At 41.1% G+C, this 69,315-nt stretch overlaps 9 protein-coding genes across 15 annotated transcripts in view; 5 read left to right on the forward strand and 4 right to left on the reverse strand.

The window, feature by feature from the left end:
* Positions 1-2,803, forward strand: part of cfap70 (cilia and flagella associated protein 70) — a 17,416-nt gene extending 14,613 nt beyond the window's left edge. Inside the window, exons 21-26 of one of the 2 annotated variants that reach the window (XM_079585426.1) lie at positions 1-147; positions 900-1,061; positions 1,278-1,367; positions 2,283-2,384; positions 2,472-2,536; positions 2,621-2,803. The exon at positions 1-147 is cut by the window's left edge and continues 6 nt beyond it. In XM_079585426.1, the coding sequence (XP_079441552.1) occupies positions 1-147; positions 900-1,061; positions 1,278-1,367; positions 2,283-2,384; positions 2,472-2,504 (534 nt within the window). In that variant the 3' untranslated portion in view covers positions 2,505-2,536; positions 2,621-2,803. The remainder of the gene's footprint in view (positions 148-899; positions 1,062-1,277; positions 1,368-2,282; positions 2,385-2,471; positions 2,537-2,620) is intronic. The other variant, XM_079585425.1, reaches the window with a different exon arrangement.
* A 4,550-nt stretch (positions 2,804-7,353) lies between these two features.
* Positions 7,354-11,801, forward strand: LOC307001453 (uncharacterized protein). Its single transcript, XM_079617954.1, has 3 exons — positions 7,354-7,506; positions 7,587-7,642; positions 7,740-11,801. The coding sequence occupies exons 1-3, from the start codon at positions 7,487-7,489 to the stop codon at positions 11,570-11,572; spliced, it is 3,909 nt and encodes a 1,302-aa protein (XP_079474080.1). The 5' UTR covers positions 7,354-7,486; the 3' UTR covers positions 11,573-11,801.
* A 3,535-nt stretch (positions 11,802-15,336) lies between these two features.
* On the forward strand, positions 15,337-20,241 carry LOC306993874 (uncharacterized protein). 5 transcript variants are annotated; one of them, XM_079604020.1, is made up of 7 exons: positions 15,337-15,583; positions 15,664-15,719; positions 15,817-17,302; positions 17,407-17,679; positions 17,884-18,019; positions 18,330-18,739; positions 18,844-20,233. In XM_079604020.1, exons 1-7 carry the CDS (start codon positions 15,564-15,566, stop codon positions 18,851-18,853), a joined length of 2,391 nt encoding a protein of 796 aa, XP_079460146.1. In that variant the 5' UTR covers positions 15,337-15,563; the 3' UTR covers positions 18,854-20,233. The 5 variants fall into 5 exon arrangements, 4 of the variants coding, with proteins under 4 accessions (XP_079460146.1, XP_079460143.1, XP_079460145.1 ...); XM_079604017.1 differs by lacking the exon at positions 18,330-18,739 and having other exon boundaries at positions 15,438-15,583; positions 18,840-20,241; XR_013796554.1 differs by having other exon boundaries at positions 15,438-15,583; positions 15,817-18,019.
* A 3,785-nt stretch (positions 20,242-24,026) lies between these two features.
* Positions 24,027-28,852, forward strand: LOC307003283 (uncharacterized protein). Its single transcript, XM_079621537.1, has 3 exons — positions 24,027-24,179; positions 24,260-24,315; positions 24,413-28,852. The coding sequence occupies exons 1-3, from the start codon at positions 24,160-24,162 to the stop codon at positions 28,024-28,026; spliced, it is 3,690 nt and encodes a 1,229-aa protein (XP_079477663.1). The 5' UTR covers positions 24,027-24,159; the 3' UTR covers positions 28,027-28,852.
* An 837-nt stretch (positions 28,853-29,689) lies between these two features.
* Positions 29,690-37,906, forward strand: hmox2b (heme oxygenase 2b). Its single transcript, XM_079589742.1, has 7 exons — positions 29,690-29,898; positions 30,258-30,341; positions 31,148-31,271; positions 31,549-31,666; positions 33,427-33,918; positions 35,397-35,517; positions 36,471-37,906. The coding sequence occupies exons 3-7, from the start codon at positions 31,177-31,179 to the stop codon at positions 36,596-36,598; spliced, it is 954 nt and encodes a 317-aa protein (XP_079445868.1). The 5' UTR covers positions 29,690-29,898; positions 30,258-30,341; positions 31,148-31,176; the 3' UTR covers positions 36,599-37,906.
* A 5,150-nt stretch (positions 37,907-43,056) lies between these two features.
* On the reverse strand, positions 43,057-47,944 carry LOC307002522 (uncharacterized protein; the record flags this gene model as incomplete). 2 transcript variants are annotated; one of them, XM_079620206.1, is made up of 5 exons in its annotated part: positions 47,828-47,944; positions 47,692-47,747; positions 46,115-47,594; positions 45,191-46,010; positions 43,057-44,885 (listed from the first exon to the last, which is right to left on the reverse strand). In XM_079620206.1, the coding sequence occupies exons 4-5, from the start codon at positions 45,969-45,971 to the stop codon at positions 43,057-43,059; spliced, it is 2,610 nt and encodes an 869-aa protein (XP_079476332.1). In that variant the 5' UTR covers positions 45,972-46,010; positions 46,115-47,594; positions 47,692-47,747; positions 47,828-47,944. The 2 variants fall into 2 exon arrangements, with proteins under 2 accessions (XP_079476332.1, XP_079476331.1); XM_079620205.1 differs by having other exon boundaries at positions 43,057-46,010.
* A 3,902-nt stretch (positions 47,945-51,846) lies between these two features.
* Positions 51,847-56,667, reverse strand: LOC307008419 (uncharacterized protein; the record flags this gene model as incomplete). Its single annotated transcript, XM_079631190.1, has 3 exons — positions 56,516-56,667; positions 56,380-56,435; positions 51,847-56,282 (listed from the first exon to the last, which is right to left on the reverse strand). Exons 1-3 carry the CDS (start codon positions 56,533-56,535, stop codon positions 51,847-51,849), a joined length of 4,512 nt encoding a protein of 1,503 aa, XP_079487316.1. The 5' UTR covers positions 56,536-56,667.
* A 3,634-nt stretch (positions 56,668-60,301) lies between these two features.
* LOC307008429 (uncharacterized protein) lies at positions 60,302-65,049 on the reverse strand. Its single transcript, XM_079631213.1, has 3 exons — positions 64,898-65,049; positions 64,762-64,817; positions 60,302-64,664 (listed from the first exon to the last, which is right to left on the reverse strand). The coding sequence occupies exons 1-3, from the start codon at positions 64,915-64,917 to the stop codon at positions 60,535-60,537; spliced, it is 4,206 nt and encodes a 1,401-aa protein (XP_079487339.1). The 5' UTR covers positions 64,918-65,049; the 3' UTR covers positions 60,302-60,534.
* Positions 65,050-68,670: 3,621 nt separating this feature from the next.
* The window catches only part of LOC307004584 (uncharacterized protein), a 5,172-nt gene continuing 4,527 nt past the window's right edge, over positions 68,671-69,315 (reverse strand). The window contains exon 3 of the mRNA XM_079623898.1: positions 68,671-69,315. This exon is cut by the window's right edge and continues 4,142 nt beyond it. Within this exon, the coding sequence (XP_079480024.1) occupies positions 68,917-69,315 (399 nt within the window). The 3' untranslated portion in view covers positions 68,671-68,916.

The raw sequence follows: 69,315 nt of genomic DNA on the forward strand, positions 1-69,315 counted from the left end.
CAGCGGACTCTGGCTCTAGAGCTGCTGTCTCCAGACAGAGGAACCCTCAGCTCGTATCATCTCGCTCTGGCCCGGCTTCATCTGCTGAGAGGAGAACACGACAGCGCTGAGGCCAGCCTGAGGGAGGCGCTGATCGACAACTTCCAGGTCTGACAGTGATGGGAGAAATGTAGCCTCTAGAAACTTTTGAATCAATTGAACCAATTGTTCAAAAACGATTCACTGTTTGGAAACACCACGCGCTGGTGACCCCTGCTGGTCAAAATGGTGTAAATGCAACAGAAACACAGCCCAAACATGCATGAAAACTGTAATCTATTCAATGCAATTAACAAATCATCTAATACGCTAAATATGAAGTGTCTGTATAATATGTTATTCTATTATGTTTTCATAGAGAGCTTGTTTTTTGGTTATTCAGTCCAATAAGAGAATATTAACTCTTCTTTTTATTATACAAATGTGTCATTAAAAATGTTTTTGTTTGCGAAACTGTCGAGACGAAGCCTCGTTTTCTGAAATCATGTGACTTTGGCAGTTTAGGTGCGTTCATGTCATAATTAGCATAATTACAAGATTTCAACTTGTGAAAACTTGTAAAAAGCGTTCACATCCTCGTAGAGCTCGTAATTACAACTTGTAAGCTGAGAAAACCTCCTTCTTGTACCACCTGACGGCTGAAGATTCATTCAGGCGTTGATAGTGTGGCCATAAAAATGCATAACAGCTCAGAGTATAACGTCACATGTTGCGCATTACAGTAATTCTGACATAGCATTTCAACACCGCATTTGAATCACTGCTTCAAAACAAATGGTTCGTGTTTCGAAAGCCCCCATCACTAGGTTTTTAGATGCACCTGGGATTTATCACTTTCTCTTGGTATTTGATCCCGGCAGAACCCAGACACATGGGCCCTGTGGGGTCACTTGCATCACGCGAGGGCCGATTACGCTCAGGCTCAGGGCTGCTACGAGCGGACGCTGGATTCTGTGCTGGACGCTTCAGACACACACTCCGTATACCTCCGTCTGGGCTCCATCTACCTGCAGGAAGGAGAAGTGAGTTCCGATTAATCCTTTAATCTCCTTTATGAGTTGTTTTCACACACACTTCCGGCTCAATAAGAATAATATACAGTATGTACCACCAAGTTTGTTGACTGTAGGTAAAACTATAACCACCAGGTGAAAGGTGACGCTACTGAGACGCTCCTACACGCCCATTTTTTATTAAATGGGTGTGTTATTATCGTGTGTGTTTCATTCCCTCTTTAGTATGAAAAAGCCAAAGCTGTGTTCCTGCGCGTCTGCAAACGCTCTCCGTCATGCCTTACTTGGCTCAGGATGGGAATCGCCTGCTATAGAGTGAGTATAGACCCATGAGGCATTTAGAAAATCCCAGTGTAAGCAGAAGAGCTTCGCTGGAGGAAGGTTTGTGATTGGTTGAGGATTTTGACACTGTAAGCAGAATGTTCAATCAACTTGGAGTCAAAATTGGTCACTTTTCTTAGTAGATATTCCTAAGAAGCCTCTAGTATAAAGAAACATGGTGGTGGAAAAAAATATGAGACAATTAGACGAGATATATATATATATAAAATCGTCTATTTTTTTCCACCACCATGGATTATATTTATATATATAAATCTCGTCTAATTGTTCAATAAACAGTTATGCATATAAAATATCAGTTGTGAACTTTTGACTCTATATTTTTTAATTTTTTTACCTATTTAACCAGGTAAGTCAGTTGAGATCAAGTTCTCATTTACAACTGCGACCTGGCCAAGACAGAGCAGTGCGACAAAAACAACCGTATATCCATATATCCATAAACTATATATCTCCCGATAATATGTCTTAAGATGGTATTTAAACGCTTAGTTTTATGATCAAATATCTGCAGTTTTTAATCATATAATGCAATTCAATGCAAGGAGGATTGACAGATGAACAAATAAGCATTCCTCAAAAGCCTAATGAATCATATTTTATACTCGCAATTAAACATGATTTTTCTACAAATGATATATGGATCATCATGTAAAGCGTTGCTTCAGTCCAGTAAATGTTCATCTTGAAATATTACTAACAATATAACAGTTATTCTTAGGTTGACTTTATAAAACTCAGTCTCAGCAAAAAGACACGTAAACCTCAACCTGAAGGTGAATGTTTTTACAATTACACTAATAAAAGGCTTTTACTTTCTATAAAAGTATAAAGTATCAATCAGATGATAGAAGGCATGTAGTAGTTTGTGTTTTGCTGTATCTTCAGCTGGAGGAGCTGAGTGAGGCTGAGGAGGCGCTGACTGAAGCCAACGCACTGAATAACAGGAATCCAGAGGTGTGGGCTTACCTGTGTCTCGTCTGTTTACAGGTGAGGGACTACTGCTTTCTTTCCCTCGTGTGAAATTGTAAGAAGCAACAGAAGATGCATGTAATCTTGCATTTTTTTTTACTTTAGTTGCTTTGTCTTTCCAGACTGGCCGAAAACTAGAGGCAGAGCAGTCGTATAAATACGCCATGAAGGTTTGTATTGTCTAATGTTGATGTGTTTGTGAATATTAAAGTCTTTGGTATCGAAATATGTTTGATTTGTGTTTGGTTTCACAGATGAATTTACCAAAAGAGTCACTTCTACAGGAGATCCACGACCTGCAGTCACGCGTTGGGTTCGGAAACCCTTCCTTCTGATGTGCCTTAACCACAGAAATGAAATTTTAAACCTTAAAAAGGTTAATTACTTAATCCTAATATAAAAACGTGTAAATGATAATAAAACATGACTTTTAACATAATCTACTGTAGTCTTTCTTGTACATCGGGTGATCTTGGTGATATTTGCTACACAAGGCCCGTTCACACCAAGGACAGCAACTTTTAAGTTTTATCAATCATTTTAATTCTATGTGAAGAAGTCTACAGCACAACAATGACAACACTGATGAGCGATATCGTTGGAATCACTTTCAGAACGATTTTTTTCCCAGCTGAGGAAAAATAGCTTATCAGAATCCACCCGACTTTAAAGAGTTTGAGCTTTTAAAGCAGCAGACGACAGAACTGCAGCGCGTGATTAGCTATAATAAACACAACATCATCATCCTAATATAGTTATTGCTATAGTTATCTTTGTAGCTAGCATTCTTTGTGTGAACGGGCCTTTATTGTTTACATTAGGTAGTACACATGCACAAATCAGGATGACTGATAAAAATGAAAAATTGAGAAAGGTACTGTATATAGATATGTTTAGAATAGCATACTACCATAACATGCAAATTATCCCAGAATGCAACACACTGTAGCTTCCACGAGAAATGTATTTCTCATGATTTGATCCGACTCCAGAAGTAAATACATTTTTACACAAAAATGTTGGTGATAATTACGGAACGTAACTTGCTGAATTAGCATGTATATTTGTAATGTAATTTATGCTAAACATACAAAGTTTGGTTGTTCTGTTCGACAAATTATTTTAAAAAGTATGGCTCCGTCCGAAATCACATACTCTCTTGAGTAGGTAGTTTTGAATAAGTAATTACGTCACGACCGCTAAAAAAGTATGTTCTATATAGCAGAGGTGGACAGTAACAAAGTACTTTTAATTGAGTACTGTACACTTTTTACTTTAACTTTACTACATTTGAAAGACTGTTCTATTTATTTTGTCCACTCCTTAAAACCGTTATGAATAATAGCTTGTAAGTGACATTCAGCATGCTACCCCTGCGTGGCGCTGTGGTCATTTAAACCAAGAACTATATAATAAAGAACCCATATCTCATTGGGCTGTCTTCCCCTTTTGATACCATTTCTGAGACATTTAGTGGCAAAAGTGTGGATAAAAATGGCTTTGTACGTAAGAAATTCAGTGTTTGAGACACTGATGAAGTGGAATAGAAATGGACAACATAATCTCACAAGTATTCGTATGTATTTTACCACACGTAGGCCTACATTTACTTACGTTTTTTCCATAGACACTGAAACCTACAATATTAATGTAAAACTTTGCTTCAAACTTCATCCGAATAATGCCAAGACACGGCAGATGTAAGCCTGCGAAAGGATTCTTGATATCTTGAATACTGTTGTTATGGCAACGCATCAAACTTTTATATTTCTTTTGGGTGTTTTTGAGACTCTTAGCATGCTTCAAATTGCATGAAACTCGACACACACATCAGAGTTGTCTGCCAGTAGACACGGGCAAAGTCTTAAAGGGGTCATGACATGAGAAACCAAATTTGCCTTGATCTTTTAGTATATAAGAGGTTTTTGTACCATTAAAACGTCCTGCAAGTTTCATAGCTTAAGACGTCCTCCCCATTATAAACAAATCATTTATTTAATCAAGCTCTAAATACAGCTCGTTCTGGATCCATGGTAAGAAGTGACGTCACGGTACGAAGTGATGTACCAGCGTTTGCATATAGACCGCCTCCAGCACAAGACAACTACGCTTTAAGCGCAAGACAACTACGCTCATTTCGTATCGTTGTCGCGCCCGCGCCTCACAAGTGTTCAGTCGACGGAGAGCGAGTGGGTCTGTGTACAGGGAAATTACGATGCCACGCAGATGTGCTGTTCCTGGCTGTGGACAAACAACATCTTTGAATACGCTGCGAAAGATCCAGACGTCAGGGAAAAGTGGATGCACTTTATTTTTTGCGGACGTCCCAGTCACGACAGTGTTAGTTTAAGCGTTTGTTCTATACATTTGAAGGATGACTGTTTTGAGAACAAATCCCAAAATGATGCTGGCCTTGCCAGAAAACTGTTGCTCAAAGATAAGTCCTTGCCGACTATTCTGGGCTCAACAACGACGACGCAAACTGTAAGTAATGTGTTTAAAACTTTAAACTACTTTTTAAATACGCTGAATCCGCACAGGTTCTGGCTGGGGGCGTTAATAATTATTAATTATTAATTGATTTAATTGATTTTTATTAATTGATTGAGTTAATAATTGATGCATAGGCACTGACGTTAGCCAATCATAACAGTGGGCGTTAACACTGAACTCTTAAAGGGGAAACACCCCCAAAACAGACTGTTTGAATCAGAGGATGAGAAACAGGGTGGGAAAAGGTCATAAATCACTACATTTTAAAAGTTTTTTGTAAAAAAAACTATAGTAATACTATATTTGCACCTAAGGGAACATAATAAAAAAATAAAAAAAAACATGTCATGACCCCTTTAAAAATGGGCGTGTAGGAGCGTCTCAGTAGCGTCACCTTTTACCTGGTGGTTATAGTTTTACCTACAGTCAACAAACTTGGTGGTACAAACTTGAGCCGGAAGACTTTTTAATGTACAGTCATTAGCTCCGACCAACAGGAATTCAGATATTTTAGTTTGAATGTGGATTTTTGGAATCAAGCTCTGAATTGATGAAACTGAGTTGATGAAATAAAATAATGACAAAAAGAGAAACAGGAAGAGTCTCATATTTTCTAAATATTAAATTACACACCATTTATTTCTCTATAAAATAATACAAATAAGAAGTAAAAAAAACACATTTTATTCTTTTTCATATAATGCATTTGTGCTATATGGTTGAAAGAAATCAAATAAAATGTAATACATAGTATAACCACAAGTTTGCAGCATAGACCTATATTTAAACAGGGTTGAAAAAAGCCTTGTTGCTGATGCTGAGAAGTTTTCAGACATAATTATCAAAAATGTTGAATTTTCTTCTCCTTTGATCTCACTGAATGGCATGAATATGATTTCATGAATGGCAATGGGCTGTACAGTATATAATTTCAGAATGAGCTTAACATGTTTTGTACCACAGGTGCATATGAGAATCGAACTGGGTTTGAAACATTGGACATTGGCTGGCAGCTCTTGAGAATCTTCCCCAAAGAGATGCTGAACAGGATTCCTCAGAGTTTTATCCCAGAGACTCCAAACATTAGTCTTGCTTCCTTCATTGTTCATTCACTTTGTCTTTCAATCAGCTGTGAATCTGTCTGATTTGAATCAAATCATCAAACCTTGACCTGGTGTAAATACACTTTGGTACTTATAGATTGTTACTCGATCTCTCTGCTCAAATCTAGTACACCAAGTCTGCACTGATGGATTACAAAGTTGTTTTCATTGCTGTTCTTGGTATTTATTTATGTATTTAAGTGTTGCTAAAAAGTAAAGCAAACATTTTATAGTTGGTGCTCTGCAGTGTGGAGGCTCTTTTTTGTGTTGCTCAGGGTGTCAAACAGTGTTCTGACCAAGTGCAAGTGGTATATGATGTAAAGGCAAACTTTTATCTTAGCCTGCAAAATATTAGAACAACTGACAAAGCTACTAGTATGCGTCACTAAACAGCCTGCTTCTTTATTTTCAAAAGTGTCACGATCAATGATGCTTATTGTATTCTATGAATCTGTCATCATTATAAAGAATATAAGGAAGCCACAAGTTCATGGAATGCATTAAAAGGGAATAGATAAGCACAGTGGCCCTATCAAATCAAAGTAAGAAATCCAAAATCTGAGCATTCATGTTAGTTAATTTATGTTTGGTATAACAATGTGGCATTTATAGTTTTTTGTATTTATTATAATTTATTTTGGTGCCATATACTGGGGTAAAGTGCGTGATTTCAAGTGAATTCATAATGAAGTGATTGTCATCCTAATTCATGAACACTATTGGAAATATGTACAGTCCTATGTGACCACTTGCTTCATTAAATAAACCTTGACCTGGTGTAAATTAATGATCATGATGAAAGTGATCAAATGCAATAGTGCAGCAATGCACATCTTGATGGACTGATGTTAATTTTGGCATTGATGTAATATGCACAACAGGGTACTAGAGACTTTACAAAGCACGGTGGCTCTCAATTGTGCATACACATTACATAAGACATATTGTAAAATCTTGTAGTTTTGCTTAACCATATTCATGTAACTTGCTAAGTTGGAAAAAGGTCCAGGATTGTTTTCAGATGCAATTTAGCATTACATTCCACCCAATTTGGCATAAACTGAGCTTTGTTCTTACTTCTGCATGTGCTCCTAAAACTTATCTGCCCCATATATCAGTAATTGTCTCTCTGCAAAGTCTGTAATACATTATGCCAATTACACAAAACTATAAAAGTCATCCTGATGTGATCAGTCACATTTTGTGTAAGGTGTATGAGAATACCCTATGCAGACATTACACAGAGAAAGTATTGATTAATTATCTGCTTAAAAATGTTCAAACAGCACAGGGAGTCAGAGCCGTCATAAAACAATCATCAATTATCGTTTAACAGCCAGGTACTAGTTTCCCAGGTGAACGATGTTTCATGTAATTAGTTATTTGCCCTAATTGGACTGATGACGGCCTATAAAATACACTTATCTCCAGCTACATGTATGTTTGTATTTGGAGTGTCTGTGTGGTGGTTTGAGAAAGTGACTGTTGGGGCTTTGGAGTACTCAGGGTTTTTTCTTGTTTGCCATGGATAAAGGGTGGACACAGTGAGTTTATTCAATCAATTGGTGTTTGTGAATGATTCTGCAAATAATTAACTCTCTGTATTTAATATATTTACTTGTAGGTTACCCTTGTTTGTTATCTTCCTGCTCTACTTGAGTAATGCTCATGGATTTAAAGGTAAGATTTGTGTTTTTGGTGGGCTTTTTTTCTCTGGGCAAAGGATTTCAAATTGTGAGGTTTCTTATACAATTCTTCTATTTTGTCTAATTCACAGGTCGAGCTCATTCAAATGCACACCACTGGTGGGGCCAACCTTCTGACAAAACTTTCTCACCTCGTGCAATCCAGTCTTCTGTGTCAGAGCTCCCTGTGACTGGGATTTTGCCTGAAGAAGTGGGCTCCTCTAGTTTATTCACTAACAGACCCCTGAAAAGGTTGAACTTACTCCAATTTGTTAAAGGTGGTGTTTCCAGCATGCATGAATCAACGTCCCATGCCCAAACCGCTCCAAGCAGCTCTATTTTAGCTTCCTTGCCTCTACCCTTAAATGAACAATATGCAGGCAGTTTGACATCGCTCCAGGGTTCCTCTGGATCAGCTGCTACAGATACTGCTAGTGTTTCTACACAAGGAGAAAGTGCTAGCTTCCCTGCCATACTTGACACTTCTGGCCTGTCCACCAGTGAGCAAAGCTCCCCTAGTTTGTACATGTCCAGCTCCCTGGAAACCTCTGGTGCTAAATCAGCCGAAGCTACTTTGCCTGCGTTCTCTCCGGAGAGTATCTCTTATAGCAGTTCATCTGCTCCAGGTGCCACGTACACTTCTCAAGGCAGCCCACTTCTGCCTTCAGAAAGCTCTGGTCAATTCATCTCCCCTCAGGGTGAAAGCAGTTACAGTAGCTTGTCTCAGTCTCAAGGTGCCTCGAGTCAATATACCCCAGACTCCTATAACGTGCTCAGTTCTTCATCTGTTTCTAGTCAGTCTACCAGTGATCAGAGTACCCCCAGTTTGTATAGTTCTAGCTTTCAGGGAAGTTCAGGCAGTTTGTTGGAAGCTTCTGGCTCTTTTCAAGGGGAAGTGGCAGGGCTTGGCTCTCTTGTTGACCTGTCACTCCAATCACAAGAGCACTCCAGTCAGCTTCTACCCTCACCCTTGGCGGTTTCTAGCCAGTCTACTAATGGTCAGAGCACTCCCAGCTTGTTTATGGTTGGCTCCGAGAGCAGTTCAGATTCACAGTCAACAGGTCCTGCTTCACCTCTAGAAACTCAGGGTAGTCTCTCTCAAAGCATTTCTAGCCAGTCCACAAGCGTTCAAAATTCACCTAGTGTGTCTACAAGCACCCAGAGCAGATCTGGTACTCAATTAACTTCCAGTACTTTTTCCCCTGTGCCGGGAGGTAGTAGTTCTACTTCTAGCTTGTATCAGAAGCCTCAGGGCACTCCGGGTCTGTATGCCCCTGCGTCCCGTACCAAATATGTGAGTTTTCCCATGTCATCACACCCAGCTGTTTATAGCCAGTCAAAAAGTAGCTCTGGTGCTTGGTTTGGGGGCTCTACTGGCTTTGCCTCCCAGGGAATGAGTAGCACTTATGGTGGTTCTGTCCAGCCTCAAGCTACCACAAGTCAGTTTGCATCTGGGTCTCTGTCCTCCTATCCAAGTGTATCACTATTCTCACCCCAACATCCTGCCCCTGCCAGTCAGTCTGCTACAGTCGAGAGTTCACGGAAGCAGTTTACCTCTAGCTATGGCACCCAGCCAGGGTCCTCTATGCCATTTACCCTGCAGGGAAGTACCTCTTATGGTGGACCACTCCATCCTCAAGATACCACAAGTCAGTTTGCATCTAGCTATGGCACCCAGTCAGGGTCCTCCAAGCCACTCACCCTGCAGGGAAGTACCTCTTTTGGTGGATCACTCCAGCCTCAAGATACAACAAGTCGGTTTGCCTCTGGGTCTTCATCCTTCTACCCAAGTGTATCACTATCTTCACCCCAAGGTACCTCCAGTCAGTCTGCTACAGTCCAGAGTTCACGGAAGCAGTTTACTTTCACAGGCAACTCTGGGACTCAGGAAGGGTCCTCTACTCCCTTCAAATTGCAGGGAAGCACCACTTATGGCGGATCACTTCAGCTTCAAGGTACCACAAGTCAGTTTGCCTCTGGGTCTCCATCCTCCTATCCAAGTGTGTCGCTATCCTCACCCCAAGGTGCCCCCAGTCAGTCTGCTACAGTCGAGACTTCACGGAAGCAGTTTACCTCTAGCTATGGCACCCAGTCAGAGTCCTCGAAGCCATTCACCCTGCAGGGAAGTACCTCTTATGGTGAATCACTCCAGCCTCAAGGTACCACAAGTCAGTTTGCCTCTGGGTCTCTGTCCTCCTATCCAAGTGTATCACTATCCTCACCCCAACATCCTGCCAGTCAGTCTGCTACAGTCGACAGTTCACGGAAGCAGTTTACCTCTCGCTATGGCACCCAGTCAGGGTCCTCTAAGCCATTCACCCTGCAGGGAAGTGTCTTTTATGGTGGATCACTCCAGCCTCAAGGTACCACAAGTCAGTTTGCCTCTGGGTCTCCGTTCTCCTATCCAAGTGTATCACTATCCTCACCCCAACATCCTGCCAGTCAGTCTGCTACAGTCGACAGTTCACGGAAGCAGTTTACCTCTCGCTATGGCACCCAGTCAGGGTCCTCTAAGCCATTCACCCTGCAGGGAAGTACCACTTATGGTGGATCACTCCAGCCTCAAGATACCACAAGTCAGTTTGCCTCTAGTGATGGCACCCAGTCAGGGTCCTCTAAGCCATTCACCCTGCAAGGAAGTACCTCTTATGGTGGATCACTCCAGCCTCAAGATACCACAAGTCAGTTTGCCTCTGGGTCTTCATCCTTCTACCCAAGTGTATCACTATATTCACCCCAAGGTACCTCCAGTCAGTCTGCTACAGTCCAGAATTCACAGCAGTTTGCCTCTAGCTATGGCACCCAGTTAGGGTCCTCTAAGCCTTTCACCCTGCGGGGAAGTGCCTTTTATGGTGGATCACTCCAGCCTCAAGGTACCACAAGTCAGTTTGCCTCTGGGTCTCCGTCCTCCTATCCAAGTGTATCACTATCCTCACCCCAACATCCTGCCAGTCAGTCTGCTACAGTCGAGAGTTCACGGAAGCAGTTTACCTTCACAGGCAACCCTGGGACTCAGGAAGGGTCCTCTACTCCCTTCAAATTGCAGGGAAGCACCACTTATGGTGGATCTCTCCAGCCTCAAGATACCACAAGTCAGTTTGCCTCTAGCGATGGCACCCAGTCAGGGTCGTCTAAGCCATTCACCCTGCAGGGAAGTACCTCTAATGGTGGATCACTCCAGCCTCAAGATACCACAAGTCGGTTTGCCTCTGGGTCTCCATCGTCCTATAATTGTCACTGTGTATCGTTGTCCTCGCCCCAAGGTGTTGCCGACCAGTCCAGCCAAGCATTTCAAAGCTATGCTGTGTCCCAAAGCCTGAAGTCTCAAAGATGGCAGCCTTCACAAGGTATTCAGACCTCAGCTGCATCACAGGGTAGCTCTCGGTCTCAAAGCTCTCCAATGCGGAGTTTGTTTCCTTCCCTGTCATCAGCAGGAGCCTCATCTTCAGGAGATCCTGGACCATTTGTTTCTGCCCAGGGTGGTAGCAGCAGATATGGTGGCTTTTCTCCTTCTCAAAGCTCCTCTAGCAAGTACACCTCTGGGTCTCATGCATATGCCAAGCTTGGTTCTTCTCCCCTAGCTGTTTCTAGCCAGTCTACCATTGATAAACGGACAAATGGCCTGTATAGCTCAGACTCTCTGCGAACCCAGGGTCTCATTGGTGTAGTTGAAAGACCCTCTAGACTCTCATCTCAAGCTCCTTCTGACTCTACAAGCAGTAACCAAATATCTGAGCATTTTGTGACCATGCAACGCCCCACAGGTTCAAACCTAACTCCATCTCTAGGCTTGAGTGCCCAAGCATCATCTGTTGGCATGTTCTCTGTTATCCCGCAGACTGCTCAGGCTCTACGTAAATCTGGGTCCGATGTCCGGCTATACAATAAACCATTCCTCCATCCACTATACTCCGTAAAGGGCTAAGGGACTCTATAAAACAGCCACATTATGCTAAGTGATGTCTTCCAGAATCTAAATTCTAATAAATGTTTGTAACCAAGCAGTTTTTTTTGTGCTGTTTTGTTCAAGCTACATTCAAAGGATAGAACTCAATGCTAGTTGAGTTTGCTAAACTTGGAAAAGGGGTGCCATCTAGGCTTTTGTGTACCAAATTGGTTGAGTCTATTCCTGTGTCTTAATCCCATTTTGTTGGCATTGACGGTTTAACTAAAATTAGTTTAAGATTTAAAAGCAGTTGAGGCTTTGACCAGTTTTCGATCTCATCTCCTTGGTGTTCAAATATTGGTGATCGGGTACCTGCGTCAAAATCCTGATTGGTGCAATGCTATTTTCTAGTCAAAGCTTTAACATTTGAAGTGAATATTCAAAAGTAAAACAAACATTACAAAAGTTAATGTTTTTGCACTGATGCCAAATCTATTAATATTCATTGTTTTGTCCATTGATTCAAATAAAGAATTGAATACATGGTTGATCAAAATTAATTTATTGGGCAAGTGAAAAACAATTGCAAAAAGGATCTACTGGCCAGAGATTCAAATCACGAACCTAGGCTCTTTTTGTTAATCTACCAGTTAAACATTCGTGTAAAAGCATTAGAATGGAAACTACACTTAAGTTTGACTCTTTTCGTTTTCGGTCAAAATGCCTTTTGAATGGGTCACTACAATGAGAGCATCAAAATAGCTATTTTTAGAATACTAAGGAGGCTCGAAACAACATGAAACTGTGCTTGAAGTATCACCAGGGGCTCTACACATGAACTCGAGCATTGACAACATTGTGTACACAAAGTTTGCTAAAAAGAAATGTTTTGTACGACTCACTTTCAGTTAGTGTTTCCGTCCACCCGCATTTTGTCAGTCAAAAGTAGTCGATCTCCAAATGCAACGCAATGAACTAACTCCATATGAGGAAATGCCATGAACTTGTAATTCAAATAAAAAGCATGATAACTTCACTCATGGCAATATGTCACGGAAACAAGGTTTAGGCGCTTTCAATCTTTATTCCCCTCATGTTACGTTGCATTACCCTTTAAAAACTGAAGATAAAAATGGCTTCTAGACTAAAAGATTTGTTATTCTGCCCTCTTTGTCTGGTCCATAATAAATTTGGGCTTATTTTAGGTTAATTTTCTCATTCCACTGTTCTATTTCTTTTGTCCACTGCTTAAAACCGTTATGAATAATAGCTTGTAAGTGACATTTAGCATGCTACCCCAGCGTAGCGCTGTGGCCATTTAAACCAAGAACTATATATATAAAGAACCCATATCTCATTGGCTGTCTTCCCCTTTTGAGACCATTTCTGAGACATTTTAGTTGGCAAAAGTGTGGATAAAAATGGCTTTGTACGTAAGAAATTCAGTTTGAGACACTGATGAAGTGGAATAGAAATGGACAACATAATCTCACAAGTATTCGTATGTATTTTACCACACGTAGGCCTACATTTACTTACGTTTTCCATAGACACTGAAACCTACAATATTGATGTATTGACAGCACTATAACATCAACTATTTACATATAAACAACGAGAATACTGTTGTTATGGCAACGCATCAAACTTTTATATTTATTTTGGGTGTTTTTGAGACTCTTAGCATGCTTCAAATTGCATGAAACTCGACACACACATCAGAGTTGTCTGCCAGTAGACACGGGCAAAGTCTTAAAAATGGGCGTGTAGGAGCGTCTCAGTAGCGTCACCTTTTACCTGGTGGTAGTTTTACCTACAGTCAACAAACTTGGTGGTACATACTGTATATTATTCTCATTGAGCCGGAAGACTTTTTAATGTACAGTCATTAGCTCCGACCAACAGGAATTCAGATATTTTAGTTTGAATGTGGATTTTTGGAATCAAGCTCTGAATTGATGAAACTGAGTTGATGAAATAAAATAATGACAAAAAGAGAAACAGGAAGAGTCTCATATTTTCTAAATATTAAATTACACACCATTTATTTCTCTATAAAATAATACAAATAAGAAGTAAAAAAACACATTTTATTCTTTTTCATATAATGCATTTGTGCTATACGATTGAAAGAAATCAAATAAAATGTAATACATAGTATAACCACAAGTTTGCAGCATAGACCTATATTTAAACAGGGTTGAAAAAAGCCTTGTTGCTGATGCTGAGAAGTTTTCAGACATAATTATCAAAAATGTTGAATTTTCTTCTCCTTTGATCTCACTGAATGGCATGAATATGATTTCATGAATGACAATGGGCTGTACAGTATATAATTTCAGAATGAGCTTAACATGTTTTGTACCACAGGTGCATATGAGAATCGAACTGGGTTTGAAACATTGGACATTGGCTGGCAGCTCTTGAAAATCTTCCCCAAAGAGATGCTGAACAGGATTCCTCAGAGTTTTATCCCAGAGACTCCAAACATTAGTCTTACTTCCTTCATTGTTCATTCACTTTGTCTTTCAATCAGCTGTGAATCTGTCTGATTTGAATCAAATCATCAAACCTTGACCTGGTGTAAATACACTTTGGTACTTATAGATTGTTACTCGATCTCTCTGCTCAAATCTAGTACACCAAGTCTGCACTGATGGATTACAAAGTTGTTTTCATTGCTGTTCTTGGTATTTATTTATGTATTTAAGTGTTGCTAAAAAGTAAAGCAAACATTTTATAGTTGGTGCTCTGCAGTGTGGAGGCTCTTTTTTGTGTTGCTCAGGGTGTCAAACAGTGTTCTGACCAAGTGCAAGTGGTATATGATGTAAAGGCAAACTTTTATCTTAGCCTGCAAAATATTAGAACAACTGACAAAGCTACTAGTATGCGTCACTAAACAGCCTGCTTCTTTATTTTCAAAAGTGTCACGATCAATGATGCTTATTGTATTCTATGAATCTGTCATCATTATAAAGAATATAAGGAAGCCACAAGTTCATGGAATGCATTAAAAGGGAATAAGCACAGTGGCCCTATCAAATCAAAGTAAGAAATCCAAAATCTGAGCATTCATGTTAGTTAATTTATGTTTGGTATAACAATGTGGCATTTATAGTTTTTTGTATTTATTATAATTTATTTTGGTGCCATATACTGGGGTAAAGTGCGTGATTTCAAGTGAATTCATAATGAAGTGATTGTCATCCTAATTCATGAACACTATTGGAAATATGTACAGTCCTATGTGACCACTTGCTTCATTAAATAAACCTTGACCTGGTGTAAATTAATGATCATGATGAAAGTGATCAAATGCAATAGTGCAGCAATGCACGTCTTGATGGACTGATGTTAATTTTGGCATTGATGTAATATGCACAACAGGGTACTAGAGACTTTACAAAGCACGGTGGCTCTCAATTGTGCATACACATTACATAAGACATATTGTAAAATCTTGTAGTTTTGCTTAACCATATTCATGTAACTTGCTAAGTTGGAAAAAGGTCCAGGATTGTTTTCAGATGCAATTTAGCATTACATTCCACCCAATTTGGCATAAACTGAGCTTTGTTCTTACTTCTGCATGTGCTCCTAAAACTTATCTGCCCCATATATCAGTAATTGTCTCTCTGCAAAGTCTGTAATACATTATGCCAATTACACAAAACTATAAAAGTCATCCTGATGTGATCAGTCACATTTTGTGTAAGGTGTATGAGAATACCCTATGCAGACATTACACAGAGAAAGTATTGATTAATTATCTGCTTTAAAATGTTCAAACAGCACAGGGAGTCAGAGCCGTCATAAAACAATCATCAATTATCTTTTAACAGCCAGGTACTAGTTTCCCAGGTTAACGATGTTTCATGTAATTAGTTATTTGCCCTAATTGGACTGATGAAGGCCTATAAAATACACTTATCTCCAGCTACATGTATGTTTGTATTTGGAGTGTCTGTGTGGTGGTTTGAGAAAGTGACTGTTGGGGCTTTGGAGTACTCAGGGTTTTTTCTTGTTTGCCATGGATAAAGGGTGGACACAGTGAGTTTATTCAATCAATTGGTGTTTGTGAATGATTCTGCAAATAATTAACTCTCTGTATTTAATATATTTACTTGTAGGTTACCCTTGTTTGTAATCTTCCTGCTCTACTTGAGTAATGCTCATGGATTTAAAGGTAAGATTTGTGTTTTTGGTGGGCTTTTTTTCTCTGGGCAAAGGATTTCAAATTGTGAGGTTTCTTATACAATTCTTCTATTTTGTCTAATTCACAGGTCGAGCTCATTCAAATGCACACCACTGGTGGGGCCAACCTTCTGACAAAACTTTCTCACCTCGTGCAATCCAGTCTTCTGTGTCAGAGCTCCCTGTGACTGGGATTTTGCCTGAAGAAGTGGGCTCCTCTAGTTTATTCACTAACAGACCCCTGAAAAGGTTGAACTTACTCCAATTTGTTAAAGGTGGTGTTTCCAGCATGCATGAATCAACGTCCCATGCCCAAACCGCTCCAAGCAGCTCTATTTTAGCTTCCTTGCCTCTACCCTTAAATGAACAATATGCAGGCAGTTTGACATCGCTCCAGGGTTCCTCTGGATCAGCTGCTACAGATACTGCTAGTGTTTCTACACAAGGAGAAAGTGCTAGCTTCCCTGCCATACTTGACACTTCTGGCCTGTCCACCAGTGAGCAAAGCTCCCCTAGTTTGTACATGTCCAGCTCCCTGGAAACCTCTGGTGCTAAATCAGCCGAAGCTACTTTGCCTGCGTTCTCTCCGGAGAGTATCTCTTATAGCAGTTCATCTGCTCCAGGTGCCACGTACACTTCTCAAGGCAGCCCACTTCTGCCTTCAGAAAGCTCTGGTCAATTCATCTCCCCTCAGGGTGAAAGCAGTTACAGTAGCTTGTCTCAGTCTCAAGGTGCCTCGAGTCAATATACCCCAGACTCCTATAACGTGCTCAGTTCTTCATCTGTTTCTAGTCAGTCTACCAGTGATCAGAGTACCCCCAGTTTGTATAGTTCTAGCTTTCAGGGAAGTTCAGGCAGTTTGTTGGAAGCTTCTGGCTCTTTTCAAGGGGAAGTGGCAGGGCTTGGCTCTCTTGTTGACCTGTCACTCCAATCACAAGAGCACTCCAGTCAGCTTCTACCCTCACCCTTGGCGGTCTCTAGCCAGTCTACTAATGGTCAGAGCACTCCCAGCTTGTTTATGGTTGGCTCCGAGAGCAGTTCAGATTCACAGTCAACAGGTCCTGCTTCACCTCTAGAAACTCAGGGTAGTCTCTCTCAAAGCATTTCTAGCCAGTCCACAAGCGTTCAAAATTCACCTAGTGTGTCTACAAGCACCCAGAGCAGATCTGGTACTCAATTAACTTCCAGTACTTTTTCCCCTGTGCCGGGAGGTAGTAGTTCTACTTCTAGCTTGTATCAGAAGCCTCAGGGCACTCCGGGTCTGTATGCCCCTGCGTCCCGTACCAAATATGTGAGTTTTCCCATGTCATCACACCCAGCTGTTTATAGCCAGTCAAAAAGTAGCTCTGGTGCTTGGTTTGGGGGCTCTACTGGCTTTGCCTCCCAGGGAATGAGTAGCACTTATGGTGGTTCTGTCCAGCCTCAAGCTACCACAAGTCAGTTTGCATCTGGGTCTCTGTCCTCCTATCCAAGTGTATCACTATTCTCACCCCAACATCCTGCCCCTGCCAGTCAGTCTGCTACAGTCGAGAGTTCACGGAAGCAGTTTACCTCTAGCTATGGCACCCAGCCAGGGTCCTCTATGCCATTTACCCTGCAGGGAAGTACCTCTTATGGTGGACCACTCCATCCTCAAGATACCACAAGTCAGTTTGCATCTAGCTATGGCACCCAGTCAGGGTCCTCCAAGCCACTCACCCTGCAGGGAAGTACCTCTTTTGGTGGATCACTCCAGCCTCAAGATACAACAAGTCGGTTTGCCTCTGGGTCTTCATCCTTCTACCCAAGTGTATCACTATCTTCACCCCAAGGTACCTCCAGTCAGTCTGCTACAGTCCAGAGTTCACGGAAGCAGTTTACTTTCACAGGCAACTCTGGGACTCAGGAAGGGTCCTCTACTCCCTTCAAATTGCAGGGAAGCACCACTTATGGCGGATCACTTCAGCTTCAAGGTACCACAAGTCAGTTTGCCTCTGGGTCTCCATCCTCCTATCCAAGTGTGTCGCTATCCTCACCCCAAGGTGCCCCCAGTCAGTCTGCTACAGTCGAGACTTCACGGAAGCAGTTTACCTCTAGCTATGGCACCCAGTCAGAGTCCTCGAAGCCATTCACCCTGCAGGGAAGTACCTCTTATGGTGAATCACTCCAGCCTCAAGGTACCACAAGTCAGTTTGCCTCTGGGTCTCTGTCCTCCTATCCAAGTGTATCACTATCCTCACCCCAACATCCTGCCAGTCAGTCTGCTACAGTCGACAGTTCACGGAAGCAGTTTACCTCTCGCTATGGCACCCAGTCAGGGTCCTCTAAGCCATTCACCCTGCAGGGAAGTGCCTTTTATGGTGGATCACTCCAGCCTCAAGGTACCACAAGTCAGTTTGCCTCTGGGTCTCCGTTCTCCTATCCAAGTGTATCACTATCCTCACCCCAACATCCTGCCAGTCAGTCTGCTACAGTCGACAGTTCACGGAAGCAGTTTACCTCTCGCTATGGCACCCAGTCAGGGTCCTCTAAGCCATTCACCCTGCAGGGAAGTACCACTTATGGTGGATCACTCCAGCCTCAAGATACCACAAGTCAGTTTGCCTCTAGTGATGGCACCCAGTCAGGGTCCTCTAAGCCATTCACCCTGCAAGGAAGTACCTCTTATGGTGGATCACTCCAGCCTCAAGATACCACAAGTCAGTTTGCCTCTGGGTCTTCATCCTTCTACCCAAGTGTATCACTATATTCACCCCAAGGTACCTCCAGTCAGTCTGCTACAGTCCAGAATTCACAGCAGTTTGCCTCTAGCTATGGCACCCAGTTAGGGTCCTCTAAGCCTTTCACCCTGCGGGGAAGTGCCTTTTATGGTGGATCACTCCAGCCTCAAGGTACCACAAGTCAGTTTGCCTCTGGGTCTCCGTTCTCCTATCCAAGTGTATCACTATCCTCACCCCAACATCCTGCCAGTCAGTCTGCTACAGTCGACAGTTCACGGAAGCAGTTTACCTCTCGCTATGGCACCCAGTCAGGGTCCTCTAAGCCATTCACCCTGCAGGGAAGTACCACTTATGGTGGATCACTCCAGCCTCAAGATACCACAAGTCAGTTTGCCTCTAGTGATGGCACCCAGTCAGGGTCCTCTAAGCCATTCACCCTGCAAGGAAGTACCTCTTATGGTGGATCACTCCAGCCTCAAGATACCACAAGTCAGTTTGCCTCTGGGTCTTCATCCTTCTACCCAAGTGTATCACTATATTCACCCCAAGGTACCTCCAGTCAGTCTGCTACAGTCCAGAATTCACAGCAGTTTGCCTCTAGCTATGGCACCCAGTTAGGGTCCTCTAAGCCTTTCACCCTGCGGGGAAGTGCCTTTTATGGTGGATCACTCCAGCCTCAAGGTACCACAAGTCAGTTTGCCTCTGGGTCTCCGTCCTCCTATCCAAGTGTATCACTATCCTCACCCCAACATCCTGCCAGTCAGTCTGCTACAGTCGAGAGTTCACGGAAGCAGTTTACCTTCACAGGCAACCCTGGGACTCAGGAAGGGTCCTCTACTCCCTTCAAATTGCAGGGAAGCACCACTTATGGTGGATCTCTCCAGCCTCAAGATACCACAAGTCAGTTTGCCTCTAGCGATGGCACCCAGTCAGGGTCGTCTAAGCCATTCACCCTGCAGGGAAGTACCTCTAATGGTGGATCACTCCAGCCTCAAGATACCACAAGTCGGTTTGCCTCTGGGTCTCCATCGTCCTATAATTGTCACTGTGTATCGTTGTCCTCGCCCCAAGGTGTTGCCGACCAGTCCAGCCAAGCATTTCAAAGCTATGCTGTGTCCCAAAGCCTGAAGTCTCAAAGATGGCAGCCTTCACAAGGTATTCAGACCTCAGCTGCATCACAGGGTAGCTCTCGGTCTCAAAGCTCTCCAATGCGGAGTTTGTTTCCTTCCCTGTCATCAGCAGGAGCCTCATCTTCAGGAGATCCTGGACCATTTGTTTCTGCCCAGGGTGGTAGCAGCAGATATGGTGGCTTTTCTCCTTCTCAAAGCCCCTCTAGCAAGTACACCTCTGGGTCTCATGCATATGCCAAGCTTGGTTCTTCTCCCCTAGCTGTTTCTAGCCAGTCTACCATTGATAAACGGACAAATGGCCTGTATAGCTCAGACTCTCTGCGAACCCAGGGTCTCATTGGTGTAGTTGAAAGACCCTCTAGACTCTCATCTCAAGCTCCTTCTGACTCTACAAGCAGTAACCAAATATCTGAGCATTTTGTGACCATGCAACGCCCCACAGGTTCAAACCTAACTCCATCTCTAGGCTTGAGTGCCCAAGCATCATCTGTTGGCATGTTCTCTGTTATCCCGCAGACTGCTCAGGCTCTACGTAAATCTGGGTCCGATGTCCGGCTATACAATCAACCATTCCTCCATCCACTATACTCCGTAAAGGGCTAAGGGACTCTATAAAACAGCCACATTATGCTAAGTGATGTCTTCCAGAATCTAAATTCTAATAAATGTTTGTAACCAAGCAGTTTTTTTTGTGCGGTTTTGTTCAAGCTACATTCAAAGGATAGAACTCAATGCTAGTTGAGTTTGCCAAACTTGGAAAAGGGGTGCCATCTAGGCTTTTGTGTACCAAATTGGTTGAGTCTATTCCTGTGTCTTAATCCCATTTTGTTGGCATTGACGGTTTAACTAAAATTAGTTTAAGATTTAAAAGCAGTTGAGGCTTTGACCAGTTTTCGATCTCATCTCCTTGGTGTTCAAATATTGGTGATCGGGTACCTGCGTCAAAATCCTGATTGGTGCAATGCTATTTTCTAGTCAAAGCTTTAACATTTGAAGTGAATATTTAAAAGTAAAACAAACATTACAAAAGTTAATGTTTTTGCACTGATGCCAAATCTATTAATATTCATTGTTTTGTCCATTGATTCAAATAAAGAATTGAATACATGGTTGATCAAAATTAATTTATTGGGCAAGTGAAAAACAATTGCAAAAAGGATCTACTGGCCAGAGATTCAAATCACGAACCTAGGCTCTTTTTGTTAATCTACCAGTTAAACATTCGTGTAAAAGCATTAGAATGGAAACTACACTTAAGTTTGACTCTTTTCGTTTTCGGTCAAAATGCCTTTTGAATGGGTCACTACAATGAGAGCATCAAAATAGCTATTTTTAGAATACTAAGGAGGCTCGAAACAACATGAAACTGTGCTTGAAGTATCACCAGGGGCTCTACACATGAACTCGAGCATTGACAACATTGTGTACACAAAGTTTGCTAAAAAGAAATGTTTTGTACGACTCACTTTCAGTTAGTGTTTCCGTCCACCCGCATTTTGTCAGTCAAAAGTAGTCGATCTCCAAATGCAACGCAATGAACTAACTCCATATGAGGAAATGCCATGAACTTGTAATTCAAATAAAAAGCATGATAACTTCACTCATGGCAATATGTCACGGAAACAAGGTTTAGGCGCTTTCAATCTTTACTCCCCTCATGTTACGTTGCATTACCCTTTAAAAACTGAAGATAAAAATGGCTTCTAGACTAAAAGATTTGTTATTCTGCCCTCTTTGTCTGGTCCATAATAAATTTGGGCTTATTTTAGGTTAATTTTCTCATTCCACTGTTCTATTTCTTTTGTCCACTGCTTAAAACCGTTATGAATAATAGCTTGTAAGTGACATTTAGCATGCTACCCCAGCGTAGCGCTGTGGCCATTTAAACCAAGAACTATATATATAAAGAACCCATATCTCATTGGGCTGTCTTCCCCTTTTGAGACCATTTCTGAGACATTTTAGTTGGCAAAAGTGTGGATAAAAATGGCTTTGTACGTAAGAAATTCAGTTTGAGACACTGATGAAGTGGAATAGAAATGGACAACATAATCTCACAAGTATTCGTATGTATTTTACCACACGTAGGCCTACATTTACTTACGTTTTCCATAGACACTGAAACCTACAATATTGATGTATTGACAGCACTATAACATCAACTATTTACGTATGAACAACGTGAATACTGTTGTTATGGCAACGCATCAAACTTTTATATTTATTTTGGGTGTTTTTGAGACTCTTAGCATGCTTCAAATTGCATGAAACTCGACACACACATCAGAGTTGTCTGCCAGTAGACACGGGCAAAGTCTTAAAAATGGGCGTGTAGGAGCGTCTCAGTAGCATCACCTTTTACCTGGTGGTTATAGTTTTACCTACAGTCAACAAACTTGGTGGTACATACTGTATATTATTCTCATTGAGCCGGAAGACTTTTTAATGTACAGTCATTAGCTCCGACCAACAGGAATTCAGATATTTTAGTTTGAATGTGGATTTTTGGAATCAAGCTCTGAATTGATGAAACTGAGTTGATGAAATAAAATAATGACAAAAAGAGAAACAGGAAGAGTCTCATATTTTCTAAATATTAAATTACACACCATTTATTTCTCTATAAAATAATACAAATAAGAAGTAAAAAAAACACATTTTATTCTTTTTCATATAATGCATTTGTGCTATATGGTTGAAATAAATCAAATAAAATGTAATACATAGTATAACCACAAGTTTGCAGCATAGACCTATATTTAAACAGGGTTGAAAAAAGCCTTGTTGCTGATGCTGAGAAGTTTTCAGACATAATTATCAAAAATGTTGAATTTTCTTCTCCTTTGATCTCACTGAATGGCATGAATATGATTTCATGAATGGCAATGGGCTGTACAGTATATAATTTCAGAATGAGCTTAACATGTTTTGTACCACAGGTGCATATGAGAATCGAACTGGGTTTGAAACATTGGACATTGGCTGGCAGCTCTTGAAAATCTTCCCCAAAGAGATGCTGAACAGGATTCCTCAGAGTTTTATCCCAGAGACTCCAAACATTAGTCTTACTTCCTTCATTGTTCATTCACTTTGTCTTTCAATCAGCTGTGAATCTGTCTGATTTGAATCAAATCATCAAACCTTGACCTGGTGTAAATACACTTTGGTACTTATAGATTGTTACTCGATCTCTCTGCTCAAATCTAGTACACCAAGTCTGCACTGATGGATTACAAAGTTGTTTTCATTGCTGTTCTTGGTATTTATTTATGTATTTAAGTGTTGCTAAAAAGTAAAGCAAACATTTTATAGTTGGTGCTCTGCAGTGTGGAGGCTCTTTTTTGTGTTGCTCAGGGTGTCAAACAGTGTTCTGACCAAGTGCAAGTGGTATATGATGTAAAGGCAAACTTTTATCTTAGCCTGCAAAATATTAGAACAACTGACAAAGCTACTAGTATGCGTCACTAAACAGCCTGCTTCTTTATTTTCAAAAGTGTCACGATCAATGATGCTTATTGTATTCTATGAATCTGTCATCATTATAAAGAATATAAGGAAGCCACAAGTTCATGGAATGCATTAAAAGGGAATAGATAAGCACAGTGGCCCTATCAAATCAAAGTAAGAAATCCAAAATCTGAGCATTCATGTTAGTTAATTTATGTTTGGTATAACAATGTGGCATTTATAGTTTTTTGTATTTATTATAATTTATTTTGGTGCCATATACTGGGGTAAAGTGCGTGATTTCAAGTGAATTCATAATGAAGTGATTGTCATCCTAATTCATGAACACTATTGGAAATATGTACAGTCCTATGTGACCACTTGCTTCATTAAATAAACCTTGACCTGGTGTAAATTAATGATCATGATGAAAGTGATCAAATGCAATAGTGCAGCAATGCACGTCTTGATGGACTGATGTTAATTTTGGCATTGATGTAATATGCACAACAGGGTACTAGAGACTTTACAAAGCACGGTGGCTCTCAATTGTGCATACACATTACATAAGACATATTGTAAAATCTTGTAGTTTTGCTTAACCATATTCATGTAACTTGCTAAGTTGGAAAAAGGTCCAGGATTGTTTTCAGATGCAATTTAGCATTACATTCCACCCAATTTGGCATAAACTGAGCTTTGTTCTTACTTCTGCATGTGCTCCTAAAACTTATCTGCCCCATATATCAGTAATTGTCTCTCTGCAAAGTCTGTAATACATTATGCCAATTACACAAAACTATAAAAGTCATCCTGATGTGATCAGTCACATTTTGTGTAAGGTGTATGAGAATACCCTATGCAGACATTACACAGAGAAAGTATTGATTAATTATCTGCTTTAAAATGTTCAAACAGCACAGGGAGTCAGAGCCGTCATAAAACAATCATCAATTATCTTTTAACAGCCAGGTACTAGTTTCCCAGGTGAACGATGTTTCATGTAATTAGTTATTTGCCCTAATTGGACTGATGACGGCCTATAAAATACACTTATCTCCAGCTACATGTATGTTTGTATTTGGAGTGTCTGTGTGGTGGTTTGAGAAAGTGACTGTTGGGGCTTTGGAGTACTCAGGGTTTTTTCTTGTTTGCCATGGATAAAGGGTGGACACAGTGAGTTTATTCAATCAATTGGTGTTTGTGAATGATTCTGCAAATAATTAACTCTCTGTATTTAATATATTTACTTGTAGGTTACCCTTGTTTGTAATCTTCCTGCTCTACTTGAGTAATGCTCATGGATTTAAAGGTAAGATTTGTGTTTTTGGTGGGCTTTTTTTCTCTGGGCAAAGGATTTCAAATTGTGAGGTTTCTTATACAATTCTTCTATTTTGTCTAATTCACAGGTCGAGCTCATTCAAATGCACACCACTGGTGGGGCCAACCTTCTGACAAAACTTTCTCACCTCGTGCAATCCAGTCTTCTGTGTCAGAGCTCCCTGTGACTGGGATTTTGCCTGAAGAAGTGGGCTCCTCTAGTTTATTCACTAACAGACCCCTGAAAAGGTTGAACTTACTCAAATTTGTTAAAGGTGGTGTTTCCAGCATGCATGAATCAACGTCCCATGCCCAAACCGCTCCAAGCAGCTCTATTTTAGCTTCCTTGCCTCTACCCTTAAATGAACAATATGCAGGCAGTTTGACATCGCTCCAGGGTTCCTCTGGATCAGCTGCTACAGATACTGCTAGTGTTTCTACACAAGGAGAAAGTGCTAGCTTCCCTGCCATACTTGACACTTCTGGCCTGTCCACCAGTGAGCAAAGCTCCCCTAGTTTGTACATGTCCAGCTCCCTGGAAACCTCTGGTGCTAAATCAGCCGAAGCTACTTTGCCTGCGTTCTCTCCGGAGAGTATCTCTTATAGCAGTTCATCTGCTCCAGGTGCCACGTACACTTCTCAAGGCAGCCCACTTCTGCCTTCAGAAAGCTCTGGTCAATTCATCTCCCCTCAGGGTGAAAGCAGTTACAGTAGCTTGTCTCAGTCTCAAGGTGCCTCGAGTCAATATACCCCAGACTCCTATAACGTGCTCAGTTCTTCATCTGTTTCTAGTCAGTCTACCAGTGATCAGAGTACCCCCAGTTTGTATAGTTCTAGCTTTCAGGGAAGTTCAGGCAGTTTGTTGGAAGCTTCTGGCTCTTTTCAAGGGGAAGTGGCAGGGCTTGGCTCTCTTGTTGACCTGTCACTCCAATCACAAGAGCACTCCAGTCAGCTTCTACCCTCACCCTTGGCGGTCTCTAGCCAGTCTACTAATGGTCAGAGCACTCCCAGCTTGTTTATGGTTGGCTCCGAGAGCAGTTCAGATTCACAGTCAACAGGTCCTGCTTCACCTCTAGAAACTCAGGGTAGTCTCTCTCAAAGCATTTCTAGCCAGTCCACAAGTGTTCAAAATTCACCTAGTGTGTCTACAAGCACCCAGAGCAGATCTGGTACTCAATTAACTTCCAGTACTTTTTCCCCTGTGCCGGGAGGTAGTAGTTCTACTTCTAGCTTGTATCAGAAGCCTCAGGGCACTCCGGGTCTGTATGCCCCTGCGTCCCGTACCAAATATGTGAGTTTTCCCATGTCATCACACCCAGCTGTTTATAGCCAGTCAAAAAGTAGCTCTGGTGCTTGGTTTGGGGGCTCTACTGGCTTTGCCTCCCAGGGAATGAGTAGCACTTATGGTGGTTCTGTCCAGCCTCAAGCTACCACAAGTCAGTTTGCATCTGGGTCTCTGTCCTCCTATCCAAGTGTATCACTATTCTCACCCCAACATCCTGCCCCTGCCAGTCAGTCTGCTACAGTCGAGAGTTCACGGAAGCAGTTTACCTCTAGCTATGGCACCCAGCCAGGGTCCTCTATGCCATTTACCCTGCAGGGAAGTACCTCTTATGGTGGACCACTCCATCCTCAAGATACCACAAGTCAGTTTGCATCTAGCTATGGCACCCAGTCAGGGTCCTCCAAGCCACTCACCCTGCAGGGAAGTACCTCTTTTGGTGGATCACTCCAGCCTCAAGATACAACAAGTCGGTTTGCCTCTGGGTCTTCATCCTTCTACCCAAGTGTATCACTATCTTCACCCCAAGGTACCTCCAGTCAGTCTGCTACAGTCCAGAGTTCACGGAAGCAGTTTACTTTCACAGGCAACTCTGGGACTCAGGAAGGGTCCTCTACTCCCTTCAAATTGCAGGGAAGCACCACTTATGGCGGATCACTTCAGCTTCAAGGTACCACAAGTCAGTTTGCCTCTGGGTCTCCATCCTCCTATCCAAGTGTGTCGCTATCCTCACCCCAAGGTGCCCCCAGTCAGTCTGCTACAGTCGAGACTTCACGGAAGCAGTTTACCTCTAGCTATGGCACCCAGTCAGAGTCCTCGAAGCCATTCACCCTGCAGGGAAGTACCTCTTATGGTGAATCACTCCAGCCTCAAGGTACCACAAGTCAGTTTGCCTCTGGGTCTCTGTCCTCCTATCCAAGTGTATCACTATCCTCACCCCAACATCCTGCCAGTCAGTCTGCTACAGTCGACAGTTCACGGAAGCAGTTTACCTCTCGCTATGGCACCCAGTCAGGGTCCTCTAAGCCATTCACCCTGCAGGGAAGTACCACTTATGGTGGATCACTCCAGCCTCAAGATACCACAAGTCAGTTTGCCTCTAGTGATGGCACCCAGTCAGGGTCCTCTAAGCCATTCACCCTGCAAGGAAGTACCTCTTATGGTGGATCACTCCAGCCTCAAGATACCACAAGTCGGTTTGCCTCTGGGTCTTCATCCTTCTACCCAAGTGTATCACTATATTCACCCCAAGGTACCTCCAATCAGTCTGCTACAGTCCAGAATTCACAGCAGTTTGCCTCTAGCTATGGCACCCAGTCAGGGTCCTCTAAGCCATTCACCCTGCAAGGAAGTGCCTTTTATGGTGGATCACTCCAGCCTCAAGGTACCACAAGTCAGTTTGCCTCTGGGTCTTCATCCTTCTACCCAAGTGTATCACTATATTCACCCCAAGGTACCTCCAGTCAGTCTGCTACAGTCCAGAATTCACAGAAGCAGTTTACCACTAGCTATGGCACCCAGTCAGGGTCCTCTAAGCCATTCACCCTGCAGGGAAGTACCTCTTATGGAGGATCACTCCAGCCTCAAGATACCACAAGTCAGTTTGCATCTGGGTCTTCATCCTCCTATCCAAGTTTATCGCTATCCTCACCACAAGGTGCCTCCAGTCAGTCTGCTACAGTCCAGAATTCACAGAAGCAGTTTACCTCTAGCTATGGCACCCAGTCAGGGTCCTCCAAGCCATTCACCCTGCAGGGAAGTACCTCTTATGGTCACCCCAGCCTCAAGGTACCACTAGTCAGTTTACCTCTGGGTCTTCATCATCCTATCCAAGTGTATCACTATTCTCACCTCAATATCCTGCCAGTCAGTCTGCTACAGTCCAGAGTTCACGGAAGCAGTTTACCTTCACAGGTGACTCTGGCACTCAGGAAGGATCCTCTACTCCCTTCAACTTACAGGGAAGTACCACTAAGCCATTCACCCTGCAGAGAAGTACCTCTTATGGAGGATCACTCCAGCCTCAAGGTACCACAAGTCAGTTTGCCTCTGGGTCTCCATCATCCTATAGTTGTCATTGTGTATCGTTGTCCTCGCCCCAAGGTGTTGCCGGCCAATCCAGCCAAGCATTTCAAAGCTATTCTGTGCCCCAAAGCCAGAAGTCTCAAAGATTGCAGCCTTCACAAGGCATTCAGACCTCAGCTGCATCACAGGGTAGCTCTCTGTCTCAAAGCTCGCCAATGCAGATATTGTTTCCTTTCCTGTCATCAGCAGGAGCCTCATCTTCAGGAGATCATGGACCGTTTGTTTCTGCACAGGGTGGTAGCAGCAGATATGGTGGCTTTTCTCCTTCTCAAAGCCCCTCTAGCAAGTACACCTCTGGGTCTCATGCATATGCCAAGCTTGGTTCCTCTCCCCTAGCTGTTTCTAGCCAGTCTACCAGTGCTAAGCGGTCAAATGGCCTGTATAGCTCAGACTCTCTGCGAACCCAGGGTCTCATTGGTGTAGTTGAAAGACCCTCTAGACTATCTCAAGCTCCTTCTGACTCAACAAGCAGTAACCAAATATCTGAGCATTTTGTGACCATGTAACGCCCCACAGGTTCAAACCTAACTCCATCTCTAGGCTTAAGTGCCCAAGCATCATCTGTTGGCATGTTCTGTTATCCCGCAGACTGCACAGGCTCTACGTAAATCTGGGTCCGATGTCCGGCTATACAATCAACCATTCCTCCATCCACTATACTCCGTAAAGGGCTAAGGGACTCTATAAAACAGCCACATTATGCAAAGTGATGTCTTCCAGAATCTAAATTCTAATAAATGTTTGCAGCAAAGTGGTTTTTCTTGTGCTGTTTTGTGTTTAAGCTACATTCAAAGGATATAACTACATGCTAGTTGAGTTTGCTTAATTTGGAAAAGGGGTGCCATCTAGGCTTTTGTGTGCCAAATTAGTTAAGATTCAGTTGCTGTCTTAATCCCATTTTGTTGGCATTGATGTTTAACTAAAATTTGTGTAAGATTTAAAAGCAGTTAAGGCTTTGTGCAGTTTTTGATCTCATCTCCTTTTTGAATCTCGTGGTTTATGCTAATTTATCCATTGTGCTATTCAACATTTCAATTTAGTGGTTGTATTTCACAATGTAAATTGTCTGATATGTCTAGTACATTGCAGTATATTAAAAGTGGCAAGGGAAAGAAAAATATCAGCAATTGGTATATGGCTGATCTTGGTGTTAAAATATTGGTAATCAGTATCCTGATAGGCTACGTGTAATATTTTCTAGTCAAAGCTTTAGCTTTTTTAATGTTTGTTTTGAATATTAATCTCAAATTTTTGTTTTTGCCCTGATGTCAGATCTATTAATATTCATTGACTTGTCCATTGATTCAAATAACTTAATCAAAAAAATAGCTAGGCTACTGGCTAGAGGTTCAAATCAATAATTTCACTGAATTTAATCCAAGGTTAAAACCTGAAGATAAGAAATGGCTTCTAGACAAAGATTTCTTATAAACTGAAGTTTTGTAGTAGTTGGTGGGGCTAAAGGGTTTAAGTAGGAGAAAGCCAAATTATTCAGATAGCCTATTGGTCACTGTGCCAAAGTTCACTTCCCATCAAAGATCCCATCTTACTGCTGAAGATTCCCAGCGAGAGGAAAATGTCAGGACAAAAACAATAAAATCCAGCACTCTTTGTCTGGTCCATAATAAATTTGGGCTTATTTTAGGTAAATTTTCTCATTCCACCCCAGGTAGCAAAAATTGTGTGGGCCGATTAAGGCTAAAACACTCGGCCGCTCCTCTGCGTGAATCTTGGTCCGATTGCTCTGCAAGCGCTCGGTTTTATTGATTTCCATTCGTGTCAGGTTAATACTATTGTAAAACTGCTGAGCAGCCGTTCTTTATGCAAGATAAACTGAAAATAAAACGGCAAAAGCAAGACAGTTTTCATGTTTAAAGCATTTTTTTATTGGACCACACTTCACCTCAACTCGTCACGTGACAGCAAACTACCGTGACGACGCATGTCCTCATTCTCAATCGCGCATTATGCATTTAATGTTCGCTGCGCCTTTAAGCATAAGCTCTGAGAGTCACGTGGTTTCATCCTGCAGCTTCCTGTATTGAGTTTATAACGGATCGCTCGAACGCCGCAGACAAAAAAAAACACACCTCACGAGCATCCGACTATAATAATCAGTTATCAATCTATTATCATTCCTACGGCCTGGTCAGACCATTTAATACGATTAGTATCTGATCTAAAGCAGGGTTTGCTGAAGAGCTGATTGTAAGTAACGTTACTGTCTTCTGTTCAGGGCGCATACATGACACAATGAGTGCTAGTCTCGCTTTGATATGTCAGAAGTCAGCACTTTAGTCAAAACTGTCTGAATTAATATAATGACACTAGAGTGTTTTGATGCTTTTGGAGCTGCTTGTAGGTTTCAAACGGATGCTGATCACAGGACAGTGAGATTAGATTGTATTTTGACTGGTAAACACCAGAATGCCCATGACAGCTCTTTTGTTCTGTTTTCATTTACCCTGCAAACAAACACAAATGCTCTTGAAACAGCCTCAGTGTGTGCTGGATGAATAGAGGCTCACTGTCGGTGTGTGTGTGTGTGTGTGTGTGTGTGCCCTCAGAAACAATCACCTGACTGGATGCTGAACTATTGTCATCTGCTGTAGGGACACTGACAGTTGAAGCTCGTGCTCAGGAGGTTTGAGGTAAGAGGTTTTCTTCATCAGTTCAGTGTGTGTGTGTGTGTGTGTGTGTGTGTGTGTGTGTGTGTGTGTGTGTGTGTGCGCACGTGAACATTATCAGAATTATTAGTGCTGCTGTGCTGCATATATCACACTTTGATTAAAAGCTAAAGTCAAAACATGAACAAATCTGAGGGATAATGGCTTACAGAATCATGTTTACATAATGAAAAGGATGAATGAGCTTCCTAATCTGTGTTGTATTGTGTTGAACTGTAATTTGCCTAGTTAGATCATTAGGTAGCAGTGTTAATTTTCCATTATTAATTGAATAGAGTATTTATTCATAATTTGAATTAGCTATTATTCTTATATTTTCACTTTTCATGTTAATTTCAGTTCAAAGTTCATATTAATTTCAGTTCAAGTAATTGTGCATTTTTATTAGTTTTTGTTTAAATATTTAGCTTTGGCTTTATTTTTTATTTAGTATTATTAATTGTAGTGCTTTATGGATGGATGGATAGATAGCCAGCCAGATAGATAGATACATACATAGATAGATACATGGAGATGGATGGATGGATAGATAGATTAAACAATGAGTTTGAATATTTGTTTGGAATCAAAGTGTTGGTGTGTAGATTTACATTTTGGTGAAAGAAATAGTGTATCAAATTGATCTATTTGAACACCAAGAGATTCAGTTGTGTGTGTGTGTGTGTGTGTGTGTGTGTGTGTGTGTGTGTGTGTGTGTGTGTGTGTGTGTGTGTGTGTGTGTGTTTGTGTTTAAGAAGGAAACGCTCAGTCATGTTCATGTGTTTGAGCAGTCAGGACAGATTGAACAGAAGACAGAGGAATGTCTGCTATGAAGACAGAGGAGGATGCTAACGGGACGAGCACAGCTAACGGAGGAGGAGGAGTGTGTGAGGAGGGGGGCGTCACGGTCCTCAGGTACATGATACACTCAACATTTACAGTTGTGGTCGCTTTCTTCCTGTAACAACATGCTTGAATTATGCTGTCATTGTTTACTAAAACTATGAAAAATGATTTTATTTTAATTATTTAGAAGTTCTAAAATGATTCAAACTGAAACTAAAGAAAGAAAACGAAAGTCAAATAGAGAGATTTAAAAACTAATAAAAATGAGAAAATTACTAAAACTAAAATAATAATTAAAAAAAATTATAAAATGGAAATATATATATATCTCATCTCAACCCTACAGTCCCACTGATCTATCAGAGATGTTGGCAGCAGGAACCAAAGAAGTTCACGAGAAGGCCGAAAACACAGCGTTCGTCAAAGACTTCCTGAAGGGACGCATCCACAAGGAGCTCTTCAAGGTAAATGAAGGATAAGTCAGTCGTGAAGGATTTTATAGAGGATTTAGAAAATAATGTGGCATATTTCTTGAGTTGATTGGTCATTTTATCACATTAAACTTTGGTAGTATGATATTTTTGTGGTAGATTATTAAACGGAAAAGAAATCCCATAAACTTAAAATGAAGGTCTTGAACCAGTGAGCAAACACATAATATTGTTATCTAAGCTAAAAATAAAATTGTAAAAATTTACAATAAGGTCCCATTAGTTAATTGTATATAATGCATTAATTAACTTTAACTAACAATGTAAATACTGTAAACGCTAGTTAATAAAAATACTGTTTATTGTTAGTTGGTTAGGTGCGGCCACCTCCAGCTTTTTTGACCATTTTCACAAAACTTTCATGGCCCCCAGAATATTTTGTTGTATGAATATCTGAACATGCCATATATCAAAGAACAGACCCTCTGCTTTTTAACCAAAAGATCGGTTTTATTCTAGGTTCATGCATTCTTTTTATATCCTCTGTCTCTGTAAAGCTGCTTTGTAACAATCTTTATTGTAAAAAGCGCTATATAAATAAATGTGACTTGACTTGACTATAAAGGGATCAAATTAAGTCATCATTTTCTCACCCTGGTGTTGTTTTAGTGGCATATGGCACTTTTTTCTTTTTTGGACCACAAATAGAGGAATTTTTTTTTTAAATCCTGCTCGCGCTCGTTCATGTAATGGCAGTGAATAGCGACCAGCGTCAAGCTTTTAAAAAAATATGGAAAAATATCTCAGAATGATCCCGTGCGACACGTACAACACGTGTCGTATAATCCAAGTGTTCTGGGTTTGGTGAAAAGCAACCCCAAATTGAATGTGTTATTTAAAGCTACACTGTGTCGGATTTTCTCCCATCTAGCGGTGAAACTGTATTTGACTACCAACTGAATATTACTTTCTAGCCCCTCCCATCCCGAGGGCGTTTTAACTCCTACGGTGGCCGTATTATTTCAAATTTGCCGGCAGTCGCGAGTAATCTCCCCCTCACATTCGTCACGGTGCCACTGAGTGTAAAAACGCAAAGCTTGAATATCCAAGTTTGTCCCTCTTTGGCTAATGTATTTTCAAGATGGAGGCGCAGCTTGGCTTCCGCCATTTGAGTAGCTCACCCGTATTTTTTTAATTATTTTTTTAAGCTCACCGTGTAAAATCCTGTTTTGGTCGCCGCAGTTCAAGAGAAATCAGAGGAATTCAGTTCCCAGAAAAAACACACAAGCTTTGAGAAATCAAGACAGGGTTTTGAGAAAAAACACATGAAATTCAATCCATGTACTCTCTTCTCTGTGGTGAAAATATCCTTTATATAACGGAAAATATCCTTTTATATATGGATAAACGGTTGCGGTCTGGAGATATTCAACTCAGTGATGAAAGCACACCGATACGTTTTTGAGATTTTATACACGGTACACGCACATAATATATTATGTAAATAAACTTTTATTTTGGATGCATTTAATCGCGATTAATTGTTGCACAGCCCTAGTTTTATTAATCTTGATTTTTCCCAACCTGTGTGCTTTTTCTGGGCGAATCTGAAAATTGACTTTTTAAAAACCCCCGAATAAAAATGGCAAAAAATAGGCAACAAAATGAAAACAAAAATATAAAAAATAAAACAAAAACCAATAGCATCTCAATGATACTGAAATACCACGGCACACAGCAAGATAAATCAGTTTAGTTCGACCTGATTATGATTCCTGGATGTGTGTTTTCAGCTCGGGCACGTGGCTTTATTCTTCACGTACTCCGCCATGGAAGAGGAGATCGAGAGGAACAAAGAGCATCCTCAGTTCGCTCCGCTCTACTTCCCTCACGAGCTGCACCGGCGCGACGCTCTGGCTCGGGATCTGGAGTTCTTCTACGGCGAGGACTGGCAGAGTCAGATCCGCATCTCTCCCGCAGCTCAGCGATACGCGGACCGCATCCGGCGGGTCGGCCGGGACCAGCCCGCGCTCCTCGTGGCCCACGCCTACACGCGCTACATGGGAGACCTCTCGGGGGGGCAGGTGCTGAGGAAGGTGGCCCAGCGCGCCATGAAGCTGCCGCCCACTGGAGAAGGCCTGAACTTCTACCAGTTCGATGGCATCCACAGCGCCAAGGCCTTCAAGCAGCTGTACCGCAGCCGGATGAACGAGCTGGAGCTCGACACACACACCAAGAGGAGGGTCGTGGAGGAGGCCAACCTGGCCTTTCAGTTCAATATGGAGGTGAGCAGGGCAGCTGGGCTCTCGTTGCCATTTAAAGGGGTCATATTTTCTTGTTATTATTTCATGCAAGATTTGTTGTACCAACTGTAATCATTTGTATGGCTTTTTTACTAAAGGAGGAGTTCACTTAAGAAAAAACAACCAAAACAAAGGATTCAGTGATTCAGCTTAATAATTCAAAAATCACTTTTAAATGTTTAAATTGTATTTATAATTAAAATATTTAATTCAATTATTATTTATAAATCACATTTATTTTATTGCTAAATTTAAGTACATTTTAAAATTACAAATTTATACAGTATATATTTATATACTATACTAATACTAAAGTATATATATACTATATAATAATACAGTATATATATATATATATATATATATACTATTTCTGTTTGAACATTTTTTTTTACTTATTTTATCAAATCAAATTTTCTAAATTTAATTCAACTAATTTAATTAATTTCTAAAATTGCATTTATTATTTTGTTACATTTTAAAATAATTACTTTATACATAGACACATTCACACACACACACATATATATATATATCAATAATTCAATTAATTTAAATGTTTTTTCGTATAATTATTTTTATAAATAATTTATTATTATTATTACCTATTTTATTGTTTTATTAATAAAAAAATAAAATAAAATAAATATATATACATATATATATAGAGAGAGAGAGAGAGAGAGAGAGCGTGTAATCACTTGTTTTACATTTTTCTTTTTGAAATAATTTATTGATGTTATTATTACCTATTTTATTGGCAGATAAATAAAGCAAAGTTTGTTTTCTAAATGAAGTTTAATTAAATGAGACAACCACAATTGTATAACGTACAAATAATGTAATTGTTTTATTGTTACATTTCACATTTGTTACATTTAATTAATGTTTTCAGGTTCTGAAAGTTTAATCCATAATATTTTGATTCTTCATTATGAGTCCTTTAAAGAATGATGTTGATGACAATTAATTGAAGATGTGCAGATCATTATCTGAGACCCTTCACTAACACTGAATGAATTAAACTAATGGCCCGCTCATAATCTCTCTGTGTGTCGTGTCGTCAGCTGGAGGGCTTTGCAGTCGCTCTATTAGACTGAACCTGGTGTCACTGTGTTCATAACAGTGAGCGTGTCATTAAAGACGAGAGTCTCTCCTGCTCCGTGTGGCTTGAGTTTCATCCGTCAGCAGATGGAGTCCTTTGTCCTCATGGCAGATCACAGATGAGCTATGAAATTAAATGGACAAAACGGGGTCAAAACAATGTCTCGCTCCTCACCAGCATCGTTTAACAAAGCCGTGTTTGACTGTGACGTCTAGTTGAATGTGTTTATGTAATGCTGTCGCTGTCACACACATGACAAAGAGCTTTTCATTAAACGCTTGTCATTTGCTCAGTGTTCACTCATTGTTTCCTGTGATCTGCAACTGTTAACGTCCTTTTTGTGTGTTGCATGCAGATTTTTGGAGAACTAGAGGAGGTTGGAAAGACCCTTCAGGACGATGTTTTGGACGCCGCTCCTGCTCATGACGAGATGCCAGGAGACGTCAGTCGGTGTCCGTACCACGCTGCCAAAACGGGTAAACTATTCATCTTCATTACACCTTAAACCAGGGACTCACTAACTTTTCTGTCAGCCAAACCCATAACATATTTATTTGAAGTACACCTGAGCTTTTAAGTTGAAACAGCACATTCAGACATTCACCGTTCTCTGATGATGGTTAACGGTCACATGACATGCAACCAATCAGATAAAATATTTAAGCTTTTTAGTAAGTTTTTTTTCAAATATTGTTACAAATATTTAAATGAAATGGTTTAGTATGCATTACTTAATACATAAATTAATAATACGTATTATTAGTTTTAACTGTAATTATAAAAAAATGAAAAAAATATACTACTATTGTAAATTACAATTGTACTGTGAAGTACAAAAAACTATATAATTATTATAATATATACTATTATTTTGGTACAATAGATTCAGTGTTATTTTAGTTATATTGAGATACTATTATAGTTATTCATATTTTGAGTTGGTTGTCATTTTGACATTTTTAGTCATTTTGTTGAATGTTTTTGCCATTTTTATTAGTTTCTGTCTTTTTTATATGTCTTTATAGTTTTATAAATTTTTATTTCGGTTTTAGTTATTTAGTGCATCAAGTTAAACTAAATAAGTTAGTTTTTTTATATTTTATTTTATTTTATTTCAGTTAACATTTATTATATAGTGACAAACATGTTTTTTTTATGTTTTTAATTTTAGTTAACTATAATAACCCTGAATATATTATATATTACTTTAAATTTCAGCCTTTGATTTGATAATACTCTAATCTATATCGCTATTACTGTTTTATTTCGATTAATTGTACAGCTCTATTTATTAAAATTTTATATTTGATTAATTATTAGCTTTTCATCAACCTCTACATTTCTCTTTCAAACCCCCGTTTGGAAAACCCGGCCTTAAACCTAAGCAAATTACACCGTTAACACGATGATTTCATTCTTTCTGTTTCAGCGGCCAGCAGCGGATCGTCTTACGTTTGTCAAGTGGCCATGACCGTGCTTAAAAATCCCTCCGGTCAAGTCCTAATGGCCGCCTGGATCGCTGCTCTAGCCGGATTGGCTGCTTGGTACTTCATGTGACCTCCCGTGGCCCAGTCTTAGTGCATCCCATTTGCCCCCTCGTTCTTGGGTAAATGTGATTAAAAATTATAATGTATGAGCACAGACTTTTTAAACGCAGGATAGCATAGTTCATTGTGGCAGCCGTTACTAGTGCACCTGTCAGTGTTGATGAAGTTAAGGAGCTACGGAAATATGCAGAGTGTTATTTTTATAGTTTTATCGCACTATCGAGTCATTTGGTGCAACAAGTCAAATGGGCCGAAACATATTCCACGCAAGTATGTGAATGTGATTTCATACGTCATGCTAATTGTGTTGAATTCTCCTTCATCACTATAGGGGCGCTGTAGAAGGTATACGTGCAAATGGTCTTCTACAGTCAGTTTTATTGGCCCATTTGTCATGCGTGCTTTCAAATGAGATATGCTATGCATACATGCAGCATTTACAAAGAAAAGCAGTACTTCTGCAGGGCAGACTACTGAGATGTCAGGTCGAGAAAAAATGACTGACACAACGGTTAATGAAGAAAAGCCTTTTTGAAGAGGTTGAGAATGTAAAAGATGGAAGAATTGCACATTAAAAGGTCATTTTTGTCTAGTTACACAACAGGATGTGTTACAGACTCGGCATTGAGGGATTTTTCTACAGGGTCGGTTTAATGGGCCAGAATGAAACGTTTTTACTAGTGAATTGAGTTTTTCAGTGATGATGAAGATAAATGTATTTTATACACTCATTATTATTGTGTGTACATATTATTATCTGTCATATATGTATACACAATTATATACAGTATGTATATATATATGGTAACACTTTACAATAAGGTCTAGTGTATTAGTAAATGCTTATATTTACATTAACCAAGATCAGTAAATGCTGTAGAAGTATTTTTAATATGTTCCTTGAGGTTAGAGGGGTTTTTTTTGCTCAAAAAGCACACATATATATATATATATATATATGCTGAAAGAATATAATTTTTAACCTTTATTCTGACCCTCTGTCTGAAATTATCCGTTTTTAAGGAACGGCTCCTTTAAGGCTTGTCAATATACGGCCACTGTTATGATTGGCTATTGTCATTGTATAGAAAACGGTATCAACGGCCACTCGCTATTGCACTCGAGTAAGTGTTTTAAAAACATCCATATAAAACTGTCTTTTACGGTGTCAGTGATTATATTGTTTGTTTGTTTTTTGCTTTTGACGCGACGCTCGCATCCAGTGTTGGCAAACGTCAGCCGTTAAGTGACTGAACTCCAGTGGGTGGGGCCTGTGCAAATTAATTTCCCCTTGTGACATCACAAATCTGGCAATATCAAAATGAACTGTTTTTGGAGCTTGATTAAATGAATGCTTTAATGTTTAATGAGGTGGATGACTTGCAGGATGTTTTAATGGCACAAACACCTCTTATATGTCAAATGATTTGATCAAAATTTGATTTCTGATTTCATGACCCCTTTAACTAATGTAGTTACCAAATAAAACCTTATTGTAAAGTGATACACTATATATATATATATATATATATATATATATATATATATATATATATATATATATATATATATATATATATATATATATATATATATAGGCTGATATATCAGTCCATCTCTAATTATCACCAGGGCTTTACTCAAGGCTCTCATGAACAATTGTCAGATATATTATGTATTTGAATGCAATTTAAACAAGGGAACAATACTGAATGAATTGGTATACTGTATTTGTACAAGCTAGAATTAACAATAGTGTTTTTCTCTGAAGGTGATTCATTGATCTGACTTGCAGTATGAAATTATTAATTATTAATTTATGGATGCAATAACTTGAGTTTTCTTCATGCAACTTTTAATCCATATATTGATGGGTTTGTTCCCTTTGACATTATATTCTAAGACCATAACATGTGCAATGATTGCCAAGGCACTGTGACATGATGCATTTGAGAAAAGATTATGGGGGAGTGTGTATCTGTCCTCGTTTACTGAGGCATCGGTCTGCTAACTAAAGGTGTTTTCTTTATTGAATTTAGTTTTGTATAAGAGAGCTAAACCTAAACCTCATACTGATGAATAATTTTCTTAATTTTCTAGTGTTTCGTGTAATATCAAATGCTGAGGGGCTGAACATTCACATTTGAACCAAAGGAAATGTTACTTTGCATTACTAATCGGATTATAAAACAGATCGGCATATATGCGAAGTGTTTTGCATAAATGGTTGTGCTTGGGTTTTATGCAGATCGTTTAATTTGTTGGCTTATTTTGTGTTTTGAAAAACTGACAGCTTATTTTAAAGCACTGGGAGACATTGAGAGTGGTGTTGATATAGTACAGTGGTTTTATTTAGATCATTGTTTTGTGTAGTTCATTTTAAATTTCTTTATTATATTCTTTTTAAAGGGGTGGTTAGTTATGATTTCACTTTTCTAACTTTAGTGTGTAATGTTGCTGTTTGAGTATAAACAACATCTGCAAAGTCACAACGCTCAAAGTTCAAAGCAAAGGGAGATATTTGCTTTTAAAGAAATTGCTTTTTAAGGACTACAACAAACAGCTGTTAGGAACTACACACATTCATCCCGGGTTAGTGACATCACCAACCCTAAAATTTACATAAACCCCGCCCCCGTGAATGCGATTTATAGATTATCAAGACAGAATATGCTAATCAATGATTAGAAGATAACTACACATCAGCAACATAAATTCATTAACTAACCATTCAGAAATGTCCTGTTGCTTCTACATGTTGTCACTTCGACCTGAGTCTCTCCATCATTGTCTGACTTCGGTTTGAACATAAAAGGCTAAAAGTTTTTGAAATTTTCAGTGCATGTCTGTGTAAGGTAAGCTGTTTAAGCTCCGCCCCCTGTACTTGAAGCAACAGCTCATTTGCATTTAAAGGAACAGACACAAAACGGTGCGTTTTTGCTCACCCTCAAAAAGTGACAATTTTAACATGTTATATAAAAATATCTGTGGGGTATTTTGAGCTAAAACTTCACATACACACTCTGGGGACATCAAAGACTTATTATAAATCTTGTGAAAAGGGCATTATACCACCCCTTTAAGGTTTAGAACATTTTTTTGCTTTTAAAATATATATTATAATTTTTTTTGTTTAAATTGTTCCCTTCAGCTGTCACTGTATTGAGTAATAAATTCACAACTGTGCTGCATTCACTGTTCAAGTTCATGTTTCATTTAAATAATTTTTTATTTGAATAATTCAGATTTAATATTAAGCCCTTTGCATGCTGTAAATTACCAGAGAGAGAGAAAAAACATAATTACAATCTAAATCTTCAGATTGAATGAGGCAAAACAATCTGACGATTTAGAATTTAAAATGTGCAGCTTGTATTTTTGCTAAAGCCATGTATTGATGTTTCCATACAAAATGTGCTGTTTGAGGTATAAAGTTACTATATTATGGAGGCCGATTTCCACCACATAAGAAAAACAATTCAGGCTCTAGTAAATCTTATAATTGCATAATTTACTTTGTCATAATTTTGACTTTTTGATGTCATCATTTTTACTTTACTTTTCATTTCATTTATTACTTTGTCTCAATTTGGACTTTTCTTCGCAAATGACTTAGAATGTCATAATTTCTATTTTTTATGTCATAATTACAGGGCTGCCAATGTTTGGGTTCAGGTTAGAATGAGAATTATACGGGGGAGAATTATTTTCTATGAAATGTCACTTTGGTTGTCAGCGGCAATTGAATAGGCTGTAATTTATACATTATTAAACGTGCAAAGGTTCTGATATGAACTTTTGCATGCAAAAAAAAAACTGCTTTTAACAGGGGTGTTATTTAACTGTTTATAACCACTCTATGTATAATAACTGTTGAGTTAAAATGTTGGAGATCACATTCGAAGGAGGCGGGCTTTACTTACCGCCAATGAACAACATTTAAAAGAAAGTCATGCTGGTCTATGCCTGGAAAGCTCTGTGGCAGACGTATATGGGACGCTTGAGGAGACCTGCTGCACAAGCCAGCAGCGGTCAACCTGAAGCTTTCGCCTGCACACCCACTGAAGCTAAGCAGGGTTGAGTCTGGTCAGTACCTGGATGGGAGACGACCTGGGAAGACTGGGTTTCTGCAGGAAGAGGTGAGGCCAGCAGGCGGCTGCTATTTGGTGATGCTATGACTTTGACTCACAATAGTCACATCCATATGATCGGCTCCCTACAGCAAACACACAGCTGAAGTTTCATCAAAATCAATCAATGTATAAAGAAGTTATAACACTTCCTGTTTACTTTTTTTTGCCATAAATTTGTTGCCTCACCACAGCCAAACCGTTCGGGATATAGATGGAGATCGGATGAAACCCCTTGAAGGAGTATATCAAATTCCAGAGCATGCTTTTATATAAGTGAAAGAAGTTTGGCTACTTTAGGTAAAAAGGGGTGCGCTACAGAGTCAAGTCAAGAATATTTGTATAGCGCTTTTCACAATACAGATTGTCTCAAAGCAGCTTCACAGTATTAAATTAAAATAATAATAAAACGTCCATGTTTGGTAATGCTAATCAATAGTATTATTGATTGATTCATTAAATTGGACATCCCCAACTAAGCAAGCCAAAGGCAACAGAGCCCCTCAAATACAACCCATGACCCCACCATGTCATTTTGTGTGGTCACTTGTGTCATCAGTGACCCTGATGGCTGACAATTTCAACGTGTGCAAAGTTTCAAGTGTTTATGAGTAGGTTAAGGGCCCCAGATTAAACGGTCAGTTTAACAGTTTATCATAAATGCGACTGAAAACAATGTCATTGATATGACAATTGAATACAATAAAATCAAGATATTAATGCCACAACTTTAATATTCATAAATAAGGATTTGTATGACTGTAAAGTTGTTCATACGTAAGTAATTGATGCTATAGTGTGATAAATACATCAATAGTGTATGTTTCAGTGTTTTTGGAAACGTAAGTAAATGTATGTGTGGTACAATACATATGAATACTTGTGAGATTATGTTGTCCATTTCTATTCCACTTCATCAGTGTCTTAAACACTGAATTTCTTACGTACAAAGCCATTTTTATCCACACTTTTGCCAACTAAAATGTCTCAGAAATGGTCTCAAAAGGGGAAGACAGCCCAATGAGATATGGGTTCTTTATATATATAGTTCTTGGTTTAAATGGCCACAGCGCTACGCTGGGGTAGCATGCTAAATGTCACTTACAAGCTATTATTCATAACGGTTTTAAGCAGTGGACAAAAGAAATAGAACAGTGGAATGAGAAAATTAACCTAAAATAAGCCCAAATTTATTATGGACCAGACAAAGAGGGCAGAATAACAAATCTTTTAGTCTAGAAGCCATTTTTATCTTCAGTTTTTAAAGGGTAATGCAACATAACATGAGGGGAGTAAAGATTGAAAGCGCCTAAACCTTATTTTATGACATATTGCCATGAGTGAAGTTATCATACTTTTTATTTGAATTACAAGTTCATGGCATTTCCTCATATGGAGTTAGTTCATTGCGTTGCATTTGGAGATCGACTACTTTTGACTGACAAAATGCGGGTGGACGGAAACACTAACTGAAAGTGAGTCGTACAAAACATTTCTTTTTAGCAAACTTTGTGTACACAATGTTGTCAATGCTCGAGTTCATGTGTAGAGCCCCTGGTGATACTTCAAGCACAGTTTCATGTTGTTTCGAGCCTCCTTAGTATTCTAAAAATAGCTATTTTGATGCTCTCATTGTAGTGACCCATTCAAAAGGCATTTTGACCGAAAACGAAAAGAGTCAAACTTAAGTGTAGTTTCCATTCTAATGCTTTTACACGAATGTTTAACTGGTAGATTAACAAAAAGAGCCTAGGTTCGTGATTTGAATCTCTGGCCAGTAGATCCTTTTTGCAATTGTTTTTCACTTGCCCAATAAATTAATTTTGATCAACCATGTATTCAATTCTTTATTTGAATCAATGGACAAAACAATGAATATTAATAGATTTGGCATCAGTGCAAAAACATTAACTTTTGTAATGTTTGTTTTACTTTTGAATATTCACTTCAAATGTTAAAGCTTTGACTAGAAAATAGCATTGCACCAATCAGGATTTTGACGCAGGTACCCGATCACCAATATTTGAACACCAAGGAGATGAGATCGAAAACTGGTCAAAGCCTCAACTGCTTTTAAATCTTAAACTAATTTTAGTTAAACCGTCAATGCCAACAAAATGGGATTAAGACACAGGAATAGACTCAACCAATTTGGTACACAAAAGCCTAGATGGCACCCCTTTTCCAAGTTTGGCAAACTCAACTAGCATTGAGTTCTATCCTTTGAATGTAGCTTGAACAAAACAGCACAAAAAAAACTGCTTGGTTACAAACATTTATTAGAATTTAGATTCTGGAAGACATCACTTAGCATAATGTGGCTGTTTTATAGAGTCCCTTAGCCCTTTACGGAGTATAGTGGATGGAGGAATGGTTGATTGTATAGCCGGACATCGGACCCAGATTTACGTAGAGCCTGAGCAGTCTGCGGGATAACAGAGAACATGCCAACAGATGATGCTTGGGCACTCAAGCCTAGAGATGGAGTTAGGTTTGAACCTGTGGGGCGTTGCATGGTCACAAAATGCTCAGATATTTGGTTACTGCTTGTAGAGTCAGAAGGAGCTTGAGATGAGAGTCTAGAGGGTCTTTCAACTACACCAATGAGACCCTGGGTTCGCAGAGAGTCTGAGCTATACAGGCCATTTGTCCGTTTATCAATGGTAGACTGGCTAGAAACAGCTAGGGGAGAAGAACCAAGCTTGGCATATGCATGAGACCCAGAGGTGTACTTGCTAGAGGGGCTTTGAGAAGGAGAAAAGCCACCATATCTGCTGCTACCACCCTGGGCAGAAACAAATTGTCCAGGATCTCCTGAAGATGAGGCTCCTGCTGATGACAGGGAAGGAAACAAACTCCGCATTGGAGAGCTTTGAGACAGAGAGCTACCCTGTGATGCAGCTGAGGTCTGAATACCTTGTGAAGGCTGCCATCTTTGAGACTTCAGGCTTTGGGACACAGCATAGCTTTGAAATGCTTGGCTGGACTGGTCGGCAACACCTTGGGGCGAGGACAACGATACACAGTGACAATTATAGGACGATGGAGACCCAGAGGCAAACCGACTTGTGGTATCTTGAGGCTGGAGTGATCCACCATAAGAGGTACTTCCCTGCAGGGTGAATGGCTTAGACGACCCTGACTGGGTGCCATCGCTAGAGGCAAACTGACTTGTGGTATCTTGAGGCTGGAGAGATCCACCATAAGTGGTGCTTCCCTGCAATTTGAAGGGAGTAGAGGACCCTTCCTGAGTCCCAGGGTTGCCTGTGAAGGTAAACTGCTTCCGTGAACTCTCGACTGTAGCAGACTGACTGGCAGGATGTTGGGGTGAGGATAGTGATACACTTGGATAGGAGGACGGAGACCCAGAGGCAAACTGACTTGTGGTACCTTGAGGCTGGAGTGATCCACCATAAAAGGCACTTCCCTGCAGGGTGAAAGGCTTAGAGGACCCTAACTGGGTGCCATAGCTAGAGGCAAACTGACTTGTGGTATCTTGAGGCTGGAGTGATCCACCATAAGTGGTACTTCCCTGCAGGGTGAATGGCTTAGAGGACCCTGACTGGGTGCCATAGCGAGAGGTAAACTGCTTCCGTGAACTGTCGACTGTAGCAGACTGACTGGCAGGATGTTGGGGTGAGGATAGTGGTACACTTGGATAGGAGGACAGAGACCCAGAGGCAAACTGACTTGTGGTACCTTGAGGCTGGAGTGATCCACCATAAGAGGTACTTCCCTGCAGGGTGAATGGCTTCGAGGACTCTGACTGGGTGCCATAGCTAGAGGCAAACTGCTGTGAATTCTGGACTGTAGCAGACTGACTGGCAGGATGTTGGGGTGAGGATAGTGATACACTTGGATAGGAGGACGGAGACCCAGAGGCAAACTGACTTGTGGTACCTTGAGGCTGGAGTGATCCACCATAAGAGGTACTTCCCTGCAGGGTGAATGGCTTCGAGGACTCTGACTGGGTGCCATAGCTAGAGGTAAACTGCTTCCGTGAACTGTCGACTGTAGCAGACTGACTGGCAGGATGTTGGGGTGAGGATAGTGATACACTTGGATAGGAGGACAGAGACCCAGAGGCAAACTGACTTGTGGTACCTTGAGGCTGGAGTGATTCACCATAAGAGGTACTTCCCTGCAGGGTGAATGGCTTCGAGGACTCTGACTGGGTGCCATAGCTAGAGGCAAACTGCTGTGAATTCTGGACTGTAGCAGACTGACTGGCAGGATGTTGGGGTGAGGAGAGTGATACACTTGGATAGGAGGACGGAGACCCAGAGGCAAACTGACTTGTGGTACCTTGAGGCTGGAGTGATCCACCATAAGAGGTACTTCCCTGCAGGGTGAATGGCTTCGAGGACCCTAACTGGGTGCCATAGCTAGAGGCAAACTGACTTGTGGTATCTTGAGGCTGGAGTGATCCACCATAAGTGGTACTTCCCTGCAGGGTGAATGGCTTAGAGGACCCTGACTGGGTGCCATAGCGAGAGGTAAACTGCTTCCGTGAACTGTCGACTGTAGCAGACTGACTGGAAGGATGTTGGGGTGAGGATAGTGATACACTTGGATAGGAGGACAGAGACCCAGAGGCAAACTGACTTGTGGTACCTTGAGGCTGGAGTGATCCACCATAAGAGGTACTTCCCTGCAGGGTGAATGGCTTCGAGGACTCTGACTGGGTGCCATAGCTAGAGGTAAACTGCTTCCGTGAAGTCTCGACTGTAGCAGACTGACTGGCAGGATGTTGGGGTGAGGATAGTGATACACTTGGATAGGAGGACAGAGACCCAGAGGCAAACTGACTTGTGGTACCTTGAGGCTGGAGTGATTCACCATAAGAGGTACTTCCCTGCAGGGTGAATGGCTTCGAGGACTCTGACTGGGTGCCATAGCTAGAGGTAAACTGCTTCTGTGAAGTCTCGACTGTAGCAGACTGACTGGGGGCACCTTGGGGTGAGGATAGCGACACACTTGGATAGGAGGATGGAGACCCAGAGGCAAACTGACTTGTGGTACCTTGAAGCTGAAGTGATCCGCCATAAGTGGTGCTTCCCTGCAATTTGAAGGGAGTAGAAGACCCTTCCTGAGTCCCAGAGTTGCCTGTGAAAGTAAACTGCTTCCGTGAACTCTGGACTGTAGCAGACTGACTGGAGGTACCTTGGGGTGAAGATAGTGATACACTTGGGTAGAAGGATGAAGACCCAGAGGCAAACCGACTTGTATCTTGAGGCTGGAGTGATCCACCATAAGAGGTACTTCCCTGCAGGGTGAGTGGCTTGGAGGATCCTGACTGGGTGCCATAGCTAGATGCAAACTGACTTGTGGTAGCTTGAGGATGGAGTGGTCCACCATAAGAGGTACTTCCCTGCAGGGTAAATGGCATAGAGGACCCTGGCTGGGTGCCATAGCTAGAGGTAAACTGCTTCCGTGAACTCTCGACTGTAGCAGACTGACTGGCAGGATGTTGGGGTGAGAATAGTGATACACTTGGATAGGAGGACAGAGACCCAGATGCAAACTGACTTGTGGTACCTTGAGGCTGGACAGAACCACCATAAGTGCTACTCATTCCCTGGGAGGCAAAGCCAGTAGAGCCCCCAAACCAAGCACCAGAGCTACTTTTTGACTGGCTATAAACAGCTGGGTGTGATGACATGGGAAAACTCACATATTTGGTACGGGACGCAGGGGCATACAGACCCGGAGTGCCCTGAGGCTTCTGATACAAGCTAGAAGTAGAACTACTACCTCCCGGCACAGGGGAAAAAGTACTGGAAGTTAATTGAGTACCAGATCTGCTCTGGGTGCTTGTAGACACACTAGGTGAATTTTGAACGCTTGTGGACTGGCTAGAAATGCTTTGAGAGAGACTACCCTGAGTTTCTAGAGGTGAAGCAGGACCTGTTGACTGTGAATCTGAACTGCTCTCGGAGCCAACCATAAACAAGCTGGGAGTGCTCTGACCATTAGTAGACTGGCTAGAGACCGCCAAGGGTGAGGGTAGAAGCTGACTGGAGTGCTCTTGTGATTGGGGTGACAGGTCAACAAGAGAGCCAAGCCCTGCCACTTCCCCTTGAAAAGAGCCAGAAGCTTCCAACAAACTGCCTGAACTTCCCTGAAAGCTAGAACTATACAAACTGGGGGTACTCTGATCACTGGTAGACTGACTAGAAACAGATGAAGAACTGAGCACGTTATAGGAGTCTGGGGTATATTGACTCGAGGCACCTTGAGACTGAGACAAGCTACTGTAACTGCTTTCACCCTGAGGGGAGATGGATTGACCAGAGCTTTCTGAAGGCAGAAGTGGGCTGCCTTGAGAAGTGTACGTGGCACCTGGAGCAGATGAACTGCTATAAGAGATACTCTCCGGAGAGAACGCAGGCAAAGTAGCTTCGGCTGATTTAGCACCAGAGGTTTCCAGGGAGCTGGACATGTACAAACTAGGGGAGCTTTGCTCACTGGTGGACAGGCCAGAAGTGCCAAGTATGGCAGGGAAGCTAGCACTTTCTCCTTGTGTAGAAACACTAGCAGTATCTGTAGCAGCTGATCCAGAGGAACCCTGGAGCGATGTCAAACTGCCTGCATATTGTTCATTTAAGGGTAGAGGCAAGGAAGCTAAAATAGAGCTGCTTGGAGCGGTTTGGGCATGGGACGTTGATTCATGCATGCTGGAAACACCACCTTTAACAAATTGGAGTAAGTTCAACCTTTTCAGGGGTCTGTTAGTGAATAAACTAGAGGAGCCCACTTCTTCAGGCAAAATCCCAGTCACAGGGAGCTCTGACACAGAAGACTGGATTGCACGAGGTGAGAAAGTTTTGTCAGAAGGTTGGCCCCACCAGTGGTGTGCATTTGAATGAGCTCGACCTGTGAATTAGACAAAATAGAAGAATTGTATAAGAAACCTCACAATTTGAAATCCTTTGCCCAGAGAAAAAAAGCCCACCAAAAACACAAATCTTACCTTTAAATCCATGAGCATTACTCAAGTAGAGCAGGAAGATTACAAACAAGGGTAACCTACAAGTAAATATATTAAATACAGAGAGTTAATTATTTGCAGAATCATTCACAAACACCAATTGATTGAATAAACTCACTGTGTCCACCCTTTATCCATGGCAAACAAGAAAAAACCCTGAGTACTCCAAAGCCCCAACAGTCACTTTCTCAAACCACCACACAGACACTCCAAATACAAACATACATGTAGCTGGAGATAAGTGTATTTTATAGGCCTTCATCAGTCCAATTAGGGCAAATAACTAATTACATGAAACATCGTTCACCTGGGAAACTAGTACCTGGCTGTTAAAAGATAATTGATGATTGTTTTATGACGGCTCTGACTCCCTGTGCTGTTTGAACATTTTAAAGCAGATAATTAATCAATACTTTCTCTGTGTAATGTCTGCATAGGGTATTCTCATACACCTTACACAAAATGTGACTGATCACATCAGGATGACTTTTATAGTTTTGTGTAATTGGCATAATGTATTACAGACTTTGCAGAGAGACAATTACTGATATATGGGGCAGATACGTTTTAGGAGCACATGCAGAAGTAAGAACAATGCTCAGTTTATGCCAAATTGGGTGGAATGTAATGCTAAATTGCATCTGAAAACAATCCTGGACCTTTTTCCAACTTAGCAAGTTACATGAATATGGTTAAGCAAAACTACAAGATTTTACAATATGTCTTATGTAATGTGTATGCACAATTGAGAGCCACCGTGCTTTGTAAAGTCTCTAGTACCCTGTTGTGCATATTACATCAATGCCAAAATTAACATCAGTCCATCAAGACGTGCATTGCTGCACTATTGCATTTGATCACTTTCATCATGATCATTAATTTACACCAGGTCAAGGTTTATTTAATGAAGCAAGTGGTCACATAGGACTGTACATATTTCCAATAGTGTTCATGAATTAGGATGACAATCACTTCATTATGAATTCACTTGAAATCACGCACTTTACCCCAGTATATGGCACCAAAATAAATTATAATAAATACAAAAAACTATAAATGCCACATTGTTATACCAAACATAAATTAACTAACATGAATGCTCAGATTTTGGATTTCTTACTTTGATTTGATAGGGCCACTGTGCTTATCTATTCCCTTTTAATGCATTCCATGAACTTGTGGCTTCCTTATATTCTTTATAATGATGACAGATTCATAGAATACAATAAGCATCATTGATCGTGACACTTTTGAAAATAAAGAAGCAGGCTGTTTAGTGACGCATACTAGTAGCTTTGTCAGTTGTTCTAATATTTTGCAGGCTAAGATAAAAGTTTGCCTTTACATCATATACCACTTGCACTTGGTCAGAACACTGTTTGACACCCTGAGCAACACAAAAAAGAGCCTCCACACTGCAGAGCACCAACTATAAAATGTTTGCTTTACTTTTTAGCAACACTTAAATACATAAATAAATACAAAGAACAGCAATGAAAACAACTTTGTAATCCATCAGTGCAGACTTGGTGAACTAGATTTGAGCAGAGAGATCGAGTAACAATCTATAAGTACCAAAGTGTATTTACACCAGGTCAAGGTTTGATGATTTGATTCAAATCAGACAGATTCACAGCTGATTGAAAGACAAAGTGAATGAACAATGAAGGAAGTAAGACTAATGTTTGGAGTCTCTGGGATAAAACTCTGAGGAATCCTGTTCAGCATCTCTTTGGGGAAGATTCTCAAGAGCTGCCAGCCAATGTCCAATGTTTCAAACCCAGTTCGATTCTCATATGCACCTGTGGTACAAAACATGTTAAGCTCATTCTGAAATTATATACTGTACAGCCCATTGCCATTCATGAAATCATATTCATGCCATTCAGTGAGATCAAAGGAGAAGAAAATTCAACATTTTTGATAATTATGTCTGAAAACTTCTCAGCATCAGCAACAAGGCTTTTTTCAACCCTGTTTAAATATAGGTCTATGCTGCAAACTTGTGGTTATACTATGTATTACATTTTATTTGATTTCTTTCAACCATATAGCACAAATGCATTATATGAAAAAGAATAAAATGTGTTTTTTTTTACTTCTTATTTGTATTATTTTATAGAGAAATAAATGGTGTGTAATTTAATATTTAGAAAATATGAGACTCTTCCTGTTTCTCTTTTTGTCATTATTTTATTTCATCAACTCAGTTTCATCAATTCAGAGCTTGATTCCAAAAATCCACATTCAAACTAAAATATCTGAATTCCTGTTGGTCGGAGCTAATGACTGTACATTAAAAAGTCTTCCGGCTCAATGAGAATAATATACAGTATGTACCACCAAGTTTGTTGACTGTAGGTAAAACTATAACCACCAGGTAAAAGGTGACGCTACTGAGACGCTCCTACACGCCCATTTTTAAGACTTTGCCCGTGTCTACTGGCAGACAACTCTGATGTGTGTGTCGAGTTTCATGCAATTTGAAGCATGCTAAGAGTCTCAAAAACACCCAAAATAAATATAAAAGTTTGATGCGTTGCCATAACAACAGTATTCACGTTGTTCATACGTAAATAGTTGATGTTATAGTGCTGTCAATACATCAATATTGTAGGTTTCAGTGTCTATGGAAAACGTAAGTAAATGTAGGCCTACGTGTGGTAAAATACATACGAATACTTGTGAGATTATGTTGTCCATTTCTATTCCACTTCATCAGTGTCTCAAACTGAATTTCTTACGTACAAAGCCATTTTTATCCACACTTTTGCCAACTAAAATGTCTCAGAAATGGTCTCAAAAGGGGAAGACAGCCCAATGAGATATGGGTTCTTTATATATATAGTTCTTGGTTTAAATGGCCACAGCGCTACGCTGGGGTAGCATGCTAAATGTCACTTACAAGCTATTATTCATAATGGTTTTAAGCAGTGGACAAAAGAAATAGAACAGTGGAATGAGAAAATTAACCTAAAATAAGCCCAAATTTATTATGGACCAGACAAAGAGGGCAGAATAACAAATCTTTTAGTCTAGAAGCCATTTTTATCTTCAGTTTTTAAAGGGTAATGCAACGTAACATGAGGGGAGTAAAGATTGAAAGCGCCTAAACCTTGTTTCCGTGACATATTGCCATGAGTGAAGTTATCATGCTTTTTATTTGAATTACAAGTTCATGGCATTTCCTCATATGGAGTTAGTTCATTGCGTTGCATTTGGAGATCGACTACTTTTGACTGACAAAATGCGGGTGGACGGAAACACTAACTGAAAGTGAGTCGTACAAAACATTTCTTTTTAGCAAACTTTGTGTACACAATGTTGTCAATGCTCGAGTTCATGTGTAGAGCCCCTGGTGATACTTCAAGCACAGTTTCATGTTGTTTCGAGCCTCCTTAGTATTCTAAAAATAGCTATTTTGATGCTCTCATTGTAGTGACCCATTCAAAAGGCATTTTGACCGAAAACGAAAAGTCAAACTTAAGTGTAGTTTCCATTCTAATGCTTTTACACGAATGTTTAACTGGTAGATTAACAAAAAGAGCCTAGGTTCGTGATTTGAATCTCTGGCCAGTAGATCCTTTTTGCAATTGTTTTTCACTTGCCCAATAAATTAATTTTGATCAACCATGTATTCAATTCTTTATTTGAATCAATGGACAAAACAATGAATATTAATAGATTTGGCATCAGTGCAAAAACATTAACTTTTGTAATGTTTGTTTTACTTTTGAATATTCACTTCAAATGTTAAAGCTTTGACTAGAAAATAGCATTGCACCAATCAGGATTTTGACGCAGGTACCCGATCACCAATATTTGAACACCAAGGAGATGAGATCGAAAACTGGTCAAAGCCTCAACTGCTTTTAAATCTTAAACTAATTTTAGTTAAACCGTCAATGCCAACAAAATGGGATTAAGACACAGGAATAGACTCAACCAATTTGGTACACAAAAGCCTAGATGGCACCCCTTTTCCAAGTTTGGCAAACTCAACTAGCATTGAGTTCTATCCTTTGAATGTAGCTTGAACAAAACAGCACAAAAAAAACTGCTTGGTTACAAACATTTATTAGAATTTAGATTCTGGAAGACATCACTTAGCATAATGTGGCTGTTTTATAGAGTCCCTTAGCCCTTTACGGAGTATAGTGGATGGAGGAATGGTTGATTGTATAGCCGGACATCGGACCCAGATTTACGTAGAGCCTGAGCAGTCTGCGGGATAACAGAGAACATGCCAACAGATGATGCTTGGGCACTCAAGCCTAGAGATGGAGTTAGGTTTGAACCTGTGGGGCGTTGCATGGTCACAAAATGCTCAGATATTTGGTTACTGCTTGTAGAGTCAGAAGGAGCTTGAGATGAGAGTCTAGAGGGTCTTTCAACTACACCAATGAGACCCTGGGTTCGCAGAGAGTCTGAGCTATACAGGCCATTTGTCCGTTTATCAATGGTAGACTGGCTAGAAACAGCTAGGGGAGAAGAACCAAGCTTGGCATATGCATGAGACCCAGAGGTGTACTTGCTAGAGGGGCTTTGAGAAGGAGAAAAGCCACCATATCTGCTGCTACCACCCTGGGCAGAAACAAATTGTCCAGGATCTCCTGAAGATGAGGCTCCTGCTGATGACAGGGAAGGAAACAAACTCCGCATTGGAGAGCTTTGAGACAGAGAGCTACCCTGTGATGCAGCTGAGGTCTGAATACCTTGTGAAGGCTGCCATCTTTGAGACTTCAGGCTTTGGGACACAGCATAGCTTTGAAATGCTTGGCTGGACTGGTCGGCAACACCTTGGGGCGAGGACAACGATACACAGTGACAATTATAGGACGATGGAGACCCAGAGGCAAACCGACTTGTGGTATCTTGAGGCTGGAGTGATCCACCATAAGAGGTACTTCCCTGCAGGGTGAATGGCTTAGACGACCCTGACTGGGTGCCATCGCTAGAGGCAAACTGACTTGTGGTATCTTGAGGCTGGAGAGATCCACCATAAGTGGTGCTTCCCTGCAATTTGAAGGGAGTAGAGGACCCTTCCTGAGTCCCAGGGTTGCCTGTGAAGGTAAACTGCTTCCGTGAACTCTCGACTGTAGCAGACTGACTGGCAGGATGTTGGGGTGAGGATAGTGATACACTTGGATAGGAGGACGGAGACCCAGAGGCAAACTGACTTGTGGTACCTTGAGGCTGGAGTGATCCACCATAAAAGGCACTTCCCTGCAGGGTGAAAGGCTTAGAGGACCCTAACTGGGTGCCATAGCTAGAGGCAAACTGACTTGTGGTATCTTGAGGCTGGAGTGATCCACCATAAGTGGTACTTCCCTGCAGGGTGAATGGCTTAGAGGACCCTGACTGGGTGCCATAGCGAGAGGTAAACTGCTTCCGTGAACTGTCGACTGTAGCAGACTGACTGGCAGGATGTTGGGGTGAGGATAGTGATACACTTGGATAGGAGGACAGAGACCCAGAGGCAAACTGACTTGTGGTACCTTGAGGCTGGAGTGATCCACCATAAGAGGTACTTCCCTGCAGGGTGAATGGCTTCGAGGACTCTGACTGGGTGCCATAGCTAGAGGTAAACTGCTTCCGTGAACTGTCGACTGTAGCAGACTGACTGGCAGGATGTTGGGGTGAGGATAGTGATACACTTGGATAGGAGGACAGAGACCCAGAGGCAAACTGACTTGTGGTACCTTGAGGCTGGAGTGATCCACCATAAAAGGTACTTCCCTGCAGGGTGAATGGCTTCGAGGACTCTGACTGGGTGCCATAGCTAGAGGTAAACTGCTTCCGTGAAGTCTCGACTGTAGCAGACTGACTGGCAGGATGTTGGGGTGAGGATAGTGATACACTTGGATAGGAGGACAGAGACCCAGAGGCAAACTGACTTGTGGTACCTTGAGGCTGGAGTGATTCACCATAAGAGGTACTTCCCTGCAGGGTGAATGGCTTCGAGGACTCTGACTGGGTGCCATAGCTAGAGGCAAACTGCTGTGAATTCTGGACTGTAGCAGACTGACTGGCAGGATGTTGGGGTGAGGATAGTGATACACTTGGATAGGAGGACGGAGACCCAGAGGCAAACTGACTTGTGGTACCTTGAGGCTGGAGTGATCCACCATAAGAGGTACTTCCCTGCAGGGTGAATGGCTTCGGGGACCCTAACTGGGTGCCATAGCTAGAGGCAAACTGACTTGTGGTATCTTGAGGCTGGAGTGATCCACCATAAGAGGTACTTCCCTGCAGGGTGAATGGCTTCGAGGACCCTAACTGGGTGCCATAGCTAGAGGCAAACTGACTTGTGGTATCTTGAGGCTGGAGTGATCCACCATAAGTGGTACTTCCCTGCAGGGTGAATGGCTTAGAGGACCCTGACTGGGTGCCATAGCGAGAGGTAAACTGCTTCCGTGAACTGTCGACTGTAGCAGACTGACTGGAAGGATGTTGGGGTGAGGATAGTGATACACTTGGATAGGAGGACAGAGACCCAGAGGCAAACTGACTTGTGGTACCTTGAGGCTGGAGTGATCCACCATAAGAGGTACTTCCCTGCAGGGTGAATGGCTTCGAGGACTCTGACTGGGTGCCATAGCTAGAGGTAAACTGCTTCCGTGAAGTCTCGACTGTAGCAGACTGACTGGCAGGATGTTGGGGTGAGGATAGTGATACACTTGGATAGGAGGACAGAGACCCAGAGGCAAACTGACTTGTGGTACCTTGAGGCTGGAGTGATCCACCATAAGAGGTACTTCCCTGCAGGGTGAATGGCTTCGAGGACTCTGACTGGGTGCCATAGCTAGAGGTAAACTGCTTCTGTGAAGTCTCGACTGTAGCAGACTGACTGGAGGTACCTTGGGGTGAAGATAGTGATACACTTGGGTAGAAGGATGAAGACCCAGAGGCAAACCGACTTGTATCTTGAGGCTGGAGTGATCCACCATAAGAGGTACTTCCCTGCAGGGTGAGTGGCTTGGAGGATCCTGACTGGGTGCCATAGCTAGATGCAAACTGACTTGTGGTATCTTGAGGATGGAGTGGTCCACCATAAGAGGTACTTCCCTGCAGGGTAAATGGCATAGAGGACCCTGGCTGGGTGCCATAGCTAGAGGTAAACTGCTTCCGTGAACTCTCGACTGTAGCAGACTGACTGGCAGGATGTTGGGGTGAGAATAGTGATACACTTGGATAGGAGGACAGAGACCCAGATGCAAACTGACTTGTGGTACCTTGAGGCTGGACAGAACCACCATAAGTGCTACTCATTCCCTGGGAGGCAAAGCCAGTAGAGCCCCCAAACCAAGCACCAGAGCTACTTTTTGACTGGCTATAAACAGCTGGGTGTGATGACATGGGAAAACTCACATATTTGGTACGGGACGCAGGGGCATACAGACCCGGAGTGCCCTGAGGCTTCTGATACAAGCTAGAAGTAGAACTACTACCTCCCGGCACAGGGGAAAAAGTACTGGAAGTTAATTGAGTACCAGATCTGCTCTGGGTGCTTGTAGACACACTAGGTGAATTTTGAACGCTTGTGGACTGGCTAGAAATGCTTTGAGAGAGACTACCCTGAGTTTCTAGAGGTGAAGCAGGACCTGTTGACTGTGAATCTGAACTGCTCTCGGAGCCAACCATAAACAAGCTGGGAGTGCTCTGACCATTAGTAGACTGGCTAGAGACCGCCAAGGGTGAGGGTAGAAGCTGACTGGAGTGCTCTTGTGATTGGGGTGACAGGTCAACAAGAGAGCCAAGCCCTGCCACTTCCCCTTGAAAAGAGCCAGAAGCTTCCAACAAACTGCCTGAACTTCCCTGAAAGCTAGAACTATACAAACTGGGGGTACTCTGATCACTGGTAGACTGACTAGAAACAGATGAAGAACTGAGCACGTTATAGGAGTCTGGGGTATATTGACTCGAGGCACCTTGAGACTGAGACAAGCTACTGTAACTGCTTTCACCCTGAGGGGAGATGGATTGACCAGAGCTTTCTGAAGGCAGAAGTGGGCTGCCTTGAGAAGTGTACGTGGCACCTGGAGCAGATGAACTGCTATAAGAGATACTCTCCGGAGAGAACGCAGGCAAAGTAGCTTCGGCTGATTTAGCACCAGAGGTTTCCAGGGAGCTGGACATGTACAAACTAGGGGAGCTTTGCTCACTGGTGGACAGGCCAGAAGTGCCAAGTATGGCAGGGAAGCTAGCACTTTCTCCTTGTGTAGAAACACTAGCAGTATCTGTAGCAGCTGATCCAGAGGAACCCTGGAGCGATGTCAAACTGCCTGCATATTGTTCATTTAAGGGTAGAGGCAAGGAAGCTAAAATAGAGCTGCTTGGAGCGGTTTGGGCATGGGACGTTGATTCATGCATGCTGGAAACACCACCTTTAACAAATTGGAGTAAGTTCAACCTTTTCAGGGGTCTGTTAGTGAATAAACTAGAGGAGCCCACTTCTTCAGGCAAAATCCCAGTCACAGGGAGCTCTGACACAGAAGACTGGATTGCACGAGGTGAGAAAGTTTTGTCAGAAGGTTGGCCCCACCAGTGGTGTGCATTTGAATGAGCTCGACCTGTGAATTAGACAAAATAGAAGAATTGTATAAGAAACCTCACAATTTGAAATCCTTTGCCCAGAGAAAAAAAGCCCACCAAAAACACAAATCTTACCTTTAAATCCATGAGCATTACTCAAGTAGAGCAGGAAGATTACAAACAAGGGTAACCTACAAGTAAATATATTAAATACAGAGAGTTAATTATTTGCAGAATCATTCACAAACACCAATTGATTGAATAAACTCACTGTGTCCACCCTTTATCCATGGCAAACAAGAAAAAACCCTGAGTACTCCAAAGCCCCAACAGTCACTTTCTCAAACCACCACACAGACACTCCAAATACAAACATACATGTAGCTGGAGATAAGTGTATTTTATAGGCCTTCATCAGTCCAATTAGGGCAAATAACTAATTACATGAAACATCGTTCACCTGGGAAACTAGTACCTGGCTGTTAAAAGATAATTGATGATTGTTTTATGACGGCTCTGACTCCCTGTGCTGTTTGAACATTTTAAAGCAGATAATTAATCAATACTTTCTCTGTGTAATGTCTGCATAGGGTATTCTCATACACCTTACACAAAATGTGACTGATCACATCAGGATGACTTTTATAGTTTTGTGTAATTGGCATAATGTATTACAGACTTTGCAGAGAGACAATTACTGATATATGGGGCAGATACGTTTTAGGAGCACATGCAGAAGTAAGAACAATGCTCAGTTTATGCCAAATTGGGTGTAATGTAATGCTAAATTGCATCTGAAAACAATCCTGGACCTTTTTCCAACTTAGCAAGTTACATGAATATGGTTAAGCAAAACTACAAGATTTTACAATATGTCTTATGTAATGTGTATGCACAATTGAGAGCCACCGTGCTTTGTAAAGTCTCTAGTACCCTGTTGTGCATATTACATCAATGCCAAAATTAACATCAGTCCATCAAGACGTGCATTGCTGCACTATTGCATTTGATCACTTTCATCATGATCATTAATTTACACCAGGTCAAGGTTTATTTAATGAAGCAAGTGGTCACATAGGACTGTACATATTTCCAATAGTGTTCATGAATTAGGATGACAATCACTTCATTATGAATTCACTTGAAATCACGCACTTTACCCCAGTATATGGCACCAAAATAAATTATAATAAATACAAAAAACTATAAATGCCACATTGTTATACCAAACATAAATTAACTAACATGAATGCTCAGATTTTGGATTTCTTACTTTGATTTGATAGGGCCACTGTGCTTATCTATTCCCTTTTAATGCATTCCATGAACTTGTGGCTTCCTTATATTCTTTATAATGATGACAGATTCATAGAATACAATAAGCATCATTGATCGTGACACTTTTGAAAATAAAGAAGCAGGCTGTTTAGTGACGCATACTAGTAGCTTTGTCAGTTGTTCTAATATTTTGCAGGCTAAGATAAAAGTTTGCCTTTACATCATATACCACTTGCACTTGGTCAGAACACTGTTTGACACCCTGAGCAACACAAAAAAGAGCCTCCACACTGCAGAGCACCAACTATAAAATGTTTGCTTTACTTTTTAGCAACACTTAAATACATAAATAAATACAAAGAACAGCAATGAAAACAACTTTGTAATCCATCAGTGCAGACTTGGTGAACTAGATTTGAGCAGAGAGATCGAGTAACAATCTATAAGTACCAAAGTGTATTTACACCAGGTCAAGGTTTGATGATTTGATTCAAATCAGACAGATTCACAGCTGATTGAAAGACAAAGTGAATGAACAATGAAGGAAGTAAGACTAATGTTTGGAGTCTCTGGGATAAAACTCTGAGGAATCCTGTTCAGCATCTCTTTGGGGAAGATTCTCAAGAGCTGCCAGCCAATGTCCAATGTTTCAAACCCAGTTCGATTCTCATATGCACCTGTGGTACAAAACATGTTAAGCTCATTCTGAAATTATATACTGTACAGCCCATTGCCATTCATGAAATCATATTCATGCCATTCAGTGAGATCAAAGGAGAAGAAAATTCAACATTTTTGATAATTATGTCTGAAAACTTCTCAGCATCAGCAACAAGGCTTTTTTCAACCCTGTTTAAATATAGGTCTATGCTGCAAACTTGTGGTTATACTATGTATTACATTTTATTTGATTTCTTTCAACCATATAGCACAAATGCATTATATGAAAAAGAATAAAATGTGTTTTTTTTTACTTCTTATTTGTATTATTTTATAGAGAAATAAATGGTGTGTAATTTAATATTTAGAAAATATGAGACTCTTCCTGTTTCTCTTTTTGTCATTATTTTATTTCATCAACTCAGTTTCATCAATTCAGAGCTTGATTCCAAAAATCCACATTCAAACTAAAATATCTGAATTCCTGTTGGTCGGAGCTAATGACTGTACATTAAAAAGTCTTCCGGCTCAATGAGAATAATATACAGTATGTACCACCAAGTTTGTTGACTGTAGGTAAAACTATAACCACCAGGTAAAAGGTGACGCTACTGAGACGCTCCTACACGCCCATTTTTAAGACTTTGCCCGTGTCTACTGGCAGACAACTCTGATGTGTGTGTCGAGTTTCATGCAATTTGAAGCATGCTAAGAGTCTCAAAAACACCCAAAATAAATATAAAAGTTTGATGCGTTGCCATAACAACAGTATTCACGTTGTTCATACGTAAATAGTTGATGTTATAGTGCTGTCAATACATCAATATTGTAGGTTTCAGTGTCTATGGAAAACGTAAGTAAATGTAGGCCTACGTGTGGTAAAATACATACGAATACTTGTGAGATTATGTTGTCCATTTCTATTCCACTTCATCAGTGTCTCAAACTGAATTTCTTACGTACAAAGCCATTTTTATCCACACTTTTGCCAACTAAAATGTCTCAGAAATGGTCTCAAAAGGGGAAGACAGCCCAATGAGATATGGGTTCTTTATATATATAGTTCTTGGTTTAAATGGCCACAGCGCTACGCTGGGGTAGCATGCTAAATGTCACTTACAAGCTATTATTCATAATGGTTTTAAGCAGTGGACAAAAGAAATAGAACAGTGGAATGAGAAAATTAACCTAAAATAAGCCCAAATTTATTATGGACCAGACAAAGAGGGCAGAATAACAAATCTTTTAGTCTAGAAGCCATTTTTATCTTCAGTTTTTAAAGGGTAATGCAACGTAACATGAGGGGAGTAAAGATTGAAAGCGCCTAAACCTTGTTTCCGTGACATATTGCCATGAGTGAAGTTATCATGCTTTTTATTTGAATTACAAGTTCATGGCATTTCCTCATATGGAGTTAGTTCATTGCGTTGCATTTGGAGATCGACTACTTTTGACTGACAAAATGCGGGTGGACGGAAACACTAACTGAAAGTGAGTCGTACAAAACATTTCTTTTTAGCAAACTTTGTGTACACAATGTTGTCAATGCTCGAGTTCATGTGTAGAGCCCCTGGTGATACTTCAAGCACAGTTTCATGTTGTTTCGAGCCTCCTTAGTATTCTAAAAATAGCTATTTTGATGCTCTCATTGTAGTGACCCATTCAAAAGGCATTTTGACCGAAAACGAAAAGTCAAACTTAAGTGTAGTTTCCATTCTAATGCTTTTACACGAATGTTTAACTGGTAGATTAACAAAAAGAGCCTGGGTTCGTGATTTGAATCTCTGGCCAGTAGATCCTTTTTGCAATTGTTTTTCACTTGCCCAATAAATTAATTTTGATCAACCATGTATTCAATTCTTTATTTGAATCAATGGACAAAACAATGAATATTAATAGATTTGGCATCAGTGCAAAAACATTAACTTTTGTAATGTTTGTTTTACTTTTGAATATTCACTTCAAATGTTAAAGCTTTGACTAGAAAATAGCATTGCACCAATCAGGATTTTGACGCAGGTACCCGATCACCAATATTTGAACACCAAGGAGATGAGATCGAAAACTGGTCAAAGCCTCAACTGCTTTTATATCTTAAACTAATTTTAGTTAAACCGTCAATGCCAACAAAATGGGATTAAGACACAGGAATAGACTCAACCAATTTGGTACACAAAAGCCTAGATGGCACCCCTTTTCCAAGTTTGGCAAACTCAACTAGCATTGAGTTCTATCCTTTGAATGTAGCTTGAACAAAACAGCACAAAAAAAACTGCTTGGTTACAAACATTTATTAGAATTTAGATTCTGGAAGACATCACTTAGCATAATGTGGCTGTTTTATAGAGTCCCTTAGCCCTTTACGGAGTATAGTGGATGGAGGAATGGTTGATTGTATAGCCGGACATCGGACCCAGATTTACGTAGAGCCTGAGCAGTCTGCGGGATAACAGAGAACATGCCAACAGATGATGCTTGGGCACTCAAGCCTAGAGATGGAGTTAGGTTTGAACCTGTGGGGCGTTGCATGGTCACAAAATGCTCAGATATTTGGTTACTGCTTGTAGAGTCAGAAGGAGCTTGAGATGAGAGTCTAGAGGGTCTTTCAACTACACCAATGAGACCCTGGGTTCGCAGAGAGTCTGAGCTATACAGGCCATTTGTCCGTTTATCAATGGTAGACTGGCTAGAAACAGCTAGGGGAGAAGAACCAAGCTTGGCATATGCATGAGACCCAGAGGTGTACTTGCTAGAGGGGCTTTGAGAAGGAGAAAAGCCACCATATCTGCTGCTACCACCCTGGGCAGAAACAAATTGTCCAGGATCTCCTGAAGATGAGGCTCCTGCTGATGACAGGGAAGGAAACAAACTCCGCATTGGAGAGCTTTGAGACAGAGAGCTACCCTGTGATGCAGCTGAGGTCTGAATACCTTGTGAAGGCTGCCATCTTTGAGACTTCAGGCTTTGGGACACAGCATAGCTTTGAAATGCTTGGCTGGACTGGTCGGCAACACCTTGGGGCGAGGACAACGATACACAGTGACAATTATAGGACGATGGAGACCCAGAGGCAAACCGACTTGTGGTATCTTGAGGCTGGAGTGATCCACCATAAGAGGTACTTCCCTGCAGGGTGAATGGCTTAGACGACCCTGACTGGGTGCCATCGCTAGAGGCAAACTGACTTGTGGTATCTTGAGGCTGGAGAGATCCACCATAAGTGGTGCTTCCCTGCAATTTGAAGGGAGTAGAGGACCCTTCCTGAGTCCCAGGGTTGCCTGTGAAGGTAAACTGCTTCCGTGAACTCTCGACTGTAGCAGACTGACTGGCAGGATGTTGGGGTGAGGATAGTGATACACTTGGATAGGAGGACGGAGACCCAGAGGCAAACTGACTTGTGGTACCTTGAGGCTGGAGTGATCCACCATAAAAGGCACTTCCCTGCAGGGTGAAAGGCTTAGAGGACCCTAACTGGGTGCCATAGCTAGAGGCAAACTGACTTGTGGTATCTTGAGGCTGGAGTGATCCACCATAAGTGGTACTTCCCTGCAGGGTGAATGGCTTAGAGGACCCTGACTGGGTGCCATAGCGAGAGGTAAACTGCTTCCGTGAACTGTCGACTGTAGCAGACTGACTGGCAGGATGTTGGGGTGAGGATAGTGATACACTTGGATAGGAGGACAGAGACCCAGAGGCAAACTGACTTGTGGTACCTTGAGGCTGGAGTGATCCACCATAAGAGGTACTTCCCTGCAGGGTGAATGGCTTCGAGGACTCTGACTGGGTGCCATAGCTAGAGGTAAACTGCTTCCGTGAACTGTCGACTGTAGCAGACTGACTGGCAGGATGTTGGGGTGAGGATAGTGATACACTTGGATAGGAGGACAGAGACCCAGAGGCAAACTGACTTGTGGTACCTTGAGGCTGGAGTGATCCACCATAAAAGGTACTTCCCTGCAGGGTGAATGGCTTCGAGGACTCTGACTGGGTGCCATAGCTAGAGGTAAACTGCTTCCGTGAAGTCTCGACTGTAGCAGACTGACTGGCAGGATGTTGGGGTGAGGATAGTGATACACTTGGATAGGAGGACAGAGACCCAGAGGCAAACTGACTTGTGGTACCTTGAGGCTGGAGTGATTCACCATAAGAGGTACTTCCCTGCAGGGTGAATGGCTTCGAGGACTCTGACTGGGTGCCATAGCTAGAGGCAAACTGCTGTGAATTCTGGACTGTAGCAGACTGACTGGCAGGATGTTGGGGTGAGGATAGTGATACACTTGGATAGGAGGACGGAGACCCAGAGGCAAACTGACTTGTGGTACCTTGAGGCTGGAGTGATCCACCATAAGAGGTACTTCCCTGCAGGGTGAATGGCTTCGGGGACCCTAACTGGGTGCCATAGCTAGAGGCAAACTGACTTGTGGTATCTTGAGGCTGGAGTGATCCACCATAAGAGGTACTTCCCTGCAGGGTGAATGGCTTCGAGGACCCTAACTGGGTGCCATAGCTAGAGGCAAACTGACTTGTGGTATCTTGAGGCTGGAGTGATCCACCATAAGTGGTACTTCCCTGCAGGGTGAATGGCTTAGAGGACCCTGACTGGGTGCCATAGCGAGAGGTAAACTGCTTCCGTGAACTGTCGACTGTAGCAGACTGACTGGAAGGATGTTGGGGTGAGGATAGTGATACACTTGGATAGGAGGACAGAGACCCAGAGGCAAACTGACTTGTGGTACCTTGAGGCTGGAGTGATCCACCATAAGAGGTACTTCCCTGCAGGGTGAATGGCTTCGAGGACTCTGACTGGGTGCCATAGCTAGAGGTAAACTGCTTCCGTGAAGTCTCGACTGTAGCAGACTGACTGGCAGGATGTTGGGGTGAGGATAGTGATACACTTGGATAGGAGGACAGAGACCCAGAGGCAAACTGACTTGTGGTACCTTGAGGCTGGAGTGATCCACCATAAGAGGTACTTCCCTGCAGGGTGAATGGCTTCGAGGACTCTGACTGGGTGCCATAGCTAGAGGTAAACTGCTTCCGTGAACTCTCGACTGTAGCAGACTGACTGGCAGGATGTTGGGGTGAGAATAGTGATACACTTGGATAGGAGGACAGAGACCCAGATGCAAACTGACTTGTGGTACCTTGAGGCTGGACAGAACCACCATAAGTGCTACTCATTCCCTGGGAGGCAAAGCCAGTAGAGCCCCCAAACCAAGCACCAGAGCTACTTTTTGACTGGCTATAAACAGCTGGGTGTGATGACATGGGAAAACTCACATATTTGGTACGGGACGCAGGGGCATACAGACCCGGAGTGCCCTGAGGCTTCTGATACAAGCTAGAAGTAGAACTACTACCTCCCGGCACAGGGGAAAAAGTACTGGAAGTTAATTGAGTACCAGATCTGCTCTGGGTGCTTGTAGACACACTAGGTGAATTTTGAACGCTTGTGGACTGGCTAGAAATGCTTTGAGAGAGACTACCCTGAGTTTCTAGAGGTGAAGCAGGACCTGTTGACTGTGAATCTGAACTGCTCTCGGAGCCAACCATAAACAAGCTGGGAGTGCTCTGACCATTAGTAGACTGGCTAGAGACCGCCAAGGGTGAGGGTAGAAGCTGACTGGAGTGCTCTTGTGATTGGGGTGACAGGTCAACAAGAGAGCCAAGCCCTGCCACTTCCCCTTGAAAAGAGCCAGAAGCTTCCAACAAACTGCCTGAACTTCCCTGAAAGCTAGAACTATACAAACTGGGGGTACTCTGATCACTGGTAGACTGACTAGAAACAGATGAAGAACTGAGCACGTTATAGGAGTCTGGGGTATATTGACTCGAGGCACCTTGAGACTGAGACAAGCTACTGTAACTGCTTTCACCCTGAGGGGAGATGGATTGACCAGAGCTTTCTGAAGGCAGAAGTGGGCTGCCTTGAGAAGTGTACGTGGCACCTGGAGCAGATGAACTGCTATAAGAGATACTCTCCGGAGAGAACGCAGGCAAAGTAGCTTCGGCTGATTTAGCACCAGAGGTTTCCAGGGAGCTGGACATGTACAAACTAGGGGAGCTTTGCTCACTGGTGGACAGGCCAGAAGTGCCAAGTATGGCAGGGAAGCTAGCACTTTCTCCTTGTGTAGAAACACTAGCAGTATCTGTAGCAGCTGATCCAGAGGAACCCTGGAGCGATGTCAAACTGCCTGCATATTGTTCATTTAAGGGTAGAGGCAAGGAAGCTAAAATAGAGCTGCTTGGAGCGGTTTGGGCATGGGACGTTGATTCATGCATGCTGGAAACACCACCTTTAACAAATTGGAGTAAGTTCAACCTTTTCAGGGGTCTGTTAGTGAATAAACTAGAGGAGCCCACTTCTTCAGGCAAAATCCCAGTCACAGGGAGCTCTGACACAGAAGACTGGATTGCACGAGGTGAGAAAGTTTTGTCAGAAGGTTGGCCCCACCAGTGGTGTGCATTTGAATGAGCTCGACCTGTGAATTAGACAAAATAGAAGAATTGTATAAGAAACCTCACAATTTGAAATCCTTTGCCCAGAGAAAAAAAGCCCACCAAAAACACAAATCTTACCTTTAAATCCATGAGCATTACTCAAGTAGAGCAGGAAGATTACAAACAAGGGTAACCTACAAGTAAATATATTAAATACAGAGAGTTAATTATTTGCAGAATCATTCACAAACACCAATTGATTGAATAAACTCACTGTGTCCACCCTTTATCCATGGCAAACAAGAAAAAACCCTGAGTACTCCAAAGCCCCAACAGTCACTTTCTCAAACCACCACACAGACACTCCAAATACAAACATACATGTAGCTGGAGATAAGTGTATTTTATAGGCCTTCATCAGTCCAATTAGGGCAAATAACTAATTACATGAAACATCGTTCACCTGGGAAACTAGTACCTGGCTGTTAAAAGATAATTGATGATTGTTTTATGACGGCTCTGACTCCCTGTGCTGTTTGAACATTTTAAAGCAGATAATTAATCAATACTTTCTCTGTGTAATGTCTGCATAGGGTATTCTCATACACCTTACACAAAATGTGACTGATCACATCAGGATGACTTTTATAGTTTTGTGTAATTGGCATAATGTATTACAGACTTTGCAGAGAGACAATTACTGATATATGGGGCATATACGTTTTAGGAGCACATGCAGAAGTAAGAACAATGCTCAGTTTATGCCAAATTGGGTGGAATGTAATGCTAAATTGCATCTGAAAACAATCCTGGACCTTTTTCCAACTTAGCAAGTTACATGAATATGGTTAAGCAAAACTACAAGATTTTACAATATGTCTTATGTAATGTGTATGCACAATTGAGAGCCACCGTGCTTTGTAAAGTCTCTAGTACCCTGTTGTGCATATTACATCAATGCCAAAATTAACATCAGTCCATCAAGACGTGCATTGCTGCACTATTGCATTTGATCACTTTCATCATGATCATTAATTTACACCAGGTCAAGGTTTATTTAATGAAGCAAGTGGTCACATAGGACTGTACATATTTCCAATAGTGTTCATGAATTAGGATGACAATCACTTCATTATGAATTCACTTGAAATCACGCACTTCACCCCAGTATATGGCACCAAAATAAATTATAATAAATACAAAAAACTATAAATGCCACATTGTTATACCAAACATAAATTAACTAACATGAATGCTCAGATTTTGGATTTCTTACTTTGATTTGATAGGGCCACTGTGCTTATCTATTCCCTTTTAATGCATTCCATGAACTTGTGGCTTCCTTATATTCTTTATAATGATGACAGATTCATAGAATACAATAAGCATCATTGATCGTGACACTTTTGAAAATAAAGAAGCAGGCTGTTTAGTGACGCATACTAGTAGCTTTGTCAGTTGTTCTAATATTTTGCAGGCTAAGATAAAAGTTTGCCTTTACATCATATACCACTTGCACTTGGTCAGAACACTGTTTGACACCCTGAGCAACACAAAAAAGAGCCTCCACACTGCAGAGCACCAACTATAAAATGTTTGCTTTACTTTTTAGCAACACTTAAATACATAAATAAATACAAAGAACAGCAATGAAAACAACTTTGTAATCCATCAGTGCAGACTTGGTGAACTAGATTTGAGCAGAGAGATCGAGTAACAATCTATAAGTACCAAAGTGTATTTACACCAGGTCAAGGTTTGATGATTTGATTCAAATCAGACAGATTCACAGCTGATTGAAAGACAAAGTGAATGAACAATGAAGGAAGTAAGACTAATGTTTGGAGTCTCTGGGATAAAACTCTGAGGAATCCTGTTCAGCATCTCTTTGGGGAAGATTCTCAAGAGCTGCCAGCCAATGTCCAATGTTTCAAACCCAGTTCGATTCTCATATGCACCTGTGGTACAAAACATGTTAAGCTCATTCTGAAATTATATACTGTACAGCCCATTGCCATTCATGAAATCATATTCATGCCATTCAGTGAGATCAAAGGAGAAGAAAATTCAACATTTTTGATAATTATGTCTGAAAACTTCTCAGCATCAGCAACAAGGCTTTTTTCAACCCTGTTTAAATATAGGTCTATGCTGCAAACTTGTGGTTATACTATGTATTACATTTTATTTGATTTCTTTCAACCATATAGCACAAATGCATTATATGAAAAAGAATAAAATGTGTTTTTTTTTACTTCTTATTTGTATTATTTTATAGAGAAATAAATGGTGTGTAATTTAATATTTAGAAAATATGAGACTCTTCCTGTTTCTCTTTTTGTCATTATTTTATTTCATCAACTCAGTTTCATCAATTCAGAGCTTGATTCCAAAAATCCACATTCAAACTAAAATATCTGAATTCCTGTTGGTCGGAGCTAATGACTGTACATTAAAAAGTCTTCCGGCTCAATGAGAATAATATACAGTATGTACCACCAAGTTTGTTGACTGTAGGTAAAACTATAACCACCAGGTAAAAGGTGACGCTACTGAGACGCTCCTACACGCCCATTTTTAAGACTTTGCCCGTGTCTACTGGCAGACAACTCTGATGTGTGTGTCGAGTTTCATGCAATTTGAAGCATGCTAAGAGTCTCAAAAACACCCAAAATAAATATAAAAGTTTGATGCGTTGCCATAACAACAGTATTCACGTTGTTCATACGTAAATAGTTGATGTTATAGTGCTGTCAATACATCAATATTGTAGGTTTCAGTGTCTATGGAAAACGTAAGTAAATGTAGGCCTACGTGTGGTAAAATACATACGAATACTTGTGAGATTATGTTGTCCATTTCTATTCCACTTCATCAGTGTCTCAAACTGAATTTCTTACGTACAAAGCCATTTTTATCCACACTTTTGCCAACTAAAATGTCTCAGAAATGGTCTCAAAAGGGGAAGACAGCCCAATGAGATATGGGTTCTTTATATATATAGTTCTTGGTTTAAATGGCCACAGCGCTACGCTGGGGTAGCATGCTAAATGTCACTTACAAGCTATTATTCATAATGGTTTTAAGCAGTGGACAAAAGAAATAGAACAGTGGAATGAGAAAATTAACCTAAAATAAGCCCAAATTTATTATGGACCAGACAAAGAGGGCAGAATAACAAATCTTTTAGTCTAGAAGCCATTTTTATCTTCAGTTTTTAAAGGGTAATGCAACGTAACATGAGGGGAGTAAAGATTGAAAGCGCCTAAACCTTGTTTCCGTGACATATTGCCATGAGTGAAGTTATCATGCTTTTTATTTGAATTACAAGTTCATGGCATTTCCTCATATGGAGTTTGTTCATTGCGTTGCATTTGGAGATCGACTACTTTTGACTGACAAAATGCGGGTGGACGGAAACACTAACTGAAAGTGAGTCGTACAAAACATTTCTTTTTAGCAAACTTTGTGTACACAATGTTGTCAATGCTCGAGTTCATGTGTAGAGCCCCTGGTGATACTTCAAGCACAGTTTCATGTTGTTTCGAGCCTCCTTAGTATTCTAAAAATAGCTATTTTGATGCTCTCATTGTAGTGACCCATTCAAAAGGCATTTTGACCGAAAACGAAAAGTCAAACTTAAGTGTAGTTTCCATTCTAATGCTTTTACACGAATGTTTAACTGGTAGATTAACAAAAAGAGCCTAGGTTCGTGATTTGAATCTCTGGCCAGTAGATCCTTTTTGCAATTGTTTTTCACTTGCCCAATAAATTAATTTTGATCAACCATGTATTCAATTCTTTATTTGAATCAATGGACAAAACAATGAATATTAATAGATTTGGCATCAGTGCAAAAACATTAACTTTTGTAATGTTTGTTTTACTTTTGAATATTCACTTCAAATGTTAAAGCTTTGACTAGAAAATAGCATTGCACCAATCAGGATTTTGACGCAGGTACCCGATCACCAATATTTGAACACCAAGGAGATGAGATCGAAAACTGGTCAAAGCCTCAACTGCTTTTAAATCTTAAACTAATTTTAGTTAAACCGTCAATGCCAACAAAATGGGATTAAGACACAGGAATAGACTCAACCAATTTGGTACACAAAAGCCTAGATGGCACCCCTTTTCCAAGTTTGGCAAACTCAACTAGCATTGAGTTCTATCCTTTGAATGTAGCTTGAACAAAACAGCACAAAAAAAACTGCTTGGTTACAAACATTTATTAGAATTTAGATTCTGGAAGACATCACTTAGCATAATGTGGCTGTTTTATAGAGTCCCTTAGCCCTTTACGGAGTATAGTGGATGGAGGAATGGTTGATTGTATAGCCGGACATCGGACCCAGATTTACGTAGAGCCTGAGCAGTCTGCGGGATAACAGAGAACATGCCAACAGATGATGCTTGGGCACTCAAGCCTAGAGATGGAGTTAGGTTTGAACCTGTGGGGCGTTGCATGGTCACAAAATGCTCAGATATTTGGTTACTGCTTGTAGAGTCAGAAGGAGCTTGAGATGAGAGTCTAGAGGGTCTTTCAACTACACCAATGAGACCCTGGGTTCGCAGAGAGTCTGAGCTATACAGGCCATTTGTCCGTTTATCAATGGTAGACTGGCTAGAAACAGCTAGGGGAGAAGAACCAAGCTTGGCATATGCATGAGACCCAGAGGTGTACTTGCT

The sequence above is a fragment of the Phoxinus phoxinus genome (genome assembly GCF_949152265.1).
Source record: "Phoxinus phoxinus genome assembly, chromosome: 1".
Taxonomy (NCBI): Eukaryota; Metazoa; Chordata; class Actinopteri; order Cypriniformes; family Leuciscidae; genus Phoxinus; species Phoxinus phoxinus.

Excerpts from the sequence above, each read along its gene's own strand:
- LOC307001453 (XM_079617954.1), top strand. The coding sequence starts at position 7,487 with ATGGATAAAGGGTGGACACA. Across the intron at positions 7,507-7,586 it reads ATGGATAAAGGGTGGACACA|GTTACCCTTGTTTGTTATCT; the intron begins GTGAGTTTATTC and ends ATTTACTTGTAG. Across the intron at positions 7,643-7,739 it reads TAATGCTCATGGATTTAAAG|GTCGAGCTCATTCAAATGCA; the intron begins GTAAGATTTGTG and ends TCTAATTCACAG.
- LOC306993874 (XM_079604017.1), top strand. The coding sequence starts at position 15,564 with ATGGATAAAGGGTGGACACA. Across the intron at positions 15,720-15,816 it reads TAATGCTCATGGATTTAAAG|GTCGAGCTCATTCAAATGCA; the intron begins GTAAGATTTGTG and ends TCTAATTCACAG. Across the intron at positions 17,680-17,883 it reads CGGATCACTTCAGCTTCAAG|GTACCACAAGTCAGTTTGCC; the intron begins GTACCACAAGTC and ends TCCAGCCTCAAG.
- LOC307003283 (XM_079621537.1), top strand. The coding sequence starts at position 24,160 with ATGGATAAAGGGTGGACACA. Across the intron at positions 24,180-24,259 it reads ATGGATAAAGGGTGGACACA|GTTACCCTTGTTTGTAATCT; the intron begins GTGAGTTTATTC and ends ATTTACTTGTAG. Across the intron at positions 24,316-24,412 it reads TAATGCTCATGGATTTAAAG|GTCGAGCTCATTCAAATGCA; the intron begins GTAAGATTTGTG and ends TCTAATTCACAG.
- hmox2b (XM_079589742.1), top strand. The coding sequence starts at position 31,177 with ATGTCTGCTATGAAGACAGAGGAGGATGCTAACGGGACGAGCACAGCT. Across the intron at positions 31,667-33,426 it reads TCCACAAGGAGCTCTTCAAG|CTCGGGCACGTGGCTTTATT; the intron begins GTAAATGAAGGA and ends GTGTGTTTTCAG. Across the intron at positions 33,919-35,396 it reads CCTTTCAGTTCAATATGGAG|ATTTTTGGAGAACTAGAGGA; the intron begins GTGAGCAGGGCA and ends TGTTGCATGCAG.
- LOC307008429 (XM_079631213.1), bottom strand. The coding sequence starts at position 64,917 with ATGGATAAAGGGTGGACACA. Across the intron at positions 64,818-64,897 it reads ATGGATAAAGGGTGGACACA|GTTACCCTTGTTTGTAATCT; the intron begins GTGAGTTTATTC and ends ATTTACTTGTAG. Across the intron at positions 64,665-64,761 it reads TAATGCTCATGGATTTAAAG|GTCGAGCTCATTCAAATGCA; the intron begins GTAAGATTTGTG and ends TCTAATTCACAG.